Here is a 71,816-nt window from a genome sequence, read left to right as displayed (position 1 = left end):
TATGTATTGATAATTTCGTTTAGCAAAGTAGAATTTTTAAATGTAAAGTTCTGCATGGATTTGGATAAATTTTTGTTGTTATAGAAAGAGAAACTTCGCCTCCAACTTCGAACGGCTCAACTCAAGGGCTATCAAAATAAATAGAACTAGACCCTGATACGCTCGCCAGCACGAATTTGAATTTTCGGTTTTTGGTTATTTATTTAACTAAATAATGTATTTGCAATATTTGATGTATTATATTCACCAAGTAAATAATTTTTTTGGCATCTTAAACCATCTATTTACGATGAATATTCGATATCATATAAAAAATTGAATAAATAAACGTAATTAGAGAATTGTAGACGCTATATAAAAACAATGGTTATTAATGTAAAATATGAAGAAATATTATATTATGACTTAGTATGGCATAAAAGATTATAAATTAGTTATACATGTTTAAAGAAAATAAAATGATTTTTAAACTTCAATGAAAAATTTAAGATATAAAAAAGGGCGATGAATTAGTCATCAAATTGTAAATAATTTCATAATTTTATTAATAATAAATTATTTATAGTCATTGTTTTTCGTCAAGATAATTATTAAATGTCCATAACATTAATATGTTAAAATGCCATATTATGAAAGTCCATGTTGTAACCGTTTTTTTCCGGGAAGTGTAACAAAAAAAATTACATTTAACTATTCCTTTTGTTTAAGTTTGTGTCGGTAAAAGATTAAAAAAAAATCTCTCTATCTTTTCAATGTTCAATTTGAACCTTATTATGCGGAAATCATACGCAAATATAAGCAATTGGTTGGAATCTCTATATCTTTATATTCTTATCAATTTTAAATTTATTGTTTCCTCTTCTTCAAGCAAATCAATTACCGAAGTAATAGATCAATTGATTGGAATCAAATCTATTCTTATAATTAGTGTAATTATAGTTACAGTTTCTATATTTAATAGGTACATTAAAGATACGACATTGAAGATATTCTGATTTGATTAATAGAAGATATTGGATTTTGAGTTTGTGTTTATTGATTTGTTTTTTTATAAAGCTTAGAAAATCAATGGGATGATTGGTTGGTTGATACATCATATAAAGAAAACGAAAACTATAGGTGGATTGAATATTGTACATCGATCGATGCATGATGTAAGTTGACTATATAAAACTTGAACATAATCATTTCAAACTAAAGTATAGGTAGGTTATATGCATTTGTTATATTGTAGTTAATATATTTTAAATATTACATAAGTCAACGTTTTCGTAAAAATAAAATTCAAGTTCATTATTGGGTCGTACTCGTACGTAATAAGTTACGTTAAATATGATGTATTTTTAGGTTCATTTAATGACATTAAGTTTAAATTTGATTAAGGAAAACTCATTAATTTAACTGGAAAAGACAAACATTAAAATAAGTAGGTTTATTTAATGACATTAAGTTTAAATTCGATTAAGGAAAACTCATTAATTTAACTGACGAGCATTAAAATAGGTAGTTTAATTTAATTCTCAGTGACATGATAAGTTAGAAAACTTAGAGGTATTTTTTAATGGGTATTTTAATAACAGAGATTTAATACATCCGTAACTAATTTAAACAGTTATCCAAGTGGCTAACAAACCACAACCTCAGTTATTGGAATTTACTATGATAGCCATCCCTAATCATGCGTAGGCACGTTACACATTTACATAATATTTTTTTTTTTGTAACTAACACATTTACATAATTACTCACAGAGTTGTGAGTTGTCTTTTTCATTTAATTGTCTATTTTGGTTCTTTCAATCACTATCATCACTAGATATCCTAGATGGTTGCAGAGTAGACATTCTTCTTTGCAGGATCATTATCCACTTAATAATATCTCAACTTTCCTTCACATTTTCCGAATTGTTTTGGAATAATTTTGTTATGACAACTTTGTAAGTTTGAACTACTTTTCTTTACTAGAAACAAATATTGCCGATGTACCATTCTTTCCTAAAACTGTCATTTATTGAGGTTTTTTTCTTAATTATTCACTAAATTAGAAGAAAATTCCACTTTTGACCCCCAATAAAAAGAAGAAAACTCCACTAACATTTAATCTAGAAGATTAGAGTATAAATGATTTCTTTTTAAAAACTAACTCTAGTACTTCGACTTAAACAGACTGTCGTCTCCTAACATTAATGGAGGAACGAAGCATTTTTCTGGACATTCTAAACAGTATAAACAAATGATGAAACGGTAAAACGGATTGTTCATTTTGTGGACATATATTTATAGTAATTAAACTTCCTACCTTTACCCATATTCAGGAGAAGCAACCGGAACAATCAGCATATACCAAAATACAGTCGATCTAATTGCACTCCAGGCTCAAATTGTACTGGTTTCTCTCACTTGACGATTCATCAGGTAATAATCATTTATTAATGATTATAGGATAATATAAAAGTAGCAAAGCTCTTATAGACATATTTCAAAACAAATACATTACATACGACATATAAAAATAGTTTATGCAACAATTAAGATCTTGATGGGTTCTCATGGAATTGTGTACCAGGCATGATCATGCTTTCTGGGCCTTGGCTATATAAAATTCCCTTAAAGACGTGACCAGCTATGCCCACGGTCGTCTGGTAAGCAAAGTGGCTTTCTCCGTCTGTGCCGCTCATTCTAATGCACCGGAAAAGTGCATCTGAGCTCACTTCTTCTGGAAATGTTGTCTCATCCATCTCTAACCCAAGCAAAGTTGCACAGACTTAATGCAAAACAGTTCAAAACAATCATATATAACAAACCAATGATGTTGATTGTTTCTAACAAAAATTAGTGTTTTACACCTTTCTTACATTAAAATACAAAATATGTTAATTTTCATCATTTTGAAATGAAATTTTAGAAATTTCTTTTTTGTTTTTTTATTTACAATTTCGATATTGTATTTTTATCATAGAAAAAAAAATGATGCATTGTCTTTTGAGATAAAAGATAATAATAACAGAAAAGAAAAAAAAACAATTATGCAGCACGAATGGAAAACTTAAACCCAACCTGGTGAGATCCCAACTTAGGTATCCGGAAGATCCCAACTCCGTTTTGGGATATTGCCAACTCCGCAGCCACGGCCATTTCGATTTCCTGTTGGCGTCTCTATCTGCTGCTGCCGCTCACGGCGTTTGGCGGCAGGGATCCATGTGCTCCTCACGTGAGTGGGACAATCGAGCCCTTGGCTCTTACAACAAGTTCTGCACTGCATATGCGTGCAACCTTTCTTGGCTTGGTTTCCACAGTCTTGACAACTTATGGTTACGGATCTTGATGATGACGTAGTCACATCACAGACGTTGATCTTACCAGGATATAGATCGAGGCTTTGCTGCTGCCATATCTGCTGCTGATTATTGTGGCTCGTATTTGAGCTAACTGTGTTTCTGTACCAAAGCCAATTTGTCTTGTGCTGATTGTCTTCTTCGTTGTTTCTTGATGATCCTATCCCAGCCATTTTTAAACTCCAACTAGCTCCTCCTTGAAACCTGGGGTAGAAGTATGATATTAATAATCATTCAGAAACCCTAATTACCATGAAGATATGGGCACCCCTATCGGGGTCTTCTCTTTTCTTTCAATGCTCTTAAAACGTCTATCTTCCCCTACAGAATGTGTTCAAACTTGGTAGATGACTGGTTGGGGTGACGAAAGAGAGAGACTACTTGCTCTAGATTTCTTTTACGCCGAATGTGCAGAGAATTTATGTTCGTCTTTTTGGACAGATTTTGTGAAACCAAAGTGAAAAACTTGATCACTGCGCAAAAAGCAAAGCGAAACCAATCAAAGAAGTCTCTCCCTCTCTCTAAATACAACTCTTCTGTCCCTTATTTCTCTCATCCTATCAGTTCAACACGACTTACTCTGTCCTGCAAAGAGGTTGCCCTCTGGAAAGCATGGTTCAAGAACCTTGTTTGGGATCATGAAGAGTTTCGACAATCAACACTAACGTAAAATATGTATTTCGGCTGTAATTCTTGAATCTTTTTCACCTTAAGTTTTCAAGTTAAAATGCATATGCACAATAGTTTAAATATATAAACCGAAAATCGAGTACTGTGGAAAGGGTAAATAAAAGAAACATGTTACTCTAGTATATCTAGAGTGGCTATGCACGAGAACACTGCGCCACCTACGTGTTCTTTAAATGTTTCTATCATTAAATATGATTAGTATATATTTTCTTTAGGCACAGAAAAACAAAAATCAGTTAGCACTAGGCCTGAGATTTTTATCCGAGATCCGGATTCGATTCGAGATTCGATCCGGATCCGATTCGAAAATCTGGATATCCGAAGGGGTCGAATCCGGATCCGTATAGTAAAATGTTGGATCCGTCAAAGCCGGATCCGGATATCTTAATTTTTTAGTCCGGATATCCGGATTCGTAAGTTTTATTAATAGCTATTTCAAAAATAGTAATATATATATATATATATATATATATATATATATATAATTTAATTTAATTTAATATATTTTCATTTTTATAATAGTATATATAAATTTTATGTAAAGTTTGTAATATTATACATAAAATAATTAAAAATATTATATATATTTTTATTTTTAAATTATTGTTAATATTTTATATATATTAATATTATTTTTTATTTATTTTAATGATCTAAATCCGGATCTAGATATCCGCCGGATATTACAATTTTTAGAAGGATATTCGACATCCGGATATCCGAAAACCCCAGATCCGGATAAGGATAGTAAAATTATGGATCCGCCGGATAAGAATCCGGATCCGGATACCTCAAAATTGTCCGGATACCCGATCTATCCCAGACCTAGTTAACACAATAGTAACTTATTAGTTATTAATATCTGAAGTTTAGAACCTTTTAATTAATTTAGTTTTTGTGTTATTTAAGGGAAAGCATTACATTTTCTGATCTTTAGAGTATTGTTAGTGGAAGTCTTTTAATCAGTCTCTACAAATTAAAAGTAGAAAAAAGATAAAGAAAGAAAGAGACGAGTTCAAGAAACTCCTAATTTCTTTGAGAGATTAGGAGCAGCATTATCGTTGACTCTTGAGGAGTTTTAAGAGGTATAAGGCCCACAAAAATCATAAAACCCATCTCTTTTTTCTTTTCTGCAAGAGGCGAGTCCGGTAGAATTTTTGTACTATTCGCGGACCCCACTGACATGTGACGGCCCGCGATTGATCCATTTTTTTTAAATCGGACAAAACAAAAAAAAAAGTAATAAAAAAAAATAGAACCCGCGCTCCCCCCCCTTGCGTTAATGCTGCTCTAATTAAAGCACCTCCAATAAATATTTTTCACTGGAGTTCTTAGAAATAAAAATATTAAAATAATTAACAAAGAGTAGAGAATGTGAGATAAGGTTTTCGGAATAGAGTCTACAAAAAAATTTTAGATACTTTTATTCTATGTGTAATGTTTTGAATCACTAATCTTAAGAAAAAAAAATTAATCACAAAATTGTATTGAAATAAAATACTATCCCTTAGACTATATTTGCGAAGTGATTTTACCACATGTCTTTTCTACAATCAATTTCACAAAACAAATATGACATGGCTACTGAAATTGATGACATGGCTTTCGGAAAAATATGACATAGATAATTTCATTTAATGTTGATTTATATTTTAGGCAAACTTATTAGAATATGGTAATAATTCATATATTACATTTAATATTGATATTTCTTTTTGGTAAATTTTTTTAAAATATGGTAATAGCTCATACATCATCTATAAAATAAATATATTTATATATAATTTCATATTTCAAAATATTATTATTTTGTATACAATTTGTATTACTAAAGTTTTCAAAACTTTCTACAATTTTTTAAAAATTTAAATATCTAATCGTAAGATCATTAGTCTTATATATCTACAAATTTTATAATATTGTTTAGGTTAAATATTTGATAATTATACAATTTTATATTATTTTTATTAGTTTTATACAAATTGATTTAATATATATCAAATATATATTAAATATTAGTAAGAAAATAGTAAAATCTATAATATTTAATAAAATTTATTTTTAAATATAAGTTAGATTTAAAAAACATTTTACTGCAGGAAAACAGTTATCATTATGTTTAGATACTGGTTTTTGGCGACCAACCGATGGTGTTGCTCTTAAGGTCCACCGTAAAAAACCTATTTTTTGTTACCAGAGAAGTTCAGAACCTTAAGCTCATAATTTTCTTATAAATTCAATTTTAAAATAGTACTTCGTATCAAAGTTGATTTGAACATATAGCATAAGAAAACCAATTTTTGCATTATCACTATGTCACTAACACTTTAGTAACATACAAAACATTTTGTTAAAATCAGGAAACATTCAACCGCACTTGAAACTTGAATCTCTTACAACCGCTCGTGAATTAAATCTGAGAAGCTCTATTTGATTCAACTAGAAGATTTTTTACTGGACCACCTTCATAGAAGATGCCAATTTCTACTGAATCTCCCTTAAATCAACTGAGTAATTCCAACATCACCATCGTCCTTTTCATTTGAGATGCTTCATTTTCATGTTGACTTACTCTTAATACATAAGAGAGAAAGAGCCTCATAGAAAAGGAATATGTGCTCAACCAGCAAAGAAGAAAAGTTTCAAATGCAAGCCTCAACGGAATATGAATTAGCCCAGCGAAGGAGATAAAACAAAAAATCGCCTAAGCGAAAAGTTTATCCGCAACGAAGGGAAGTTCGATCTAGTGATCGATAATATGATACATTATAAACAAAAAAGAAAAGGAGAGGTGGTGACCGGTGGCGAGTTGCTCACCAGCCACGGGAAACGATTTCAAGTTCTGTGTAAGTCTAGAGAGAAGTTAGACTTTTTCTTGACCAGGTGATCGAAACTGAAAATTGTAATATAAAGAGTACAAAATCAAGGTGAAACAAGGATTGAAGGTGAGAAGATAAAGCTCTATCGTCGGCGGTGGTCGAAACTTTACCGACGGTGAAGAGAAAGATCAAGTTTGGCATGTCCCATTAATGCCACGTGGTTCGAAATTATTTTGTTACTCTATACGTGTATTTTACTTTGTAATAGGTGTAGGGATAAAAAATATTGTACTCTTTATATTAATAAAATCAGAAGTTGACAAAAAAAAATCAGGAAACATTTATTTTTATAGCTATCTTATTTTTATCACCGATCATCTTTTGTTTTAGTAGTTGTTGATTTTTCCAACTACTAACTAATGTTGTTTACATCTGTTATTTCTTTTCTACAATTAATATTTAATTTGCGGCTGTTGGTTACTCAAAACTAAAGGTATTATTTAATAATATATTTTAATAGATTTTAAATATAAATACATTCTACTGTTATTCAAATGATGATTTTAAATTATATTTGAAAATCTAATGTTATTCAATGCATGATTCAGATCTAGTTTTTTAAAATTTAGTGTCTTTCAGCTTTCAAGATTTTAAAATTCTGTGTTGGGGAAATCCAAAAAACTTGTTGGGGAATCCAAAAGCTCTTATTCCACTTGTTCATGATTTTTCTCTTTACCTAGAAGCTTACGGTAGTTCTTATCGCAAATCTAGTCAACTAATCAAGTACGCGAGATACGAATCAAGCAAGAAAAGAAGGAACACAAGACACTTTCATTAACTCGGCGTTCACTTCCCTTCCTCGATGTGAAGAAGGAGCTATACTCACAGGAGAGAGAAATCGGTCTCTCAACCTTCCATTATAAGAAACACGAGAGTACAATACCTTGAGGTTACAGTTCCTGTCAACCTCCCTTGATCTCTTTTACAAATCACCTAGAGATACAAGTATATAGGGTAGAGCCTAGCTAGCCTACAGAGAACCTACTTCTCTCTAGCTCCCTCTCTTATGTGCCTCTCTTCTTTGTTTTCCTTGTGTTAGGTCTTCTGTCGTGACCTCTCCATCCTAAATATCAACACTTGACCTAATGGTCTTTTTCAACTACGCACATAGTTCATACGGACGTAACTTGTACAAATTAGCCCAACTTGAACAAGTTCGATGGTCTTGACCGAACCTCAATACATAGATTAACTGATTACCTAGAGTTCACCGATGTGGCTACGTCTCTGGGACCTGGCCAAGAAAATCACTAACTCTCCTTAGTGTACAACACATGAGCCTTACCTTTATATTAAGCAAAGTTACAACTAATAACCGGTTTATTAACCGTAAACCATGAGTGATAATTAACCAGCCGTTAACCCAACGCCATATAACTCAATTGTGAATCTCGACTTGGTTTAAACTTCCAATATATCTGATTCTTCATTACCAACATAACACTTTGAATTTTCAATTGATTCCAAATCATCTCTTATGAAGTCTCATGGATAAATTAGTGAACTCAAAATCCAAGATATACTGCAGAGATTTTAGAATTATTCAACTTAAACTATCTTAAAATTTTAAATTTTGATGGATTGTGAAACATAATAATTGATTTTAAATCACTGATTGAATAACACCACCCTGATATTATGTAAATCAACTTCAATATATTGTATTATTGTATACTATCTTTGAAATAGTTATATAGTCAATGAAATTTAAAACATCAATTTGAATAAAACTATAGTTTTTATTGACTTTGATAAATCATTATAACAAATAAACTACCTTTGAAAATAGCATGTCAATATTAAAATATAATTCATGACTTCTTTCATTTGTAATTTCTTATTTAAATCATCCTTTATAAAGTTATTTAAATGAATTTTGGTATTTACCTAATAATATATGATCCTAACAATATATTTCATGTTATATCTTCCAATCTCATGTATAGATAAATTATATAAAATATGCTATTAATATTAATCAGTTTATACATTATATGAGTATCAATATTTTATATAGTTAACATGTTGATATACATGTATTGATAAATATATAATATTTTTCAATACAAGGCTATAGATTCAATCATACAATGGTTTTATAATATTTCGGTTGTGATATATCCATTTATATGAAAATTATATTATTTTAGTGCAAATGCATATGGGTAAAATAGGAATATATGTGGTCGATTATATTATTGTAAAAGTACTATATATTCATTTATCAGGTATTAATTAATTTTTATAAATTGAAATTAGATATTATCTAATTTAAAATAGAAACAAAGATATGAATAATTTAAATAAGGTTTGTTTAATATTTTATTTTATTAAAAATATGGATATGCTAATTTAAATATGTCAGTTGCACTCTCACTACCAACCATTTGAAAACTATTCTTAACAGTATATATTCTAATTTGGTGTAACAATAAAATTAGTTATGGTGAGATCTTTTATGAATTTTTCACTTAGCTATAAGTTTTTAAATCAATACTGGAGAATTTATATGCATATCCACTAAAAGTTAAATAATCTAGGATATTGAATAATTTAAAGAAATCATATATATATACCACTTAATAAATATATAAATTTAATTAATACATAAATTTAATAAAATATATAATCCAATAATAATAAACCTTAAAATAAATAGATTAGATAATTACATCTTATTTTATATGCTATTTAAATATCGATCATAACTTTGTTTTTAGTGGGAATATCCCAACAAAATCTTAACAATATATATATATATATATATATATATATATATATATATATATATATGTGGAAATTGTTTAAACTATGGGTAATCTATACTGGAGTAATTTTCTCAACTGTATGTTATAATATGCATAGAAATTTTATGTTGAGTTTTTGAGAATTTGTATTAAAGATCTGAGATAAGTACCCGAGATGTTGGAATTATTATCACCTTATTAGTTAAATAAAGGTAAGTAGAAAACACAACAATAAGTGATAAAACTTTGTCAAAGAAAAAAACAATTAAGTGATAAAATTAAACTAAACCTAACAAAAGAGCACAAAATACTAACTAATCTTATTATTAAAAAGAGATTTTAAAAGAAAAAAACTAAAAACATTCTTGAGTCGCCGGAAACCGTCTACTCCTCCTCCGGCAAGAAGTGTCTGTTCTTCACCCAAAGAGAGTCGGCGATGACCGGCTCATTGTCTTGGTTCCTATGCCAGGTATAAAGCGCGTGAGTCCTGTTCTTTATCTCTAGAAGTGCATGCCCGAAACTAGCCTCCCTATATGCTGAGTAACTCGGTTGAGGGTACGTGTAACTGCATGGAAAAGGAGACGATATTGATCAAACAAAACAAATAAAAAGATTATGGAATGAAATATATGGTTCTGTTTCTTACTCATTAGCGATTCCTTCTATGTTGCCTCCATCACCAATGGTGATGTAAATAGGCGCAGATGGATCTTTCACGGGAGAACTCAAACCATCAGTGATATTGTACTTAATGTTGGAGACACGTTCTGATCGCTCGTAGGCATGAACATGACCAGCAAAGACAATATCAACTTTGTTTTGGACGAACCATGGCTCGAACGTGACTCTCATGCTTTCACCTTCCATGTAGTGATAACCGTTGCTGTTGTACCACGGAGAGTGAACCAGAACAATCAGCCATGGAGTCTCTTCTCTGTTTACTTTCTTGAGTTCACTCTCAAGCCACGAGTTTTGAGGTGTGTACTTGTCTGTGGTAAGGTGTCACACAAGAAAAACATTAGATTGTATATGTAGATTGGAATATTGTAGAGTGTGAGTCTCAGATCATTACCAAAAGCTGAGTAAGAGGAGAGTATGATGATGTACGCTGAGGCTCGTTTAATTGAGTACCAAAGCGGAGAAGTGCTCTGTGAGGCTCTGTACGGAACGTGGTAACGGTTTTTGTATGGCTTGAATGCCTGAGTCTCGCCCTGCAAATGCATCAGATTATTTTAATGCTAAAAAGATTAAGAATCGAATCTTATGTTTCTAAATAATGATTCAATTATTTGTGTTTTACATATATTAAGAAAACATATTAAAAGTTAATTATAAATCTCATTTTCATTCTCAGTGTTTGGCTATTTTTCATGAGTTCAAATACAAATTTTTTTTGAAGTTTATAAACTAATAAAAATAATATAAACATAAAGCATAATATTTCTATTTTTTAAAAAACTTTAATCTTAAAACGTTTATCCTTTAGAAAAATAGGGAATATTGTTCTTAATGGAAAGAGTTATATAGATCGGATCTTACTATTGACGGGGCGTAATCTATCTCGTGGTTCCCAGCAGCCCATATCCATGGCTGATATGCAGCGCTTGGTTCAACAAATCGCCCATACGAATCCCATTTTCTTTGGTCGTGGTTGGGATGGTCATCAGCGTACGACAAGTCTCCAACAAAAAGAACTGCTTGGCCTTTAGGGTTCGACATATAATTGTACAATGTCTGGTTAGAGGCATAGGTTTGTCCCAGATCACCTAATTTTTTATAAATAAAAGATTTGTAAGATTAGATTCAGAAGTCTAAAATTCATTTTTCTGATTATTAATATGTGGATTACCAATGACACCAAATGTGTAGGGAACATCTGGACCAGCTTTTGGAGGTGTCGTGAAGGAGAATCGTCTAGTGGAACGACCAGTTCCAAGCTCGTAGAAATATTTAGTTGAGTACTACACAAGGAAGCGACAAATGTTCATTTATTTAAGAACACTATTAAATAGATTGATTGCTTGTGTGACAAGGTAAAGAAAATGTATGAACCTCAAGCTTTTTAATGGTAGCGTGATGAAGAAAACCAGAAGCATAGTCGTAGTATCTATAGGTCGAGGTTGATGCTTCAGCGCTCTTCTTTGTACTCTCGTCACCATCCGCGACCCAGTATTGCACGACGTTCGAACCATCATCGTTTATAGGCGTTACCCACGAGATTATCATGCCTCGACCGTTGTGATCTCCTTGCGTTATATGAACCTGAAAAAAAATATTTAACATTTTACCAAATAAAAAAATGTAAAAATATGATACCATATAAAGAGAATCAGGAAACAACTTGTTCAGGAGCGTTTAAGCCAGCAGGAGGAGGGAAGGTTTCGAGTGGCATTTCTTCGGAAGGTTCAGCTACTCTGGTGTAGTTGCTGGTGACTCCGGCATGGCTCAAGCCGGAGATGCTTAGCCACACAATGGCGGAGCAAACGAGTGTTACACGATTCAATCCCATTTTCTTTTTGGCTAAGCTCTTAAAATTTTGTACTCTGTAAGTCTTTTTATGAGGTGCTCGATTATTATATATACAGATGAATTATTGAGGTATATTCTAGTTAAATTCTAGTTGAAGATTCTGTTCCAAAGAAAATCTTCTGTTCCAAAGAAAATCAGTGAAAATAAGATATTTGTAGAATAATTGGAAGTATATTCTAGGTAAATTCTTGTTGAAAAATAACCTCCAATTGATCTCGTTAAGATATTTTCTGACAGAGTATAGGTTTTAGTGAAAAAGTGAAATCGGAAAATATTTGAAAATCAACTTACCGAAACATGTACACAACTACTTTTGATCTAATATTTAATCTTAGTACTACAAAAGTAGCAGATTTTCCTTCAAAATTAATTGTTTAACAAGTTTTTAAATTTTAACTAACAAAAAAACAAGTCTATAACTAATTAGTGATTTTGATCAAAAAAAAAAAACTAATTAGTGATATCAGATTTTTATATATTATATCAAATTAATAATTTGCACACAAATGTTTATATATAAATGGTAGATTTTTATGCGAATTTTACTATCATAGCTGATCTTTTCTAGTTTTTCAATGCAAAACCAGAGGTTAAATAAAACGAATTTTCGTTTTAGGTAAAAATGAAACTAAAAACTCTAAAAACAACTATGTTGGCGACAATCAAGAAGAAGTGTGAAGCAATAACTATTTCGAGCTTATATAAATAACACTACTTAATTATAAAGGTTTCATCATTCAACTTTCAAATAGTAACACACACAAAAGGACACCAAAAACACAAACACAAACCCAAATCCCCAAAACATGTTTCATTAATACTACCATTGGAAGTGCTCTAACGATCTCGAACTTATATAAATAACTACTAAATTATAAAGGTTTCTTCATTCAACTTTCAAATAGTAAAACATACAAAAAGACAAAAAAACACACAAACATAAACCCCCCGGAAAACATGTTTCATTTCTTTTTCTCACATTCCATAGCACACACAAAATCAAGAGTTAATCTTCCTGCAATTCTTCCTGATCTCACCACTCGAACCTGTCAAGGGAGAGAGATTCCCCATCTTGATCATTGATTCTGCGAACTGCTCGAAGAACTCTTCCTGATCCTCTGCATATGTCTTCACAAGCTCGCTAGATTCCTCGTTGCTAGAGAATAAGACCTGGTCAGAATTCAAAAGTCCCATGTTCTCGATCAAGTTCTTGAAGTAGCTGTTATCAAACTTTCCGGCACTGTTGATGTCAAGCTCCGACAGGTTTTGGTCTCCACCTGATGGCGGACACCTCTGGCGCAAGTTAGTAGCATAGGACTGCTCTAAGGTTATGTCGGGACTTCCATTTCCGGACTGGTTGTAAAGTCTTTGTCTGAAACTCGTGCATCTTGAGAAGCCGATGGTGTGACTCCCTGAAAATAAGTAATAAATGTTTTAGATTTTAATGTTAACTTGAGAAGCACGTAAATTAAACATGACCATGTCTTTTCCTTGTGTGTAAAGTAAGCTTACCAGACAGGGCAACAAGGTCGGTGAGATCGAGACCTTGATTATTAAACCTCGAGAGAATTGTGTTGAAAGTGTTGTTGGGTGCAGGAATGTTGTTGTTTGAGCCACTCAAGCTTGCACTTCTCGAATCTCTTCTTCCCAAAGGAACCATCCAGCTTGGTCCACCAGTCTGCGCTCAAATCAAAACCAAATTAGAGCCTGACAACACAAGAAAGAAGTAAAGAGAGAAAAAACAAACCGACTTACAAGAACAGAGGAGTCCCTAGCAGCTAGGGTTAACAAGTCAGCACAAGAAACAGTTCCAGGGCATTCATTCTCCAATGCAGCTTTGATCTGGTCAACAACATCAAACCCGCGAGCCGAGTTGCTATTAGGGTTAGAGCCTTTCTCAGTAACTATACTTCCACTGCTGTCTAGAAGCAACGAGCCATCACAGCCCTACAACAGATACAATGATAATTTTTTACATTAATCGTTAGCTTGTCGTGCAAGTAACTTTCTAAAAGAAACTATCGAGTACCTGAACAAAACAGTCGTGGAAATGAAGCCTCATGAGAGAAGCAGCCATACGAGCCTCTTTTGCAACAGCTTGAGCTACAACTGACCTCACGATCTCCTCGGCTTTAGGGCATGAGCTTCTATAGAAACCTGGGAAAAGATTCCCTTCACCGCCGCCATAGTTACTCTCGTCGTCGCAGATGCAGAGAGTAAGAGAACAAGCGAGAGAGAAAAGAACTAGAAAGGTTCTCGTTGTTGCCATCGTCTATTTCAACTTGAGCAAGAAGATTAAGTGAGTTGACTTTGTCGTGATAAGAGATATGGAGGAGAAGAAGAAGAATCCAATGTATTTATAGTAGGCAAGAGAGTTCGTGGAAATGTTAAGTGTCATGGAGATGGAGAGAAAGAAGCAAAAGGCAACAGAGTTGGTAGCTTAATTGGTGATAGTTAATTAATCGAGCGAGTTAAAAATGAAATATTTTGAAAAGTGATTTGAATGTGAGGAGGAGTCTAAATCTTGGGTTTGGTATCCAAATGTTCTAATCTTAGAGCAAGTCCATTGATAAGAGACTATCAAGGGTTCTAATGAATTATTTAATAATTAATTTTGTGATTTGAAAACTTAAGAATCCTTGTTAATCTAATTAAATTTTTTCTCCTCCAATGGGAGAACCTAGTTGAGAAATTCTTCAAATTTTTTTTTTTTTTTTTTCAGAAAGTTGAATGATTTTATTTATAAGATGAAAAAAGCATACATGACATGAAGTTTGATCAAAGGTGTGAATGAACAAAGAGTCATGATAAGAAGTTTGATCAAAGGTGTGAATGAACAAAGAGTCATGATAAGAAGTTTGATCAGATGGTATCAACGAATAGAACAGGAACACACATCTCCCTGAAATGATGAGACATCCTTCCTTGCGGATACATCTAGTTTGCAAAAAATTTCCATCATTTTCGAACACTAGAATCAAAATCCAGGTCAGGGTGAGAAGTGTTTTTGATCTCGAGAGACACGTCTCCGCGTCACGCCACTGCAAGAGGTTTATATATATAAGAGCAAGATCATGCCACGTCCCAAGCTCAAGACTCCTCAAACCCTCTACATCATATCCCTTTGGCATCTTCTTTGCAGAACTCAAGCTTTTGCTTTGAAATTGAAAGAGTGCAAGAAGCTGTGTGTAAGTCACAATAGCATCCTTGACTTCTCCTTTAGCCACACGAAACTTTGCCTTCAAACGCAACAGCTTCCCTTGTTCCCATTTCCTCTCCCCTGCGTTCTCCAACGCAAGACGGTGCAGGACTCTCGGGTCTGTTATATCAGCAGACTCCAGCGCCTGCATCCCCTCGGAGAGCCTAGCTACACGCTCGGTCTCAGTAGCTGATGCTCTCGAGCTTTCGGTGAGTGCAATGCCTAAAACAAGACGCGCTGCACCATCTAACTGAACGCACTCGTTGCCTAAGCTTCTCCTCGCATAGTCTATGCCTTCCTCAGCGAGACCAGACCTCTCACCACATATCTTAGAAGCCATCAGCAAACCAGACACATCCTCCCGTTCTGAAAACAGCTTCCTCTGGATCCAAACACCCTACAAAACCCAACAAAGTCACAAGCTTTACTCAAATCTTCAACTATATCAAATAAGTACCCACAAAGGCGCAATCTTTGTCTTGCTATACGCTAATTCAACCTTCTACACAAATCTTAGTCTAAACTTATTACAAAAGTACATTCAAATTCGAAACCCAGAGAAGAATCAATGAAAAGTTTTGAACTTTGGGATCAAACCTCTGCGTTTCTTGGAGGATGAAAGATAATAAGCAGCACCGGCACTGGCGGTGAGTCTTTCGACACGAGCAATCAGCGACTCGTCTATCCTATCGGAGACGACCCACGGAATCACAACTTGCGCCTCCTCTGATGATGACGATTCAGGCCTTTGTTTCTACATATTATTATATATGTGTAAACCGGTTTAATCTAGATTAGATTAGATTAGCTGGTATACTTGATTTCAGTCTGGTTTACAAGTTGAGTAATTGTATCTATATATCTTGTACCAGAACACATTCCGGAAAGTGGAAAATAAGAGATCAGTTTACCAAATCTCTCTTTGCTATCGATCTCTATTATGGTATCAGAGCATATCCTATTGATTTCTTCGAATTTTCTCGCGATTTCTTCAATTTCTGCTCAATCATCTTCCTAAACACCTTCGTTTGATCTTCTCTGACCTTTCGCAAGCTTGATCGAAGTTGATATGGGGAAGAGAGGAGGAAAAATGAAGACGCGAAGCTCAATTTCTGATGACGAAGGATCTGTGATCAAATCTCCACATGGATTCCAGATCCACGATGAACCTGCAACAACGATGACAAAGCAACAACAAGCTCGACGATCGATGACTCCGGGAGCGATGAACACACCGATGAAGTTCTCAGACGCACACGATAGCATTCACAGCCCATTCTTCCTTCATTCAGCTGATCATCCAGGTCTGACTATAGTAGTTCACACTCTTGATGGAACTAACTATAATAGTTGGTCGATTGCGATGAAGATAAGCCTAGATGCGAAGAATAAGCTGAGTTTTGTTGATGGATCTCTTCCTAGACCATCCGTTGATGATAATATGTTTAAAATCTGGAGTCGCTGCAACAGTATGGTGAAATCATGGATTCTAAATGTCGTTAGCAAGGAGATCTATGATAGTATTCTATATTATCAAGATGCTACTGAGATGTGGGATGATTTGTTTAGGCGTTTCAAAGTGAACAATCTGCCACGCAAATATCAGTTGGAGCAAGCTGTTATGACACTGAAGCAAGGAGATCTTGACCTCTCGACATACTTCACGAAGAAGAAGATTCTGTGGGAGCAATTGGCGAACACAAAATCAAGTGTAGTGAAGAAGTGTGATTGTGAACAAGTTCAGGAGTTGCTTGATGATGCTGAAACAAGCCGAATCATACAGTTTCTTATGGGGCTTAATGATAGCTTCAACAATGTTCGTGGACAGATTCTTAACATGAAGCCAAGACCAGGCCTGAATGATATCTACAATATGTTGGATCAAGATGAAAGTCAGCGTGTGCTAGGAGGAACTCAGAAGATACTCCCGACTCCAACAGCGTTTCAATCTCACTCACCTAATGTGGAACAAAATCCGGTCTTGCTAGCTCATGGGAATTTTCAGAAGCCAAAGTGTTCACATTGCTTTCGTATTGGACACACGGTTGATAAGTGCTACAAGGTGCATGGTTATCCACCAGGACATCCACGAGCTAAGAAGAACAACTCTGTTGGGAATACGAACTTGGCAGCGGTAGGATCAAATGTGCCTGTGAAAGATCAGGGATTTGATGATGCGAGTAATAACATGACCAAGGATCAACTCCAACAGATGATTGCGTTTTTCAGCTCCAAGCTTCAGTCCTCTGGGGTCACGCCATGTTCTGACAAATCTATTGCCTCTACATCATCATCCGTACCAGTAATCTCTCAAATTTCTGGTACATTTCTTTCTCTATACAATCTATCTTATTATAACATGTTGACTTCGACTATACCTAAAGGAACTGAGCTGTCTCTTAGTGATTGGATCATAGACTCAGGAGCTAGTCATCATGTTACTCATAATAGGAGCTTATATAGAGATTACCACCCTTTAGAGAATACGTTTGTTACTCTTCCTAATGGTTACACAGTAAGAATATCTGGAACCGGTTACATTCAACTCACTGATGCGATCTCTCTCTATAGTGTTTTGCATATTCCTGAATTTAAGTTTAACTTGCTGAGTGTTAGTGTGATTACAAAATCTTTGAACTCTCAAGTTAGCTTTACTTCTGATTCTTGTTTCATTCAGGCTCTTACTCAGGAGTTGATGATTGGTCAAGGTAGTCAAGTTGCCAACTTATATGTCTTAGATCACAATAAATCGTATGCTAATCTCGTTGGTCAGGGCCCAGGTAATGTCTCTGTCTGTTCTAGCATGGTTCTTGATCCTTTGACATGGCACAAAAGACTAGGACACCCTTCTATGAAGAAAATTAATTCTCTATCTGATATTTTACTTATACCTAAAGGAAAAGATGTAAAACACTCTAAAGTTTGTCATATTTGTCATTTGTCTAAGCAAAAACGTATTCCCTTTGTATCTAGAAATCATCTTTGTTCAAAACCTTTGGAATTAATACATATTGATACTTGGGGTCCCTTTGCTGTTCCAACTATTGATGGTTACAAGTATTTTTTCACCATTGTTGATGATTTTAGTAGAGCAACTTGGGTATATATGCTTAAACAAAAATCTGATGTTTTACATGTCTTTCCTGGTTATATTGCAATGATAGAGAACCAATTGAATACTAGAGTGTGTGCTGTTCGATCTGATAATGCTAATGAACTGAATTTTACTACATTATATCATAATAAAGGTATTAAAGCATTTCATTCTTGTCCTGAAACTCCTGAACAGAACTCGGTAGTAGAGAGAAAGCATCAGCATCTGTTGAATGTAGCTAGGGCTCTTATATTTCAATCTGGAGTTCCTTTAGAGTATTGGGGCGATTGTGTCTTAACGGCTACTTTTCTTATTAATCGTCTTCCTTCTCCAGTACTAGGAAATAAAACTCCATATGAGAAACTTATGTCTAAGATTCCAGAATATCATTTACTTAAAACATTTGGGTGTCTTTGTTATGTTTCCACCTCGAACAAGTCTAGAAATAAGTTTGAACCCCGTGCTAGAGCCTGTGTCTTTCTAGGATATCCTGCAGGTTATAAAGGTTACAAACTCTTAGATATAGAGACACGCTCAGTTTCTATTTCTAGACATGTCATATTCTATGAGGATATTTTTCCTTTTGCATCTTCTCACATCACTGAGGATGTTAAAAGTTTCTTTCCTCATCTTCATTTCCCTGCATCCATAGATGTTTCAGTGCCTCTTGCGCACACATCTTCTGATACTCATCTCTCTAAAGATGGGTCATCTTCTGTGGATTCAGTTTCCCCTGAATTGAAATCCACTAGGCAAAAGAAAAAGCCTTCCCACTTGCAGGACTTTCATTGCTATAATAGTAATTCTACTCATATATCTGACCTTTCTATACCCATCACTCAAACTCCTAAACACACTTCTCCTTATCCTCTTATCAATTACATTTCTTATTCTTATCTATCTGAGCCTTTTCGTGCCTTTACTAATATCATTACTCCGGCTAAGATTCCTACAAGAATCTCTGAGGCTTTAGAGGACAAGATATGGCGTGATTCTATAGGGAGGGAGATTGGAGCTTTTATTCGTACAGGAACTTGGAGTATCACAGAGTTACCACCTGGTAAAGTGGCAGTTGGTTGTAAGTGGTTACATACGATCAAATATCATGCGGATGGAACTGTAGAAAGACCAAAATCACGGTTGGTTGCGAAGGGGTACACACAACAAGAGGGAATAGATTACAATGACACATTCTCTCCCGTGGCTAAGTTGGTGACAGTGAAGTTGATATTTGCTTTAGCATCAAAGATGAACTGGTTTCTTCGCCAACTTGACATCTCCAATGCATTTCTGAATGGAGATTTGGATGAAGAGATATATATGAAGGTTCCACCGGGCTATGCAGATATTCAAGGGGAGAAAATTTCTTCAACCGCTGTTTGTAGACTTCACAAATCCATATACGGTTTGAAGCAAGCTTCTCGCCAATGGTTTCTGAAGTTTTCTACAACCCTGATAGCTTTTGGATTTGATCAATGTCCTGGTGAACATACTCTGTTCTTGCATGAACATGATGGTGTATTTCTGGTGGTGAGTGTCTATGTTGATGACATTATAATTGCGAGTACACGTATGGAAGATGCTCAGGATTTAGTAGAGAAGCTTGCATCCGCATTTCAATTGCGTGATCTTGGACCTCCTAAATTTTTTCTTGGCATTGAAGTGGCGAGATCAACTGAAGGAATCACTATTAACCAGAGGAAGTATGTGTTAGATATGTTGGAGGCTTCGGGTTTCTCAGATTGTAAACCATCGTCTATACCCATGGAGCCGAATCAGAAGTTATCTAAGGAGGAGGGGATAGTTCTGGAAGACAGAAAACAATATCGGAAATTGATAGGTAAACTCCAATACCTAACTATCACGAGACCAGATATCACTTTTGCCGTATCCAAGCTTTCTCAATTTGCATCTGAACCTCGAGATATTCATCTTAAGGCACTTCACAAAGTCTTACGATATTTGAAGGGTTCTATTGGTCAAGGTTTGTTTTACGGTACAGATCATAACTTTGATTTGAGAGCATTTTCAGATTCTGATTGGGGAGCGTGTACTGATGATAGAAGATCAGTCACAGGGTATGCCATGTTTCTTGGAGAATCACTAGTGTCTTGGAGATCGAAGAAACAGGACACTGTTTCATTGAGTTCTGCAGAAGCTGAGTTTCGTGCGATGTGTGTAGCTAGTAAGGAGATTCTTTGGCTCACACAGGTTTTGAAGTATTTGCGAGTTCCTTTCTCTCTTCCAGCTTATCTCTATGGTGATAACACAGCGGCACTTCACATCGCCAGCAACTCTGTATTCCACGAGAGAACCAAACATGTTGAGTTTGATTGTTATAAAGTTCGAGAGTGTCTTGTGAAGGGTATTGTGAAGACGATGTTTGTACGCACAGGAGATCAGTTGGCCGACATGCTTACGAAAGCATTGTATCCTGCACCCTTCCGGAATAACATGAGCAAGATGAGTGTGATCAACATTTATGCACCTTCATCTTGAGGGGGGCTATTATTATATATGTGTAAACCGGTTTAATCTAGATTAGATTAGATTAGCTGGTATACTTGATTTCAGTCTGGTTTACAAGTTGAGTAATTGTATCTATATATCTTGTACCAGAACACATTCCGGAAAGTGGAAAATAAGAGATCAGTTTACCAAATCTCTCTTTGCTATCGATCTCTATTACTACAAGCTCAGCATCTCATCCAACAAACAAACGGTTGATCTCGTGTGATGATTTGGAGATATTTCTCAAAACATCTACGAACATCGACGAACCAATTTTTTAGACCAAACACAAAAAAGACATTAACGAAGAGGAAGAAAGAGAAAGTCAGATTTTCCCCTTTTTTGTTTTAGCCAATAACAAAGAGGCATATATGGGGTTTTTACTGATTCTAAAAGTGGTATATTAAGAACCGGTTTTGCTCATTTATCTCATTTTTGATTTTTTTTTTTTAGTTTTTTTTTTAGAACCTGTGATTAGAGACACCTTTGGAGGTGGTCTTACATGACTAGTCTGACTATTTCACCACCCTTTTTGGTCATTACTAGTTTTTAATTGTTACTTTTTGAAGAAAAGTTCAATAATATTTTTTTCTTTTACAAAGTTAAAACCAATGATAGGTACAAAAAGTTGAGTTGAACAAAAAAAAAGGTACAAAAAGTTGGAAGTAGTAACTAAATAGAGCAAAGATTATGGGCATTATCACCAACGAAACATAACTTGGTCACTCTTTTTTTTTTTACTTAACAGAATAAAAAATCAAATTAGTATGAAGCTAAATAAAATAACTGAGTTTCAATTCTGAAAAAAATGATATCCACTAAGATCCAGTCCTGAACAAATACTTATGAAATTTAATACTTACGAAACATATGAATGGATCTCTGATTTTTCTAAATTTTTATGGCATATTCTCTATAATTGTTATCATGAGGAAACATATAAAGAAATTGCCCTAATATTTTCATTAGTTTTTAAATGTATTATAATTGTTTTTAGATAAAGTATAAACAATTTGATGTTTTCTAGGTATCTTTAGCCTTCTGATATTGTATTTTGTGTTGGATCCCAACTATCTCAGGTCTGGTTCAATACAATTATTTTTTGCACATTTAAAGAAAAACAAAGAAGATAATTACTTGGAGTAAAATGAAATGTAGGTTGTTTTTTGCTTTTTAGTTTCAAAAAAAAAAAATGAAATGTAGGCAAAAATTTCGAGCACCATCTTTGAAAGTAAATCTTAAACACGTTTCTAGTTTTTTTTTCACTTTGATGATTACGTGACAAAGCACGCGGCAAATCTTAAACGCGTTTTCAAAAAAAAAAAAAATTGACAATACAATTATTGTTTTACCAAGTCGTGATTTAAGGTCTCACAAGTCTTCTTTTCTATTATAACCAAGTCGTGATAGAATATGAACAGTCCGTAACTGCTCTATTGACAAAACAAAAACAAGTAATATCCCTCAAAATTTAGTATGTTTATTGACTTCTAGATAAAAGCAAAAGGGACTTTTTCCCTTTTCTACAATAAGACATGGATATGCAGGTAAAAAACAACGAGGGTATTGGTTGGATTTTATCTTCCTAATTTACTTTTATTTATTTTAAAATCACTAAATTTTATCTATTATGTTGTACCTTTACTTTTAAAAATTAAAGTCTACATCAAGTTTTTATTTAGTTTTACCAATCATGCTTTAACTTTATTTTTAAAGCTACATAAAAAAAAAATAAAGCAATGTTATGAAAATAAAGAGAAAGTCTATATCTTTATTAGAAGCCCTATATATAGAGAATTACATAAGTATGAAACTCTAATACAATATGGGCTAGGAAATACAAAGACATTCGAATATGAGCTTCCACCAGACCTTGGTTTATAACACTCCCCTTGAAAGACCATCTCCGAAGTGGTTTGTAATACGCTTTGGATGTTGCCTCATTAAAACCTTACCACGAAAACCCAATGGGATAAAACCATGGTGAAAAAAAAGGAGTACAACACGTATTACTCCCCCTGTTGAGTACATCTATGGATGTCAGTAACGCCTTAGTAATTAGATACACCAAATCCTCGCTTGAGTGAACTTGGACGGACAAACAACCTGTATCACCAAAATAATTTACCCTTCTTCGGGTAGGTTAATATCAAATGGACCCAAGTCTTTAGTTCCTTGTAGGTATCAAAAATATGTATAATCCCGTTCTAGTGCCTTTGGGTCGATCATGAGCTATATCTAGCTAATAGATTACGGCAATTTATTTATCTAGCCTTGTATGGCTCGCCAAATCCGTCAAAACTTTATGGCACTTAGACATGGCATTTCGAGACCAAAGATCTCCTCATTTTCTTCATTAGGGCCGAAATTATATTTTCTAAACTGAGGAACCTTATAATAATGGGACTTGTCAATTCGTAAGCTTAGTCCATATCAAACTTCTTGAGCATGTTATCTATGTATGTCATTTGATGCATAAAGATTTTCTTTTCAAGGTGCTCAATGTATAATCCAATATATAATCTTGTTTTCCCAAAACCTTTCATGTTGAATTCAAATTATTTCTTGATGTATTCTATCTTTGGAAAATCTCTAGAGGTTCCGAGGATATTCAAGTCGTTCACATAAATGTATTCAATATTGTTCTCGAGAACTTGATGTATTCGGTAGTTCGATACCCTCTGGAACTTTCACATAAATTTCGTTATCCAATGGACCGTACAGATATGTATTTTATTTGCCAGACTTATAAGGAATTAGAATGTCGTTGCATCCACCACATAGGAGTATGTCTCCTTTATAATTGATTCCAGGTCTTTGTGAGAACATTATGCAATTTCACCATTCTTATTATGTTTTCTCACCAAAGACTTACTTATGTCCAACTGGTTTGACTACATCTCTTCTCTTAAGAGATTTCATATACCATGTCTTATAGCATTATAAATTTGCTTAATGAATTTCTCTGAGTAATTTCTCTGAGTGCACTCTATGATAGACGTTGGTTTCATGATTCTCGCTTTTGTCAAGCGCTTTTGTATTCAAATATTATATCATCATCGACGTCGATATTATTTTACCGGTTCTATTTATAATCCAGACATGACATAATGCATTTAGATCTTATTATTTTCAGGTACCTGATCTTTATTCATGGTCATGTCTAAGGTTTCCTTTGGACAACCTTAATTTCGGATCTGCCATTTCAATTTTATGCTCTTCTCATTTTCGAGTAATATATGTATGGAACCGTCTTATCTTAACTAAGTTCAATATCAATTTTATTAGAGCATAACCCGCTGGTATATTTCAGTTTGGATCATCAAACATGTCTGGCAATTGACTTGTTTAAGTTCTGAGAATGATTCATTCTTTGGACTCTTATTTTATATTCATATTTGAGGATCATTATTCATTCTCGAAATCGTTTACCAGCTTATTATTTCTCTCCCTGATGTTGGATATACGGATTTATCTAATCCATGGCTTAGCCTTAATCATATCTCTCGTGGCCTTATGTATTTTTATGGAGATTTATATCCAACGTATACACTTAATTCAATTTCAGATCCCATCGTATAACTTTGTGGTGGAGCAACTTATTTAAGTTCTCTATATGGGAACATTAATTATTGACCCTTTATCAAATTCATGGGAGAGTCTCTATTTGTTCTTTGGCATTATGCGAACAAATTTTGCTGCAACTTATAAGGATTCATAAATCCACCGGTATCACCAATTATTCTTGCAAACTTATTGCAGATTTTGACAAGGATATGTACAACCATATATCGTCACATATGATGGATGATCAGTCCATTCGTGGGTGATCAAGCCCACGAAATTCCTTGCTTATTTTCGAAATATCATGGTGAATACTCATATTATCAATTCCCTTATTCAAAGGGGCAGCATATCTTAAACCATTCAATAGAATGTCGCATACTTAACCGGAATGACATGACCGGTTTGCCAATCATTAATCTCCATATAATCTTTCTGTTGTGCAATTTCGTTTTCAGATTTGACTTTGGCCGAGTTCTATATGGGTTATTGTTGTCGTGGATGCTTAACTTATTTAGGGATTTTGGGATTCTATGATTCTTCCCCTCGAGATAATAACACTTAATGTTCATTTATCTCGTATTGAATCCCAAATTAGGTAATTTAATATCAAATTTTGTTCCCTTAGACAATAATTTTGAAAACATCATGCATTAAATAAATCAAAGTGTGCAACAAGTAGCTAGAAATAAATTAAGTCTGATTAGATTAATAGGGATTTAAATTCAGCCAAGATAGATTATTCAAAAGACTTTGGCCAAGGAATTTTGGCCAAGGGGATTCGGCCAAGATGATTTTACCAGAATGCTTTGGCCAAGAGATTCTATTAGTTAGACTAGATTTCATATTTGGCCAATAGAAATTTCAATTTGGCCAAGGCTTTAAAGATCATGCGATTGTTCATTAGGCCAAACATAAGTTTCGGCCAGGCCAAATCCGAATGGTTCTAGGATTCTTATAGATTTCGGCCAAAGAGTAATTTTATGATCAGATTTTAAGTTTTAAACAAGTGATCATGTCTTAAAATTTGGCTAAGATTTCATTTGGCCAAGGCTTTGAGAAACGATCATACAAATGTTATAGTCTTGGCCAAGCCACATTCAAACAGTTTTAGGATTTGGTTAGGTGTTTCGGATTTGATTGATTTTTCAGCATATGATTCAAGGTTTAAAAACACATATAGGCCAGACAATGTAATCGAATCAAGTTTAGCATATGATGAAGTTTTGATCCTACGGCCAAGCTTTTAATCATGCGGATAGGATTTCATGCAATCTTTATGTTTTAAACAAGCAATGCATCATTTTCAATCAAGTAATCAGCTAGCAAATCAGATTTGGATCAAGTGAGCATGTGACTGAGCAAATTAAATCTAGGTTCCATGCTGCATGCAATCGGATTTTATCTTTAACAATCAATCCAGATTTTAATTTCTTAGCATGCGAGCTATGCGATCAAACAAATCAGATTTTGGGTTTGAAGCATGCGAATCAGATTTGGTTAAGACATACGATCCAGATTTTAAACATATCATGTGATCAAGAAACCAAATCAGATTTCAATCAATAGCATGTGATCAAGGCAATTTCTATTTCTAATAGGATTTAATCATGCGATTTCAATTTCCTACGTCTAATCGATTTTTAATCAATTATCATATGAATAATTTCAATCTAATCATGAAATTTTATCCCTAGGTTTCATATGATCAAATTCTGGAATTCTAATTTAAATTTATTAAGTTTTAAATTTTCAGGAAATTCTAATAAACATGCGATCAGATTTTAGGTTAAATTTCAAATCCTAATTCTAATAGGATTTAGACACAATAACATATAATTATTCTTAGTCTAATTATGCAACATCAAACGTGTATTTATACATGAAAAATATCAAGTTATACAAGCATAAAATCGGCCAAGACAAAAACCCTAATAACTTTGTAACAACCTTGTAACAACCTTCCTATTTTTTTTTGTTTTAAGGGTTCTAGGTTTTAGCATGCAATTTCAGTTTTATGTTTATGTTTCGATTTCTAACATTAAAACATGTAATTTCTATTAGAGATCAGATCAAACAATTAGGTTTTATCAATCCTATCATGTGATTTGCAAAATCAGATTTTAAACCTAAACATGCGATTTAATTTTCTATGTCTAGCATGCGATTTTGATTTTAATGTTTAGCATATGATTTGCAAACCTAAAACATGAAATTTCTATTAACAAACAGATCATATAATCAAGTTTTAATAATCCTAGCATGTGATTAGGTGGTCAAACAAATCAAATTTCAATTAAGCATGTGATTTGCAATTTTATGCCTAGCATGCGATTTCCAATTTTTTTAAAAAATGCAATCAGATTTTCTTATGCAAACAATCAGATTTTAAAGCTTTAAACAGCATGTGAAAACAAGTTTTAGAAAGTTTTCATCAAGGGGGTTTTAATTTTAAAGCTATGCGATTTTTAGGTTTAAGCAAATTAGGTTTTAGATGTTTAGGAATTGGTTTTTCAAGCATACCAAGTATGCGATCTGATTATTGACATAATCAGATCTGAAAATATAGTTTTAGGTATATGATTCAAGTTTTAGAATTATTAGAATCATATTAGATAGTATAGGTTTATACAATTTTCGGTTTTAAGCATGACATTTGATTTTCATGTCATGCGATATTAGGTTTAGATTAGTTCTTAGGTTTAAAACTTATGACCATGTTTTACTAAGTTTTAAACATATACTATATGATTTATAAGGATATAAATCGAATTATGTATTCATAGTTGGTTAGGTTTTGATTTCTATGATCACATATTAAGGTATATGCGATCGGTTTTCTCTTGTATGGTTCGAGTTTAATTACATTAAACTCGACCTCTAAGTAGTTTTAAAGTTTGAGATAGTTTACCTATAAACTCCTTTTGATCTGAATGGAAAAGAGAGTTTGATCGCACGGGCAGCAACTCCTCTCGGCTTAAACTCCTTGTTGATATTAGATTTTAATTCCCTCGGCTCATGAAACAACACGAGGAGCATTAGATAACATGAACGCCAACAAGATAACATGAATCAACTAAGGTATGATAAACTTATCTTGCACAGGAGTTGAGTTCGGCTAGAAAATCCTTGTTGGAATCGGATTTGGTTTCCAAATCAAATCGGTGCGCACTGTATCTGTGCGTGAGGGCGCATCGGTGGTCAGATCGACAAGCGGTTTGCACTGACGGATTCGTCTCGGCGAGGGCTTCGATTTGATACCTTGATCGTTTTCTGGGTCCTCACGGTTTGAGAGAACGGCCTCTTTGAAGTTCCGAGGCAGATTCCTTTGCGTTTAGGGTTTGATGATTTTCGGCTGAGTTGAAGAATATTTCGTGGGGGCTTAGGGCTAGAGGCTATCGTGCTGATAACGTGTTATAAAAATAAGGGGAAAGTCTATATCTTTATTAGACAATAAGGAGCCCTTTATATAGGGAATTACATAAGTATGAAACCCTAATACAATATGGGCTAGAAAATACAAAAACATAAGAATATGGGCCTTCGAATATGGGCTTCCACCAGACCTTGGTTTATAACAAGCAAAACTTTTTCTTATGTATTTTAGGCAAAAACCCTACATCTTCTTTTTATAGGCTGTAGAATCTGTAAATGAAAAAATAATATCTATAATATCAAATAAATTATATATGTTATAAAAGTAATAGATGATGGACTGACGGTCCTTCCTGCGAGAATCTCATGCCTTGTACTATCCCATTCCCCTCCGCCACCTCCATCATATGTGAAAGACCTTCCGTGCACAGTACGAAAAAAAACGGTGATAGAGGGTCTCTTTGTCTAATTCCTCTCAGTGGCTTAATCAAATCGAAGGGTTGGTCATTAAAGAGAACCGAGAAAGAGACAGAGGTTACACACATCATTATCCATGTGCTCCATCGTTCATGAAAGCCCATTGCTCTCAGCAGGGAGTAAAGGTAACTCCGTTCTACTCTGTCATACGCCTTCGACATATCCGTCTTCACTGCTATGAACTCTTCTGTTACCGACGGGTGCACCTTTAAAGCATGTACTGCCTCATGTGCAATCACTATGTTATCCGATATCAATCTATCGCTAACAAAAGCAGATTGATTGACTGATACAATGTCTTGAAGAAACGGTTAGAGCCTATGAACCAGTATCTTGGATACAGTCTTATATAGCACCGAGCAGAGACTTATAGGTCTCAGATCCGTCATAATCTCCGGGTCGCTAGTCTTCGGAAGAAGGCACAGATAGGTGAAATTCCAATCAGCTGGAAGCTGTCCCGTCATAAAGACTTCTTGTATCTCCTTTGTGACATCCTCCCCAATAGTATCCCAATACTTTTGGAAGAATAAACCTGTCATGCCATCGGGGCCCGGGGTGCTTTCGGGATTGATGGAGAAAATGGCTACCTTGACTTCTTCTTTCGAAATGTCCTTAGTGAGCACTTCATTCATTCTGCCTGTCACTTTAGGTATCATGCTTTGGAAAACCGAATCGTATGATCTTGGGCTTGAGGACGCAAAGAGCTTCCTAAAGTACTCTAGGGCTACTTCAGCTTTAGCCGCATCCGACCATTGTTCATTACCCTGTTCATCCTTCAGTTTGGTGATGTGTTTCCTGGATCTACTCGATTTGACAGAGGAGTGGAAGAACTTGGAGTTTATGTCTCCCAATAGGAGCCATTTATCTTTACTCTTTTGTCTCCAGAAAACCTCTTCTTCCTTGTAAGCTTGAATCAACTCCATCATAGTGTTTCTAACCGCAAAAGCACACGGGTATGACCTCGACTGTAGCTATTCTAGCTTGTCTTGTAGTATGTTGATTTTGTCCTTTGCGTTGAAACTCCTCCTCTTCTTCCAACGACTCAGAACCTTTCTACAGTTACGAATCTTTTCTGAAATTCTCCCCTGCCTGTTGCTTCTCTTCCAAGACATCTTTACTTCCTTTTTCACATCAGCATGAAAAAGGCTTCTCTTATCAAAACAGAACCGTCCTCTGAACACATCATTTGAAGCCCTCAACCTTACAAAGACAGGCCGATGATCAGACCCTCGTTTCACCAAAAAACTTTGATTAGCCCCAGGGAATAACTTACTCCATTCATTGTTTGCAAAACATCTATCCAGACAACACCGAATGTATTTCTTCCACCTAGTGCCTCCCCAAGTGAACCTGTCACCTCTGCTGCTTAGTTCTTCCATTCCACAGATTTTAAGCATCTCTGCAAAGGGTTTGAAAGATGACTCAGGTCTCCAAGGTCCACCACTTTTTTCCTGATTTCTTAAAATCTCGTTAAAATCTCCAATCAAACTCCACGGTTCTTTCCTGTTAACCCCTACACGATTAAGCCTTTCCCAAACAACACTTCTTCCATCATTTGCCGGCTCACCATAAACACAAGTTAAGAAAAAGGTGAACTCCCCGAAATGAACCAGGTAATCGATCATGTTTTTATCTGCGTTTTTCACTTCTAAAATGACATTCTTCTTCCATAGAAGAGCCAAGCCACCACTAAGACCAATTGGGTTTATAGTATATACACGATCGTAACCCAACCATTCTTGAAAATCTACTACAACATTCCTACAATTTTTTGTTTCCATTAAAAATAAAATGTCCGGAAAATGGTATTGACGCATTTCCCGTAGACGTTGAACTGTCAAGCCTTGAAGCCGCCCCAAGCCTTGGCAGGTCCAGCTCATAATGCTCATTGGGGATTGGGCGATCCCTCACTTGGGATCACCTGAAGGCTGCTCTCCTTTGATTTTGACCTTCCTTCCTCTCCCTGGTCTTCATTCTTTCTCTTCTTGTTTCCCATAGTTTGCTTTCCTTCTCTCTGAGCCGTGTAAGCTGCCATAACCTCGTTGGTGGCTCCTCCTTTTCTAGGTTTCCTTGCTGATTTTGAAGGTCTTTTGCGGGTGTTGTTTCTTTTCTTTACTATTCCGGATACACCAGGTCCTGAGGTTCCTGGCTTAAACACTGTTGAATAGTTTGTAAAGAAAGCAACTACATTGTTTCCACTGCTCTCCGCATCTGCCCCTCCTAACGAGCTTCGGACTGGAGTAGAGTTTGATTTGAAGGCATCAGCCATTAGCTTCTTTGGTTTGAAGATGCTTAGCTGTTTCTTTTGATCATCTACCTTCTGACTGTAATCAAAGACCAATCCTTTGCCTCTGTTAAGGTCCTTGGTTATTTCTGGTGCCTCTTCCAGTCGTAAGCATGTTCTCTGAACCTCTGGATCCTTCTCAGCCTCTTTGACTGATTAAATCACTTTATCGATCTTAATTGCCAAATCTTCTCCGGTATTAGCCACCAGATATCTCCTCATCTCTTGCAAAACATCTTATGCTATTTTTGGTCTTCCATTTAATGGGTTTATCCCTACTTGCGACTCAAGCAAAACCCCAAAGAGAGGATCATGTTCCTGCAAAACCTGTTTCTTCAAAGCAAGTTCTTCCTGGACTCTGCTTCTCCTCAGTTGCGCCTCTTCTTGTCTTTGACATACTAGGATGGGGCACACTGGTTTCTCATGGTTCAATCTCTGGTACTGATAACACCTTTTCTGAACCTTTTCATAACTGAACCGAATAACCATGGACTTCCCCCCCACCAAGGTCTATCACCTTAGACGTTCTCAAGGGGTTAGCTACATTGAACCTCACCAAAACTCTGATGTAGTCTTTAGTTATCGGCTTCGTTGGATCAAAAGCTACCACTTTAACTTTCCCAACAATGTCTCCCAGGGCTTCTAACGCCACCGTTGTGTAATAGTTTACGGGTATGTTCCTCATCTGAACCCATAGAGGGATGAATTGCAGGTAGTCCTCTGGCAGATTCTCGACCCACCTCTCCAACACAATCACCCACTCATTGAACGTCTGAACACCCTTCTCTAACACGTTCATCAGATCGTGTTCATTCTTAAAGATAAACTGAAAGCGTTCCTGTGACAGAGCAATACCCCTCACCCTTCCTTCCTTTTGCCATTTCCTTGGCATCTGAATAATCAAACGGGCCATGGGTTGACACTCAGGGTTGAGCACTCTCCCCATTAGACTAGTTCATTCTCCTCCGCTGAGCTGACTCCAGGCAAGTCAGGCATCTTGAAGGGCACTTCTTCTTCCTCCAAACTTAAAGCCATCATGGCTCTATCCATTGCAACCAACATCTCTTAAAAGCTTCTCTTAAATCTCAGAATCGAAATCCTCCAACTCTCAACCACTTTTGTCTTTAAAGTTTTTTTAGAACAGTAAGAACAAACAGATAAGGTTATCTCTAAAGTGAGCAACTTATGACCTTAAACCAAGGTAAACTCGTGCTTTAAAAAAGAAAACGTGTTTTAACCAACAAAGTACACTGCCCAATGAAAACCTCCTTAAAACCCCTTGGATAAAACACTAAAGCCCACTAGGGATTGCCGAGAGAAACCTCTCACTAAAACCTCTTACTAGACGCTAAACTTTTTCATTCTCTCTCCTAATTTTAATTTTTTTTCTTTTTCTTTAAATGCTAAAAACTCCTCTTAATACTACCATTGGAAGTGCTCTAACGATCTCGAACTTATATAAATAACTACTAAATTATAAAGGTTTCTTCATTCAACTTTCAAATAGTAAAACATACAAAAAGACAAAAAAACACACAAACATAAACCCCCCGGAAAACATGTTTCATTTCTTTTTCTCACATTCCATAGCACACACAAAATCAAGAGTTAATCTTCCTGCAATTCTTCCTGATCTCATCACTCGAACCTGTCAAGGGAGAGAGATTCCCCATCTTGATCATTGATTCTGCGAACTGCTCGAAGAACTCTTCCTGATCCTCTGCATATGTCTTCACAAGCTCGCTAGATTCCTCGTTGCTAGAGAATAAGACCTGGTCAGAATTCAAAAGTCCCATGTTCTCGATCAAGTTCTTGAAGTAGCTGTTATCAAACTTTCCGGCACTGTTGATGTCAAGCTCCGACAGGTTTTGGTCTCCACCTGATGGCGGACACCTCTGGCGCAAGTTAGTAGCATAGGACTGCTCTAAGGTTATGTCGGGACTTCCATTTCCGGACTGGTTGTAAAGTCTTTGTCTGAAACTCGTGCATCTTGAGAAGCCGATGGTGTGACTCCCTGAAAATAAGTAATAAATGTTTTAGATTTTAATGTTAACTTGAGAAGCACGTAAATTAAACATGACCATGTCTTTTCCTTGTGTGTAAAGTAAGCTTACCAGACAGGGCAACAAGGTCGGTGAGATCGAGACCTTGATTATTAAACCTCGAGAGAATTGTGTTGAAAGTGTTGTTGGGTGCAGGAATGTTGTTGTTTGAGCTACTCAAGCTTGCACTTCTCGAATCTCTTCTTCCCAAAGGAACCATCCAGGTTGGTCCACCAGTCTGCGCTCAAATCAAAACCAAATTAGAGCCTGACAACACAAGAAAGAAGTAAAGAGAGAAAAAACAAACCGACTTACAAGAACAGAGGAGTCCCTAGCAGCTAGGGTTAACAAGTCAGCACAAGAAACAGTTCCAGGGCATTCATTCTCCAATGCAGCTTTGATCTGGTCAACAACATCAAACCCGCGAGCCGAGTTGCTATTAGGGTTAGAGCCTTTCTCAGTAACTATACTTCCACTGCTGTCTAGAAGCAACGAGCCATCACAGCCCTACAACAGATACAATGATAATTTTTTACATTAATCGTTAGCTTGTCGTGCAAGTAACTTTCTAAAAGAAACTATCGAGTACCTGAACAAAACAGTCGTGGAAATGAAGCCTCATGAGAGAAGCAGCCATACGAGCCTCTTTTGCAACAGCTTGAGCTACAACTGACCTCACGATCTCCTCGGCTTTAGGGCATGAGCTTCTATAGAAACCTGGGAAAAGATTCCCTTCACCGCCGCCATAGTTACTCTCGTCGTCGCAGATGCAGAGAGTAAGAGAACAAGCGAGAGAGAAAAGAACTAGAAAGGTTCTCGTTGTTGCCATCGTCTATTTCAACTCGAGCAAGAAGATTAAGTGAGTTGACTTTGTCGTGATAAGAGATATGGAGGAGAAGAAGAAGAATCCAATGTATTTATAGTAGGCAAGAGAGTTCGTGGAAATGTTAAGTGTCATGGAGATTGTCACATCCCGGTTCTATCAAACCGGAATGGTTTTGTTTTTCTTGATTATTAACTTGATTTAGACCAAAGCCCATTAGCTTTTATCTTTCTTTTCTGGCCCGTGTAGTAAACCCTAGGGGTTCCTCTTCTTTTCCTATAAAAAGGAGCCTCCTCATTCTCTTCTCTCCCATTAGAAATCAGAGCGAAGCCTTGCAGAGTTCCAGAGAGATCTGAAAACCCTAGCCGTCAAGGTTTCTCTTTTCTTCTCTCTCCTTCTCTCTCGCCTGCGTCTCTCTCTCTCTCTCTCCTTGGTGTTCGCCGTTTGCTGAAGGCTGGAGCCAAGCCGTTGGAGATCCCCGATGAACCGATCCAATTCTATGTCCAGATCTCTCCTTGTCTTCTTTCTAAATCTGGTCACTGGTGAAGTAAGGAACCCTAGTTCTCGTTTGCTCCATCTCTTTGTTTTCTTTTATCTTGGATCTCTCATCTCGGATTCTTTGGTGGTAGCACCAATTCTTTTTGTTGTAGATCTGGTTCGTGGAAAGCAATAAGCTTCGGATCTGGTTCTACTCTCTTTTCCATTCTCAGATCTAAGGCCAAGGTGAGGGCTTGTTGCAATCTCTATCTCCTTCTATCATTATCTCATCATGGTAGAAGTGTCTAGGTTGATCATTCATCCATACTTGTTACTTTCTATGGATCTATTAAAATAAATAAATATTCATATGATATATATATATATCTTGATGCTTGATGTGTGAAAGACATAGATCTACTGCTAAGGTTGTTAAAATATGGTTGAATGATGTTTGAGGATTGAATGTGATGATTGTATTGATTGGGGTTATTATTATAAGAGGATGATATCTTTATAATTGGGAGATGTAAATGAGTAAGAGAAAGGCTTTAAGGCCTATGTGTGCCGGTGTAACGTGGTGGAATGACATATATGTATGTCTCGGGCGTTACATCGTTTCTTGTTGGGTCATGTGGCAATCGTTTGAGTTGGCATGATTCATCGCCGGAGCGGGCATGCGGCGTGCCTGTAAATGAAGTAACGTAGAAGCGTGATGTCGTGGAGACAACGTGGAACGTATGAACATGGTGGCGGATCAAGCGAGAACCAATGTCGGTAACTTGATTGCGTGAAGGCGTGAGACAGCGTGATGTCGTGGAGACAACGCAACATGAAAGTTCTCGCGCGACAACATGAGGAACGCAGGTACCGATTTAGGTGGCGTGGTCTCATTGTTGGCACCGCCGGGGTTTATCCTCGTTTCTTGTTGATTGCTTTTGCCTTACTGGATGTTTAAGTTAGATACTTATGCTATGTTGTGTGATGATTATTGGTGATTGATTTCGGGGCTCCAAGAGCTTTCCTCACTGAGCTTTTGTCGAAATGCTCACCCCTCCTTCTTCCCTTTTCATTTCAGGTTCGGCTCATATTGGTGGGTTTTTGTTAAAGACGTCCTGGGATCCTAAAGATACATTGTTTCAGCCTTGTGACTGGAGACAAGTGTCATGATATCGCCGACCATTTCAGCTATGCTGGGTCGGGGCGTCACAAGTGGTATCAGAGCCCAGGAAAGACTCTCTAGTCCTAACCTAGAGGGTCAGTCTCGACTCAAACCAATATGAATTGAACAAGTTCCTAATCTCTTACTTAATGGTTGAGTTTTCCCCTTGCTCCGTTCGGAACTCGGGGCGAATTCCCAGTTAAGTGGGGTAGAGTTGTCACATCCCGGTTCTCTCAAACCGGAATGGTTTTGTTTCTTGATTATTAACTTGATTTAGACCAAAGCCCATTAGCTTTTATCCTTCTTTTCTGGCCCGTGTAGTAAACCATATGGGTTCCTCTTCTTTTCCTATAAAAAGGAGCCTCCTCATTCTCTTCTTTCCCATTAGAAATCAGAGCGAAGCCTTGCAGAGTTCCAGAGAGATCTGAAAACCCTAGCCGTCAAGGTTTCTCTTTTCTTCTCTCTCCTTCTCTCTCGCCTGCGTCTCTCTCTCTCTCCTTGGTGTTCGCCGTTTGCTGAAGGCTGGAGCCAAGCCGTTGGAGATCCCCGATGAACCGATCCAATTCTATGTCCAGATCTCTCCTTGTCTTCTTTCTAAATCTGGTCACTGGTGAGGTAAGGAACCCTAGTTCTCGTTTGCTCCATCTCTTTGTTCTCTTTTATCTTGGATCTCTCATCCCGGATTCTTTGGTGCTAGCCCCAATTCTTTTTGTTGTAGATCTGGTTCGTGGAAAGCCATAAGCTTCGGATCTGGTTCTACTCTCTTTTCCATTCTCAGATCTAAGGCCAAGGTGAGGGCTTGTTGCAATCTCTATCTCCTTCTATCATTATCTCATCATGGTAGAAGTGTCTAGGCTGATCATTGATTCCTACTTGTTACTTTCTATAGATCTATTAAAATAAATAAATATTCATATGATATATATATATCTTGATGCTTGATGTGTGAAAGACATAGATCTACTGCTAAGGTTGTTAAAATATGGTTGAATGATGTTTGAGGATTGAATGTGATGATTGTATTGATTGGGGTTATTATTATAAGAGGATGATATCTTTATAATTGGGAGATGTAAATGAGTAAGAGAAAGGCTTTAAGGCCTATGTGTGCCGGTGTAACGTGGTGGAATGACATATATGTATGTCTCGGGCGTTACATCGTTTTTTGTTGGGTCATGTGGCAATCGTTTGAGTTGGCATGATTCATCGCCGGAGCGGACATGCGGCGTGCCTGTAAATGAAGTAACGTAGAAGCGTGATGTCGTGGAGACAACGTGGAACGTATGAACATGGTGGCGGATCAAGCGAGAACCAATGTCGGTAACTTGATTGCGTGAAGGCGTGAGACAGCGTGATGTCGTGGAGACAACGCAACATGAAAGTTCTCGCGCGACAACATGAGGAACGCGGGTACCGATTTAGGTGGCGTGGTCTCATTGTTGGCACCGCCGGGGTTTATCCTCGTTTCTTGTTGATTGCTTTTGCCTTACTGGATGTTTAAGTTAGATACTTATGCTATGTTGTGTGATGATTATTGGTGATTGATTTCGGGGCTCCTAGAGCTTTCTTCACTGAGCTTTTGTCGAAATGCTCACCCCTCCTTCTTCCCTTTTCATTTCAGGTTCGGCTCATATTGGTGGGTTTTTGTCAAAGACATCCTGGGATCCTAAAGACACATTGTTTCGGCCTTGTGGCTGGAGACAAGTGTCATAATATCGCCGACCATTTCAGCTATGCTGGGTCGGGGCGTCACAGAGATGGAGAGAAAGAAGCAAAAGGCAACAGAGTTGGTAGCTTAATTGGTGATAGTTAATTAATCGAGCGAGTTAAAAATGAAATATTTTGAAAAGTGATTTGAATGTGAGGAGGAGACTAAATCTTGGGTTTGGTATCCAAATGTTCTAATCTTACATGACTAGTCTGACTATTTCACCACCCTTTTTGGTCATTACTAGTTTTTAATTGTTACTTTTTTGAAGAAAAGTTCAATAATATTTTTTTCTTTTACAAAGTTAAAACCAATGATAGGTACAAAAAGTTGAATTGAACCAAAAAAAGGTACAAAAAGTTGGAAGTAGTAACTAAATAGAGCAAGATTATGGGCATTATCACCAACGAAACATAACTTATGATGGTCACTCTTTTTTTTTTTACTTAACAGAAAAAAAAATCAAATTAGTATGAAGCTAAATAAAATAACTAAGTTTCAATTCTGAAAAAAATGATATCCACTAAGATCCAGTCCTGAACAAATACTTATGAAATTTAATACTTACGAAACATATGAATGGATCTCTGATTTTTCTAAATTTTTATGGCATATTCTCTATAATTGTTATCATGAGGAAACATATAAAGAAATTGCCCTAATATTTTCACTAGTTTTTAAATGTATTATAATTGTTTTTAGATAAAGTATAAACAATTTGATGTTTTCTAGGTATCTTTAGCCTTCTGATATTGTATTTTGTGTTGGATCCCAACTATCTCAGGTTTTTACAGTCCGTTTCAATACAATTATTTTTTGCACATTTAAAGAAAAACAAAGACGATAATTACTTGGAGTAAAATGAAATGTAGGTTGTTTTTTGCTTTTTAGTTTCAAAAAAAAAAATGAAATGTAGGCAAAAATTTCGAGCACCATCTTTGAAAGTAAATCTTAAACACGTTTCTAGTTTTCTTTTTCACTTTGATGATTACGTGACAAAGCACGCGGCAAATCTTAAACGCGTTTTCAAAAAAAAAAAAAATTGACAATACAATTATTGTTTTACCAAATCGTGATTTAAGGTCTCACAAGTCTTCTTTTCTATTATAAACAAGTCGTGATAGAATATGAACAGTCCGTAACTGCTCTATTGACCAAAAAAAAAACAAGTTTTGGTGTCTCGTTCAATTTCCGGATTCACTAGTAGAGAGAGTTTTTCGGGGAAGATATTACCGTCTGAGTTCGCCGCTTCGAGTTGGTACAGCAGATACCCCATCGTATGTATGGACGAGTATTATTGCCGCGAGGAAGCTTTTACTTCTAGGCATCAGAAGCAAAGTGCATTTAGGGTATGAAATTAATGTGTGGGGGAATCCTTGAATCCCTTTGACCCCAGCTAGACCGGCTCATGCCAGGGCCCCAGTAGTAAACCCAAAGATGACCGTAAGCACTCTTATCAATCTTGTTTCAAAGGAGTGGGATGTTAGTTTGCTGGAACAATATGTAGCTCAAGAGGATATTCCGATGATTCTGAGTTTGGCCATAAGCCCTAACCATCGACGAGATACTGTTTGCTGGAGTCACACAAAGAACGGACAATATACTGTTAAGTCAGGATATTGGGTTGCTACAAACTTGATGAGAAAAGAGGAGGAAATAGAAGTTCTACAACCCAGCATTACAAAACTTCAAGCCTTTGCTTGGAAGGTGAATGCGCCACAAAAGATATGTCATCTTATATGGCAACTAATATCAGGACAGGTAGCAGTAACAAGGAATTTGGTACGTCGAAATATGCACTGTGATAACTATTGCCCAAGACGTGGAACGCTAGAAGAGACCGTTACTCATGCTATCTTTGAGTGTCCACCTGCCTTACAAGCATGGGAGCTATCAGTAACACCGTCGAGCTCTCAAATCTTCCCCGTATCAAGTATTTATGCTAACATGGACTATCTTTTCTGGAGAAAGAATAATATTCTGGAGCCAGAAGATGATAGAGATCCCTATCGTTGGATAATTTGGTACATCTGTAAAGCTAGGAATGATAAGTTGTTTAGAGGCATAGACATGGACCCTTTGGAACTAGTCAGGTATGCAGAGAGTGAGTGCCAAGCTTGGTACAATGCGCGAGACTCTGTGCCGATTCCGACACAGGTACAAACTACTGAAGAAACACAAGCCTTAAGCTTGTGTAATATTTGTATGGTGGATGGATCATGGACCTCTACAGCTCAGTTTAGTGGGATGGGATGGGTTTGGAAGGATACCATGGGTAAGATTCAACTCATGGGGTCAAGAAACCTGAGGAGGAGGCAAATTGCTTTACATTCGGAACTTGAAGCGCTACAGTGGGCAATGGAGAGTATGTTACAACACTCGATCTGTCAGAGGTTTGAGACAGACTGCAAGGATCTGATTGCAATGATAGAACAACCACAAGCTTGGCCCAACTTCTCAACTGAAACAATTCAAACTCTTCGGTTGTGTTTTTCACACTTCAAGATCAGCTACTTTCCAAGGACGCAAAATGAATTTGCAGATTCATTAGCTAGGAATGCACGCTCTTTTCATAGACCCTTATGTTTTATTAATTGTTCTATCCCGGTCTGGCTTCCCAGACCACCTCAAGCTTGAGTAATAGAATAGCCGTTTGCTGCAAAAAAAAAAAAATGACAAAACAAAAGCAAGTAATATCCCTCAAAATTTCGTATGTTTATTGACTTCTAGATAAAAGCAAGAGGGACTTTTTCCCTTTCCTATAATAAGACATGGATATCCAGGTAAAAAGCAATGAGGGTGATTGGTTAGGCTTTATCTCCCTAATTTAGTTTTACTTATTATTAAATCACTAAATTGTATCAATCATGTTGTACCTTTACTTTTGAAAATTAAAGTCTACATCAAGTTTTTATTTAGTTTTACCAATCATGCTTTAGCTTTATTTTTAAAGCTACATAAAAAAAAATAAAGCAATGTTATGAAAATAAGGGGAAATTCTATATCTTTATTAGACAATAAGGAGCCCTTTATATAGAGAATTACATAAGTATGAAACCTTAATACAATATGGGCTAGGAAATACAAAGACATAAGAATATGAGTCTTCGAATATGGGCTTCCATCAGACCTTGGCTTATAACACTCCCCTTGGAAGACCATCTCCGAAGTGGTTTGTAATACGCTTTGGATGTTACCTCATTAAAACCTTAACAGGAAAACTCAATGGGATAAAACCATGGTGAAGGAAAAAGAGTACAACACGTATTACTCCCCCTGTTGAGTACATCTCTGGATGTCAGTAACGCCTTAGTAATTAGATCCACCAAATCCTCGCTTGAGTGAACTTGGACGGACAAACAACCTGTATCACCAAAATAATTTACCCTTCTTCGGGTTGGTTAGTATCAAATGGACCCAAGTCTTTAGTTCCTTGTAGGTAACAAAAATATGTATAATCCCGTTCTAGTGCCTTTGGGTCGAACATGAGCTATATCTAGCTAATAGATTACGGCAAATTATTTATCTAGCCTTGTATGGCTCGCCATCAAAAATTTATGGCACTTAGACATGGCATTTCGGGACCAAAGATCTCCTCATTTTCTTAATTAGGGCCGAAATTATCTTTTCTAAACTGAGGAACCATATAATTATGGGACTTGTCAATTCGTAAGCTTAGTCCATATCAAACTTCTTGAGCATGTTATCTATGTATGTCATTTGATGCATAAGGATTTTCTTTTCAAGGTGCTCAATGTATAATCCAATATATAATCTTGTTTTTCCAAAACCTTTCATGTTGAATTCGAATTCTTTTTTGATGTATTCTATCTTTTGAAAATTTCTCCAGAGGTTCCTAGGATATTCAAGTCGTTCACATAAAGATATTCAATATTGTTCTCAAGAACTTGATGTGTTCGGTAGTTCGATACCCTCTGGAACTTTCACATAAATTTCGTTATCCAATGGACCGTATAGATATGTATTTTATTTGCCAGACTTATAAGGAATCAGAATGTCGTTGCATCCACTTCATAGGAGTATGTCTCCTTTATAATTGATTCCAGGTTTTTGTGAGAACATTATGCAATTTCGCCATTCTTATTATGTTTTCTCACCAAAGACTTACTTATGTCCAACTGGTTTGACTACATCTCTTCTCTTAAGAGATTTCATATACCACGTCTTATAGCATTATAAATTTGCTTAATGAATTTCTCTGAGTAATTTCTCTGAGTGCACTCTATGATAGACGTTGGTTTCATGATCCTCGCTTTTGTCAAGCGCTTTTGTATTCAAATATTATATCATCATCGACGTTGATATTATTTTACCGGTTCCATTTATAATCCAGACATGACGTAATGCATTTATATCTTATTATTTTCAGGTACCTGATCTTTATTCATGGTCATGTCTAAGGTTTCCTTTGGACAACCTTAATTTCGGATCTGACATTTCAATTTTATGCTCTTCTCATTTTCGAGTAATATATGTATGGAACCGTCTTATATTAACTAAGTTCAATATCAATTTTATTAGAGCATAGCCCGCTGGTATATTTCAGTTTGGGTCATCAAAAATGTCTGGCAATTGACTTGTTTAAGTTCTCAGAATGATTCATTCTTCGGACTCTTATGTTATATTCATATTTGAGGATCATTATTCATTCTCGAAATCGTTTACTAGCTTATTATTTCTCTCCCTGATGTTGGATATACGGATTTATCTATTCCATGGCTTAGCCTTAATCATATCTCTCGTGGCCTTATGTATTCTTATGGAGATTTATATCCAACGTATACACTTAATTCAATTTCAGATACCATCCTATAACTTTGTGGTGGAGCAACTTATTTAAGTTCTCTATATGGGAACATTAATTCTTGACCCTTTATCAAATTCATGAGAGAGTCTCTATTTGTTCTTTGGCATTATGCAAACAAATTTTGCTGCAACTTATAAGGATTCATAAATCCATCGGTATCACCAACTACTCTTGCAAACTTATTGCAGATTTTGACAAGGATATGTACAACCATATATCGTCACATATGATGGATCATCAGTCCATCCGTGGGTGATCAAGCCCACAAAATTCCTTGCTTATTTTCGAAATATCATGGTGAATACTCATATTATCAATTCCCTTATTCAAAGGAGCAGCATATCTTAAACCATTCAATAGAATGTCGCATACTTAACCGGAATGGCATGACCGGTTTGCCAATCATTAATCTCCATATAATCTTTCTGTTGTGCAATTTCGTTTTCAGATTTGACTTTGGCCGAGTTCTATTAGGGCTATTGTTGTCGTGGATGCTTAACTTATTTAGGGATTTTGGGATTCTCTGATTCTTCTCCTCGAGATAATAACACTTAATTAATGTTCATTTATCTCGTATTGAATCCCAAATTAGGTAATTTAATATCAAATTTTGTTCCCTTAGACAATAATTTTGAAAACATCATGCATTAAATAAATCAAAGTGTGCAACAAATACCCAGAAATAAATTAAGTATGATTAGATTAATAGGGATTTAAATTCGGCCAAGATAGATTATTCAAAAGACTTTGGCCAAGGAATTTTGGCCAAGGGGATTCGGCCAAGATGATTTTACCAAAATTCTTTGACCAAGAGATTCTATTAGTTAGACTAGATTTCATATTTGGCCAATAAAAATTTCAATTTGGCCAAGCTTTTGCCTTCGGTCAAGGTCTTTTAAAGGTTGGCCAAGAGAATTTAGACTTTGCATTTGATCAAGATTTAAGCTAGGCCAAGCTTCTACATTTGACCAAGGCTTTAAAGATCATGCGATTGTTCATTAGGCCAAACATAAGTTTCGGCCAGGCCAAATCCGAATGGTTCTAGGATTCTTATAGATTTCGGCCAAGGAGTAATTTTATGATTAGATTTTAAGTTTTAAACATGTGATCATGTCTTAAAATTTGGCTAAGATTTTATTTGGCCAAGGCTTTGAGAAACGGTCCTACAAATGTTCATATGAACATGTGTAGTCTTGGCCAAGCCAAATTCAAACATTTTTAGGATTTGGTTATGTGTTTCGGATTTGCTAGATTTTTCAGCATATGATTCAAGGTTTAAAAACACATATAGGCCATGCAATGTAATCGAATCAAGTTTAGCATATGATGAAGTTTTGATCCTACGGCCAAGCTTTTTAATCATGCGGTTAGGATTTCATGCAATCTCTATGTTTTAAACAAGCAAGGCATCGTTTTCAATCAAGTAATCAGCTAGCAAATCAGATTTGGATCATGTGAGCATGTGACTGAGCAAATTAAATCTAGGTTCCATGCTGCATGCAATCGGATTTTATCTTTAACACTCAATCCAGATTTTAATTTCTTAGCATGCGAGCTATGCAATCAAACAAATCAGATTTTGGGTTTGAAGCATGCGAATCAGATTTGGTTAAGACATACGATCCAGATTTTAAACATATCATGTGATCAAGAAACCAAATCAGATTTCAATCAATAGCATGTGATCATGGCAATTTCTATTTCTAATAGGATTTAATCATGCGATTTCAATTTCCTAGGTCTAATCGATTTTTAATCAATTAGCATATGAATAATTTCAATCTAATCATGAAATTTTATCCCTAGGTTTCATATGATCAAATTCTGGAATTCTAATTTAAATTTATTAAGTTTTAATTTTCAGGAAATTCCAATAAACATGCGATCATATTTTAGGTTAAATTTCAAATCCTAATTCTAATAGGATTTAGACCCAAGAACATGTAATTATTCTTAGTCTAATTATGCAACCTCAAACATGTATTTATGCATGAAAAATATCAAGTTATACAAGCATAAAATCGGCCAAGACAAAAACCCTAATAACTTTGTAACAACCTTGTAACAACCTTCCTATTTTTTTTTTTTAAGGGTTCTAGGTTTTAGCATGCAATTTCAGTTTTAATGTTTATGATTCGATTTCTAACATTAAAACATGTAATTTCTATTAGAGATCAGATCAAACAATTAGTTTTTATCAATCCTATCATGTGATTAGCAAAATCAGATTTTAAACCTAAACATGCGATTTAATTTTCTATGTCTATCATGCGATTTTGATTTTAATGTTTAGCATATGATTTACAAACCTAAAACATGAAATTTCTATTAACAAACAGATCATAAATAATCCTAGCATGTGATTAGGTGGTCAAACAAATCAAATTTCAATTAAGCATGCGATTTGCAATTTTATGCCTAGCATGCGTTTTCCAATTTAAAAAAAACATGCAATCAGATTTTCTTAAACAAACAATCAGATTTTAAAGCTTTAAACAGCATGTGAAAACAAGTTTTAGAAAATTTTCATCAAGGGGATTTTAATTTTAAAGCTATGCGATTTTTAGGTTTAAGCAAATTAGGTTTTAGATGTTTAGGAATCGGTTTTTCAAGCATACCAAGTATGCGATCTGATTATTAACATAATCAGATCTGAAACTATAGTTTTAGGTATATGATTCAAGTTTTAGAATTATTAGAATCATATTAGATAGTATAGGTTTATACAATTTTCGGTTTTAAGCATGACATTCGATTTTCATGTCATGCGATTTTAGGTTTAGATTAGTTCTTAGGTTTACAACTTATGACCATGTTTAACGAAGTTTTAAACATATACTATATGATTTATAAGGATATAAATCGAATTATGTATTCATAGTTGGTTAGGTTTTGATTTCTATGATCACATATTAAGGTATATGCGATCGGTTCTCTCTTGAATGGTTCGAGTTTACTTACATTAAACTCGACCTCTAAGTAGTTTTAAAGTTTGAGATAGTTTACCTATAAACTCCTTTTGACCTGAATGGAAAAGAGAGTTTGATCGCACGGGCAGCAACTCCTCTCGGCTTAAACTCCTTGTTGATATTAGATTTAAATTCCCTCGGCTCATGAAACAACACGAGGAGCATTAGATAACATGAATGACAACAAGATAACATGAATCAACTAAGGTATGATAAACTTATCTTGTACAGGAGTTGAGTTCGGCTAGAAAATCCTTGTTGGAATCGGATTTGGTTTCCAAATCAAATCGACGCGCACTGTATCTGTGCGTGAGGGCGCGTCGGTGGTCAGATCGACAAGCGGTTTACACTGACGGATTCGCTTCGGCGAGGGCTTCGATTTGATATCTTGATCATTTTCTGGGTCCGCACGTTTTGAGAGAACGGCCTCTTTGAAGTTCTGAGGCAGATTTTTTTTGCGTTTAGGGTTTGATGATTTTCGGCTGAGTTGAAGAATATTTCGTGGGGGCTTAGGGATAGAGGCTATCGTGATGATAACGTGTTATGAAAATAAGGGGAAAGTCTATATCTTTATTAGACAATAAGGAGCCCTTTATATAGGGAATTACATAAGTATGAAACCCTAATACAATATTGGCTAGAAAATACAAAGACATAAGAATATGGGCCTCCGAATATGGGCTTCCACTAGACCTTGGTTTATAACAAGCAAAACTTTTTCTTATGTATTTTAGGCAAAAACCCTACATTTTCTTTTTATAGGCTGTAGAATCTGTAAATGAAAAAAGAATATCTAGAATATCAAATAAATTATATATGTTATAAAAGTAATGGATAAGTATATCTTTATTCATAACATAGAGGTTCCTTATATAGGAGATTACACCGTCATAGATAAATGGAAAGATTACAAATCATAATCTTTTGGTTATGAGTCATCCACAATCTGGTTCATAACACTCCCCCTTGGATGCCATAACCATTTAGAGCTTGTAATGTGCTTTAATGTTGCCGCATTAAAACCTTAGCAGGAAAACTCAATTGGGACAAAACCATGGTGAAAGAAAAAGAGTGCAACACACATTACTCCCCCTGATTTGGACATTACTGAAGGTCCCTTGGACCTCTCCAATTTTCTGCAATCCGTGGGTGATGAAGATCTTGGGCAGAATATTCTTCGTCGTCGAACATGATAGTTGGTTCTTCTTTACCATCGGCCATGCCACAATCTGATCGAACATATTGAGTCATCGACCTCAAATACACATACACGAAATCTTAGATGATGTTGCTGTGATATGCGTGTACCACCATATGTAAAACATAACCTGTCTGAAAACAAATCAACAAAACCAAATAACCCCTCTTTGGGCTGGTTAGTATAAAATAATTCAAAATCAAAGGCTTTTTCATCGTCCTTCTTATGGACCAGACAGATCAGTATCTAAAACAAGACTTCTGCATCGTCAATCTCAGGACTAAATGGACTTCTTTATCGTCCACCTTTGGACTGAATGGATCAGTGTCCAAAACAAGTGATCTCACGCCCATGTACTAGATAATAGGTGAGACTGGTCCATATTAAATCTCTTTAGTACCCTTTTCTATATATACTATTTGATGCACAAGGATTTCATTGTTAATGTACTCAAGCTGTAATCCCAAACAAAACTTTGTTTTCCAAGTTCTTTCATCTCAAACTCTTTGTTGAGATATTCAACTATTTGGAAAATTGTATCCAGAGGTTCCTAGGATATTCAGATCATATACTTTGATGATTATCAATATTGTTCTCGAGAACTTGCTGTACTTTCAGCTCAATACCCTCTAGTACTTTCATTATCCAGTGGACCATCTAAATATGCAGTCACTACATCAACTTGGTGCAAGTCTAATTTTCTCTCTTATATAGCCAGACTTATGAGAAATCTAAAAGTAGTTGCATCCACCACATAGGAGTATGTCTCCTCATAATCTATTACTGGTCTTTGTGAGAATCCTTGTGCAACATCAGCTTTATATCTCACGATTTCTATTCCTCACAAGACTCATTTATATCCACTGGTTTTAACATCATATGGCGTCTTAATCATATGGCCAAATACGCATTTCTTCTTTAAACTATTTAACCCCATGTTTCCATTCAATCCAATCTGTTCTACGAGTGCGCACTCTTATATTGATGTGGGTTCATGATCCTCGCTTATATTCATAAATTCAAGTGCTACCTTGTATGCAAATAAATCATCTTATGTCGACATTTCTTATTGGTTCCATTATGTTCCAGACATGATATAATCGATTGAGATTCATTATTATCAGGACCTTTAATACTTTGCAGCTTGGCGTCCCAAGTTACATTGTTTGGTACCTGTACCTTGGAGCCGGCCGGCCTTATCTCCATGTTTGGGATGGTTTCCTTAGTAACCTCGGATTTGGATTTTGATTATCATTCTCTGCACCTTTCTTTTTTTTCCGAGGATTCTTATCTTTTGGAACCTATTGGTCTACCACGTTTCATACGTTGTCTAGACTCTGTAGCAACTTGACTAAGTCTCTTCTTGGACATCAAATTCGTTGGTGCTTTACAAGCTGGTTTATATATGACTTAGTCATTCTTTTTCGGGTCAGCAAATGTGTCTGGCATTTGATTAGCTAGCTTTGAAAATGTAAAATCTTTGGACGTCTATTTCACATTCTTTAGTCTGAGGATCTTGCCAAGACATTGATGGTTGATTCCATTCTATTTCTTTTACCATTCTTTTACCAGCTTTATTATTTTTTTTCTCCTGGTCTTAAAATAATCCGTGTACCTAGCCTCAAATATAATCACCCATAGTTGGTTCAAAGTACTTTATTATTTTGGGAGAATCATATCCAACATATATCCCCATCCTCCTTTTGAGGTCCCATCTTAGTTCTCGGTGGTGGAGCAATTAGTACATAGACAACACATCCAAATGTCTTATGATGGGGTATGTCTGGCTCTTGACCCGTTAATAATTGTGATAGGAGATATCTATGCTCACTAAATGGCATGATGCTCATTAAGTTAGGTGCATGTAAATTTCGTGTGGCTCAAGCTGTGAATGGGAGTTTTGACCTCATAAGTTATGGTCTATCAATCAACTATTTGCGTTTTAAAAGATTTCGGCCAAGCCGTTCTTGGTATGGACATGTATCACAGAATTGTCCACACTTACCCCCATGGACATACCATAATCATTTAAATGCGTGGGACATGTATTCACCAGTATTATCTAGACATATAGTCTTTATTTATGAAAAAGGGGCTCGTAGCCGTTTTATTGGTGATGACCTAATGAGTTTCCCTTGTGTACATGCTACACACGTGAGATTCTTTGGGATAACTCTTCTTATCTTTTAATGTGTGCCTTTTGAATATCAATTTTTGCATCATGTTTGGACCAGGATGGCCAATCCGGTCGTGCCTTAAAGTGTATATTTTCGCAGGATTTTAACCTCTATCATACTGATCTATGCATAGTCTAGGCCAATAGAGAATGCATGTATAGTCTTTAGGACTTATTATGGCCTTGAGCGATTTTATACATATATCTGAAGGAACTCTTTGTTTCCTTCGCCCATTGTTTCAATATGGAAACCATTCATTCTTATATCTTTAAAACTCAATAGGCTGCTCTTGCTCTTAGAGCTGGGTGAATATAAGGCATCACTGATTTCTAGATGCATACCCTTAGGCAATAATATATTAGTCTAGCCATAGTCTTCTTTCAGAATGGCGATACCTGCTTTAGTACTTATATTGGCGTTTTTCAGTGTACTATCATTCATTCATTTAATCTAAGCAGAGACAATGTAATAGAAATAAATTCAAGGAGATAAAAATCAGAGAAAACATACAAGCAAAACAATCACACAAGTTTGATGTCGAAATCAGATTATCAACTTGATTCTTTTAGGCAATCATAACTCTCATATTCCATAAGATCATCTTGATCATGTTTGAAATTATTTTCACCATCTTTATAGACCAAGTGAGTTTCAGGATTCTTCCCTTTCAGACTCTCTTTGATAGATGTCACAAAAATGTTTGGGAGTCCTTCATATTTTAGCTCAATGGTTCCCCATTCCACATCTATGGCACATTGATTTGGTAGAGCTTTGTGGTTTAAAGGATATACCACGGCCACTGCCTTGACCATGGCTCAAATTGGGTTGATACCTAGGGCCCCGCCATAGTGATTCGCACGGCCAAATGTGTTATAGAGGCCATGGCCACGTCCTTTCCACCCTCCACGGCCATGACCGTGTGGTTTATCATTCTGGACGTGGTTACCTCTTTTGTTTCTGCTGTGGCCTTATTGGTATCATGTAATGGGGTTAATCCAGGAGGTCTCAATTCACTGTTTCTGATCAGTAATCCACTATTTTTGCCCAGCTAGCAATAGACTCATCCACGGACTTATAGTCCTGGATTCTAGGATTCCTCCAATCAAATAGGGCATTTGGTAATAACACCTTTTTTGGTGATCATATCTTGATTTTTAACTCTGTCCAAAGGTCTAGAGGATTATCTATAGTCAGATACTGATCTTTGAGACTCTTAATAAGATGATGGCTAATATTTTATATTGTCTTGTATCAATCTTTCTCATTGGCATTATTGCCTTCTATGATACATTCACCAAATCTTTTTGACTTTAGGATAATCTTTGTATCCAATGCCCAACGTAAATAATTATCTCCAGAGAGATTTAGGGCAGCAAAATCCAGGTTGATTTTCGACATCTCAAATCATATATCACTCAATATTTACGTATAATTTTCATGCGGCCTTACTCTTAAAAACAATCGATTCGAATTTCAATCTTGTGAGGACAATGAGACTATCAATCTTAAAGGCATTTAATCACAGTCAATTTCTAGCAAGTCTCAGCAATACTATTTCTATGTGCTCATAATATTATGGTTTATCAAGACTAGCAAAAACGGATTCAATTAATCATGCAATTAGGGTTTAACAATCAATAGATTTTAGCAAGACTAGTAAAAAGATTTATTAATCACTCAATCAGTTTCAAGGCTGATTTTAGCAATACTATAATGTAGATTTCAAGCATGAATTTCAATGAATTAGTTTCAAGGCTGATTTTAGCAATACTAGAATATAGATTTCAAGCATGAATTTCAATGAATCAGTTTCAAGGCTGATTGGTATTTAGCATAAACCATGTGTAAATAATTTATCTAGTATCCGAATTTATCAAACCTCAAAAACATATAATCAGATCAATCAATTTAATCGAACTTAGCATACAATCTTAAACCTCAAGACATTAGATTTTATCATGAATCTATCAACCTAGCATACGGATTTTCAATTCTCAAAGACATCCAAATCAGATCAATATAACCTATCATACGGATTATTTAGGGTTTCTATTTAAAACAGATCAGATTACAAAGCTATCAATCCTAGCAGATGATATTAAACCTCAAGAATCATGCAATCAGATCATTCAGATTTTAAACAAGTAAACCTCAATCAATCTATCAACCTATCGGATTATATAAGCAAAGCAAGCTAGCAACCTATCGGATTCAATCAATGTTTTAACAGGCTGGTCGGTTTAAACAATTTTAAATCAGATGAACAATTAACCAAGCCAGATGTGAAAATAAATCTATCAATTTAACGGTCAAACAATTCTAGCAACATAGCATCAGATTCAATCAGATTTAAAACCTCAATGATCAAAACCGAAAACAGTTTTGATTTCAAAATATTCGATTAGAGTTTTAATATGTGATTTGATAATTATAGTATAATTAATTCTGATACCTATATTATTTAGGGTTTATAGATATAGGGTTAGGGTTTATCGGATTTTAACTTGTAAAAACCGATTTGGGGTTTTAATCATGTAGGAACATGATTTAGGGTTTGGGGTATCGAACTTTTAGAGCTTCGATTTACTCAATTAGGATTTTTGATCTATTACCCTATGGTTTTGATTCATAAAGATTAGGGTTTTAGGGTTTCATTCTTTATCAATCAATCCATGTTCGATTATGGGTTTTTAGGTTTTGAATTACCTTTTAACCTTAGATGATTGTTGAATCGGACCACCAAAGGAGTTGAGCCGCGAGCTGGACACGAACGGGACACGAGCTGTCTGATGCTGTCGCGAACGAGGAAGAGGTCGCGTGCTAGAGCTGCTCTCGGGTCACGAACGTCTGGGCTAGGATCAGGAACGCCTTTGGCTGAAGCTGATCGGGGACGCGAGCTGGAACAGATGCGGGAACAAGAGACGCGATCGGAGTTTAGGGTTCGTCGGATCGTCGGCTAGGGTTAGGGTTTTAGGGTTTTTCGATTTGGGTATTAGCTTAGGGATTTAGAGTTTCGTGCTGATAACGTGTTATAAAAGTAATGGAAAAGTCTATCTTTATTCATAACATAGAGGTTCTTTATTTAGGAGATTACACCGTCATAGATAAATGGAAAGATTACAAATCATAATCTCTTGGTTATGAGCCATCCACAATCTGGTTCATAACAATATAATCATAATAAAAACTTTTATAAATATTTTTATTTTGAATTTGAGTGTTTTTAAATGATTAAGATATTTAAATAATATAAATATTATTTACATATCACATTTTAAATTACGATAAATTTTGATAATTTATTAAAAAATATTAATATAAATTATTTTAATTGATATAAAATAATAATTTTATATATACAACACATATTTCATATTTTTTTTTTAAATATCTACAGCCTACAGCTTACAGCTACAACAAATTTTATTACAGCAAAAGTCTCTGGAGAAAAAATCTACAGTAACAACTTTACAGCTACAAACGATTTATCTACAGCTAAACATCTACAATTAAATTTTTAAAGCCACAGTCGAACCAATCTATCACCAGGGTGAAAGAAAACTATGAACATTTCAACGTAATTTGCGACACTTGCATTTAGTTTTGACTCTTGAGTCTTAACGTCGTCCCCTTCTAGAATCTAAATGATCAAGAAACCAAATCAAAGCAGCATGTTATTCACGTAATGGGTATTTGAACCGCGCTATGTTTTCTGTAAAGAATGTACTGTCTGAGACAGAAATGAATCAAACAGATTTTAAACTAACGGACCCTTTTTTTTTTTTTTGGCAACAAACAGCTATTATATTACTCAAAATTGAAGTGGTCTGGGTAAACAGACCGGAATAGAATAACCAATAAAGCACAAAGATCTATGAAAAGAACGAGCATTCCTAACTAGCGAGTCAGCAATTCCATTTTGCACCCTTGGGAAGTATTCAATTTTGAAGTCCGGAAAACACATCTTGAGAAGTTGAATGATCTCCAGCTCGGTTGAGAAATTTGGCCATACTTGTGGATCCGATACCATTGCAATTAGGTCCTTGCAATCCGTCCCGTTATGCTCAGGTTCGATCTTAATGAAGACCTCAATAGCGTTATGCTCAACAGACCTTACGACTTTAATAACTGGATGGTTGTGTTGGAACGTTGGGAACCTATCATCTCTCAAACCTTTCCTTCAAAAATCTCCTTCTGGATTACACTCAGAGGACTTCCACTCCACTTCTGGCATGAGAAAATGGTAAGTAAAGTTGGAAGGGACATGGGCGAACTCGAAGATTATGAATTCACAAAAACCTCTCCACGTGTGCGAGTCCTAATGGACGCTCACGCCCCCTGTTGAAGGAATCCATAGTTAATTTTCCCACTGGTGAGGAAATACCCATAACCTTTGAATATGAAAAGCTGGCTAACCATTGCTCCTACTGCAACAAGCTCACTCATGCATCTCGCTTCTGCGACAAGAATCCTCGCCCCACACTAATGGTCTCTCAATCACATGGCGTAGAAGATGGTATGACATCTCTAGATCCTGTGAGTCGACGGTACTCCTCACAGGAAGAGATGAACCGTTACCCACACCTGAGACCCCCACCTTCACGAGGAGAACACACACGCAAGGTAGAACCATTTACTCAAAGGTTGGACAGGCACGACAGACCCTGCGGAGACAGAATCACGTCTACTGTGTCGCTAGTGCGACCTCTCAGAAATAAAATCTCGCCCGCTGTGAATCTACACACCTCCCCTTGTCGTACGGAGGTTGACAACAGTAAGAAATCTAACCCCTCCCAGTATGAATGGAGGGTTCGGGAACGCCCTCGCTCACCACTGAACCCCACAGAGGGACAAGATCATGTTGCGAGATCTCCTTCCACGCCTGCACCCCCCCCCCCCCCCCCCCTTAGGATGCAACCTTCATGATTGTGACTTCCCTGGACCAATAGCGATCCCAACAACTTAAGAAGTCCTGAGCGAATTACGTGAGGTTACGGTCTAATACATCAATTGCGCGGACCCAACTGAGAATGGAGCTCGAAGACTCAGAGTTCTCCAAAGAGAAACACGTGTTATTGCAGCAGTTACTGCAGCGACTGATTAGGCTAGCAACGCTATGCAGATCCCACCTGTTGGGGAAAAATATTTCATGAAAAGATTACTCTAGCTTCCGTCTTCCAGGTCCCTGCCCCCAGGTCTGGGTCTTGCCTCCAGTCACGGGTCCCTGTCCCCGAGTCTGGGACCTTCCTCCTTCTTCCAGACCAAGTGATTTCTCCTGCCTTAAGATAAATGAAAATCTTCCATGTATCAGGTAACCAGCTTGGAGAAGAAGGAATCTTCCTAAATCCAAGAGAAAGAAGAAGTATTCCAATATGATAAGCCGCCCTTGAGAAGAATGAAAATATTCTATTATCTAAGGATATATGGAATATTTCCAAACCCTAAGAGAAAGGCACGACTTCCACTATAAAGATAGGTTTCTAAACCTAAAGAAGGGGAAACAACGTCCATCAATGAGAGAGACCACATTCCATCTATGAGAGAAAACATCCAGCTCCAGAGCCCACGAATTCGACAGCCGCCAAGGCTATATTTCACCCCGAGAAGACCTTCTCCTATGAGAGGTCTATGACAGGCTGATCCCGGCGATTACTACCATGAAGATGACGTCCTATGCTCTCTGCAGCATGCCTACAACTCCACATACTGGCCCAGGCCACGATCTCCAGATCACCGACAGGGACACTTCATGCTCATCAAAGCATATCGAAGCTCCATGCTCCCTGCAGCATATCGACTACTCCACCATCTGTTCCGGCCATGCGCTCCCTAGAACATATGGTTCCTATCACCACAGAGCCCCGTGCTCCCAAGGCTATGTGCCCATTAGGCCATATGCCCACTAGAGCCCCGTGCTCTCTAGGCCACGTGCCTCCATTAGGCCACGCCCCTCCATCAGGCTACGTGCCTCCATCAGGCTACGCGCCCATCTAGGCTCCGTGTCTCCATATACATGAACTACGAACGGCTTGATCCTTCCCTGAAGGGTACGTAGGCAATCCCCCCTAAAGGATGCAGCTATAAATCCCAAACACCTTCCATGGTTCCTCAAGGACCGCCCTCTGATAGGCGGGACCATCAACTGCAGATCCAGAAGACCCTGTGGCCTTCACCATGGATAGGCAGTCCCTGCCTAACGATCAATCTCCCCGGCGGCTACTAAGACACCGACGACATATACTGGTCCATACCCATATGGCAGTATCCTAAGAGCAAGACCTCCGGGTTCATCAACCACCTAAGCGGGAGAAAGCACTACGACAACCAGTCTCTTCCCTCCAATCAGTCCATAGAATGAGCACGGATCGCTTGTACACAAAAATCCCCTAACAGTTTGGCGCTAGAAGGAGGGGCAGTCATATACTACGTGACGATGTGATAGGTAGGAGGAACATTACATGTATCCTCTCGAAAGTCTCTTAACCCCATCCACCTGGGGGCAAGGAACGACTTACTCTCTTCAGATCTAAAGTTCGCACAGCTGGGATCCCAGAACACTCCTTTAAGGGAGTATAACACCATGCTAACGGTTGTAGCATAATTCGACGCAAGAACTAGCACTGGGTACCTGCAGGTTCAAGGTTCCAACTTGGAATCCCTCCTCAACCGCATTTGGTTTCACCGGTTCCAGGTCTCAACCACGAGTCAGACCTCTACAGTCTTTGGTTCCTGCTGGCTCCAGCTCTAATCTACTAGTATGACCTTTACAGTCTCTGGTCCCGGCATACTCCCGGTCCCAGCCTGGAATCGCCCTTCAATAACATTTGGTTCCCCCCGGTTCCAAGTCTCAACCTCAAAGCCAGCCTCCACATTCCTTGGATCCAGCTGGTCCTGGGTCTTAACTATATGTCACACCTCTACAAAAGTCGGATTCAATATTCCCAACCAGGGGCAGTCATCACAAACATCAAGATCAGTGGATAGTCCGCTAGAATCAATCTAGCAAGCCCCAGACGCCACCAATGCGTCCAGGCTCATAACTCCATAGGAGAAAGATGAAGGGCTCTGAAGCAGCACACAACATCTTTCGGCCGGGTTCACAGCTTTGATAAGTTACATAACCAGGGGAGTCAAAAGAAGAGATCCTAGGAACACAGTATGCACACTAGGCAACCACTAAGAGGTAACTGGAGAACCACCTTTCTCTTCAGGTTCTAGAATCTAAGTGGTAGTGGAATTCTATATAAGCCTGATAGCTAGGTGGATAGAACACCTTTGAGTACTCGTCAAGTTCCGTTGGAGTTGTTCCACAAAAGGAACCCTGCCCAAGCGCCGGGAACACTGCTGCTCCACCTCCTGCAAAGGAGCCAGAGAAAATGCTAAACTCTACATCAAGGGATGCTGGTCTTTATATCCTCAACTCATTTGAAGCAAATGGGAGTAAAAGGAGCCGGAGAACACTTGTTCCCGCTACTGTTCATCCAAAAGAAAAAAACCAAACCTCTGGGTTCCAGATCCCAGCTTCCAGGTTCCAGATCCCAGCTTCCAGGTTTCGGGTTCCAGCTTCCAGATTCCAGATCCCAGCTTCCAGATTCCGGATCTTAGGCTGTTCACATTATAAGGTGGTCAAACCCAATGACCCCACGAAATAGCAAGCACTGACCACCTTACTACGCTTTCCTGGCAATGTACCCTGATATACCTCTAAAGGAAGCTAAGGCGACGTGCTTCTCAAGATTTCCAAGGCTACGGGCCTCTACACATTTCCAAGGGAAGACACGACCGCGGGGAAACCAGGGGAAAATGAGCTAAGCGCTAACCGAACATGCATTAACAAATCCCATCAACATGCACGTGGCGAAGGAGATTCAAGACAAGGCAACGAGTCATCAAATAACGTCCAGAAAATGCTGGGAATGGCTCACCCAAGTGGGGGCAGAGAACGGCTTGGACGCATCATTAAATGACATCATAAAACGCTGAGAGTGGCTCACCTAAGCCGGAGCAGAGAGCAGCCAGAACGAGTCATTGAAAAACGCTTACAAAAGGAGAATACACCAACCCCTGACAACGGATTTCGACTTCAGAACCAGATCAATTCCTACCTCTGGGTCAATTTGGGCTCGGGGTCTTGTGGGAACCGAAATTCGCACTGTCGATTTCTGTTTAAATTAGGAAAGTAGGAGAACCCTAGTTTCCCAGAGGTCCCGGATATCTGCTAATACCACACGCTAAGCAATCAGAACACGAGACAACAATGATAAATTATATGAAATCGTAAAAAGAGAGTAAAGAGAAGTCTTATTCCGAATTTGCGTAAGAGCGTTTACAACAAGGTATAAGCCTGGGCTCGAGAGCTGTCTAGTTCTAACAACCCTAAGACGGCTAAACCTAATTGAGTCGCAACTCGAATAACAAAAACAGAAAGTTGCCTAATTGCCCTAAGTCCTAAGTTTGCTCTGAAAAATGTCCTCCCATGCCTCTCGCCTAGGACTCCTTATATACTGGCTCCTAGGTCGGTTTACGCTTTTCCTCTTCTGCCCTTAAGCCGCCATAGCATAAAAATGGAGATATTCCATTTTTTTCCGATCTTCGTAATTATCTTCAAAATTTCGTATTTATCCGCGGAAACTTGACATTTATCTTTCCTTACGAACCAAGCGTAAACCGTCATGCGGCTTACGGGCTGTTGGTTAAGAAATCGTAAGTTGGGCCTCGAGTCATGTCTTAGGTCCCTTTGGGCCGTCTTCTGACTAGAAGCGTTTATTACGGCTTATTTCGATAAAAGTGAACTTTCCGCGGTTCTTACCGTAAAGTTTGATTGATGACTTAGAATGGCGGGAAACATGATATGGGTTCGCTACGCTCTTCGGGAGATAGCATTGAAGGGTAGACGAGAATGCATGGACTAATGTCGTATCGATGTTTCAGAAGAGCTCGGTCGCTACGTAGCGACCGAGCGGAACACGTGTTTGGTCGGTGCGTAGCGACCCTTTCCGAGCTCTTGTCCGATGTCTCGTGTTTCGTCTGCAAAGCTTTTCGTAAGGAGGAATCTGGTCCGAAAAAGTATTTGTCGAAGAAGGTTTTTTCGTTTTCTTCTTCGGACGTTCGTGAATGTTAACTTTGTCGTAACCGTTTTTGACCCCAACAGTTAGCCCCCCAGCTCGTTAGAGTCAAGAATCTAGCGCGCGGTTTGACGATTTTAGAAAAGTTAGGCGTAATGAACGAAGTTTACTTCAAGCTCCGCGGAAGAGAATTCTCGAGAAAGTGTTTATTAAAAAAATATAAAATTCCGAGCCCATACTTCTATAAGTAGTGAGCTCTTGTCATTCATTTTCTTCACACCTTCCCTTCTTCAAACCTCCAAAACCTCTCTCCAAATCTTTTGCCTTTAACATGTCTTCTTCCCATGGTGACAAGAGAAATTCCGATGTCGAGATGGGCGAGGCCACCTCTCCGGCTCCAATTCCGACTTCTTCGGTCGAAGCGCCGGCTTGCATTGCCGACCATCTCTCCTTTCGAGAGAGACTAGTTCGTCGCCAAGCTGAGAAAGAACAGGTTCGAGCCGGCACCGAGTTCCTGTCATCTTCTGCACTGGCCATTGCTCTGGGTCATGGGACCGAGGTCGTAACTCCGCGAGATACGGGAACTCTTGCAGGCTCGGTCGTTCGGGATGCTTAGGCTTTACCTGCTGGATCGTCCACGACTCCGATTCTCGTCGAAGATAAGGAGATGGCTGCTGACTCTATGCCTCCTCCTCCGGCCAGGAAAGAAATCGTTCTTGCGCTGCGCGCTCCTAGTGTTGTTCCGGTTGCTCAGCCTAAGGGCCAGAAGAGGAAGTTTACCAAGGGCGGTGACGGGGAATCTTCGCAGCAAGGAGACTCGAGCATAGCGTCGGAGCTTCGCGGAAAGGTTTGTCGCTCGCTTACTCTCTTGATTGTTACATATTTCTCTGAAAGACAACGGATCCTCTAATTTTCTTCTCGTTTCGTAGTTCATGTCGTTGATCGACGGGATGATCAGCGAGTGCGGTTCTGAGACCAGTCGTCTCGCCGGAGAGTTGTTGGAGCTGCAGGGTAGATGGTCTGAAACTGAGGCCATGCTGACGGCTGTCAAGGATTCTCACTCAGTGAAAGTGTCGAAACTCGAGGTCGCGATAAGGGAGCTCGAGAGGGACCTCAGGAAGACGGCGAGTTCATTGCTTAAGGAGAAGAAAGCCAGGAAGGCCAAATCTTCGGAGGTGCGTCGTCTTCAGTGTCAGATCGAGGGCGATGCAGGGTTAGCATGCGGCGGGATTCGAGAGACCAAGGACGCTCTTCGTTCTGAGTTTCAGGCTCGCTTGGCGAAGATCTCATCCTTTCTGGGCTTCCTCGAGTGCATCCGGAATAGGGATTTAGCCTTGGCGACAATTGAGGGCGGGATGGCCGTGGTTCAGTCGTTCCAGAGTGAGACTCCTCCGACCTTAGAGGCCGAAGAGGCCCGACTGTCCGGCTGCAAGGGAGATTTGTCAGTCGTGGATGGAGATTTTGATCTCATCCTAGATGACCTGAAATCTGTGGGAACCAAAATTCGCACTGTCGTTTTCCGTTTAAATTAGGAAAGTTAGGAAAACCCTAATTTCCCAGAGATCCCGGATATCTGTTAAACCACACGCCAAGCAATCAGATTACGCGATTAAAGACCAAAAGAAATAAGAAATCGTAAAAGAGAGCAAAAGGAGTTTTATTCCGAATCCGCGTATGAGCGTTACAACAAGGTAGAAGCCTTGGCTACGAGAGCTGTGGCGAGATTCCTAGTTCTAACAACCTAAGACTGCAAAACCTAGTTGAGTCGCAGCTCGAAATAACAAAAACGGAAAGTTGCCTAATTGCTCTAAGTGCTAAGTTTGCTCTGAAAAAAGTCTTTTTTCTCATGCCTCTCGCCTAGGACTCCTTATATACTGGCTCCAAGGTCGGTTTACGCTTTTCCCCTTCTGCCCTTAAGCCGCCAAAGCATTGAAATGGAGATATTCCATTTTTTCTGATCTTCGTAATTATCTTCAAAATTTCGTGTTTATCCGCGGAAACTTGACATTTATCTTTCTTTGCGAACCAAGCGTAAACCGTCATGCGGCTTACGGGGTGTTGGTTAAGAAATCGTAAGTTGGGCTTCAAGTCAAGTCTTAGGTCCCTTTGGGCCGTCTTCCGACTCGAAGCGTTTGTTACGACTTCTTTCGATAAAGAACGAACTTTCCGCGTTTTTACGGTTAAGTTTGATCGATAACTTAGAATGGCGGAGAATCGTGAAATGGGGTCGCTACGGTCTTAGGGAGATAGCATCGAAGGGTAGACGAGAACGCATTGACTAATGTCGTATCGATGTTTCGGAAGAGCTCGGTCGCTACGTAGCGACCGAACTTTGGTTCGAGCTCGGTCGCTACGTAGCAACCGAGCGATTGCTCGGTCACTACGTAGCGACCGAGCTTTGGCTCGAGCAAGGTCGCTACGTAGCGACCGAGCTTTGGCTCGAGCCCGGTCGCTACGTAGCGACCGAGTGATTACTCAGTCGCTACGTAGCGACCGAGCGAGCGCTTGGTCGCTACTTAGCGACCAAGCGGAATGGACGTTCGGTCGCTATGTAGCGACTGAGCCTTGGCTCGAACTCGGACGCTACGTAGCGACCGAGTGGAGCACGTGTTCGGTCGCTGCGTAACGATCCTTTTCGGGCTTTTGTCCGCTGACTCGCGTTTCCTTCATAAAGCTTTTCGTAGAGAAGAATCTATTTCGAAAAAGTATTTGTCGAAAAAGTTTCCTACGTTTTTCTTCTTCGGGAATATGGACGTTAACTTCGTCGTAACCGTTTTTGACCCCAACAGACTTTCAGACATTTATTCCGTCGTGACCGATTTTGACCCCAACAGTTAGCCCCATAGCTCGTTAGAACCATGAGCTTCTAGCGTGAGGTTTTAGCGAGTGGCTTGGCAAGTTAGGTGAGTTAGGCGGAATTAATGGTCGAAAAGGTTCGTGGTAAGTGGTCTTCTCGCACTTCTAAGAGTAGAACGCGATAAGATTGGGGCTGCGCCTTATGACGGCTGCCTACGTACCCTTGTTGAAGGGATCAAGCCTTTCATAGTTCGTCTTGGAGTTAAGGTTCTTATGACTTGTTTTCCCGCGAGACCTTTACGGTCTAGTTTTTATGTAGCGGTTATCAGGCGTGTTACTGTCGATGGCGTTTTATATGGGTGTAGAAGGAAGACTACGAGTTGTCATCTCGTAATCTAACTCTGTGTGAACTGCTATATCCGTGATCTGTTTCGAGAGTTTTCCGCAGTGTGTAAATCTTGCGGGATTTCTGAAGACGCTTGAATATTGGCAAAGAGACAAATTTTGGGATCTCGTATCAAGGTTTTTGATACTATGCCTAGCGATGTTAGAGACCAGTGCGCTGGGTTTAGGGCAAGACCTAGGTTTACTCCTGGGTTTAGAGGGTGCGATGACTAATTCGACTTACGTATCCCGTTTCAGTTTCATCCTGATTCCATACCGATTTAAAGTCCGCGATAGGTTCTCGGCTTATACGACTTGTATGGTTGGAACCGAGCATCTCTCCAAGGACAATTTTTAAGCCTCCTGGAAGTGCTGACCAAAAATTTTGGGTTTCTTTTATAGCGCTATTATCCTTGTGTCAGATGTACGAGTGTCATCTCCACGAGATGGCTAAGTCTGTTTAGGACGTTAAGAGTTCGTTGTGATCAGCAACAAACTTAATGGTAAAAAGTACCGTTTCAAGTCTTCGCGAAGGATATGTTTTGAGAAGATGTTAGGGCGTACGACTGTCTGGTCTTCCAAGAAAGTGTTTTTATCGAGGAAGGAAATTTCGTCGAAGAACGAATCTTCAGGCGTCTGCGACGTCTCGCGAGGCTGAAGATTTGTTATTCTTTCGTATGCCGCGTTTCTTGCTTGAAATGTTCGCGGGCTTGAAGATTTTTTGCGATGTTGCAAGGGTTTAGTCTAAGCCCTGCGTTTGAGAAACGTTCTTGTTTGACTACGGATGTTCGCAGCCAAAATTGTTGTTCCTGTTTGGATGCTAATAATTTGATTAGCGATCGAGGAATTAGGACTGAGGTGTCGCGTAAATTTTTTTATGGGAAGAAGCGTTTTCCTTCATAGTGCTTTGTGAAGTGTTGGCTTTCCGAGATCTATTTAGTGCATTTTTTAGGATGTTTCGTATAGCTCTAGAAGCTTTGTTACGGATTTTTCCTTACATGCCGCGTATTATGGGTAAAACATTGCGGGCTTAAAGTGAATTGTGGAGCGTATTGAACTCGGTCAATTTTCAAAAAGTTTAGATCCTCCTTTAACCATTTGGTTGTTAGGACTGAGTTTCGTTACGAAGAATTTATCATATGACTTCCGACTGTAGGCTATACGATAATTATTCTCTTAATAGTCACACGACGTTTTTAGACAAATCGTAGATTGTCGTTTAGCCGTTAAGTGATGGAGCTATGGTTTCTCAAATAGTTTGGCTTGGCGTGAGGGATGTGTTCACTCAGATAGCCAAGGATGTTGTAGGTCAAAGATTAGACCATGGTACTTTAACATTTAAGGTCATGTTAGTTTACGATTGTCCTTAAAGGGGATGGCAAATATTGGTTTGGACCTTTAGTGGAAGGCGTAATTGACCGAGGGCCAAAGAGCGCTTGTTGAGATTGATAGGCCAAGTTTGCCGGGGTTATCCATGCTAATATGGCCGATAGTCGTAGAAAACGATTTTCCGCTCTAGGTTTCAGTTATACGACGAATATTTCGTATAATACATAACCAGTGTGGAGTCAGTGGCGGGACGACTGCCTTCTCGGATGTGACCGAGGGAAAAGAAAAGCATAAGCCAGCGAGCCGCATGGTTGTTCATAAACCCTGTTATGTTAACTTTAGAAAGTTTCTTCGTAAGACTTGGTCTGATTGTACGAAGAATTTTTCGCGTAAGTAATGAGTACCTGTTTTACGAAGGTTGTAGATCGGTCATATGTAAACATATGTTAAATTAGCGTTATTTCTGTGAGTTTCACGAGAAACATTTCTGCTGTGATTCCGATCCTAGGTGAAAGTTGCTTGGAGTTACTCATGGAGTGTTACCGAAGTTTATTTCATTACGATCTAGTCGCAGAACGTTTTTCATAGGTTTTATGAAAGGATTCTCATGACACATTCATTTCTGGAACGAATTGGTCGACCAGAGGTGGATCTAGCCACCATCGGGAGGAAAGCGTCTCTTTGTGCACGATGCTACATCTATTCTCGAGTTTCTTCGTCACAAATGTTTTCGATGCTTTTCCGTGACTCACTTGGTACAACGGAAACTGAAAGAAATGCTTTGGTGATTGAAGATTTCTCGTAGAAATTTTTAAACGAAACTGGCTTTCTAAAACTGGAAAGGGCTTCAATACTTTGGCTAATCGTCGAGTTTCAGTCTGATATTGGTATATGTTTTCTGTACGCATGATTGCGACAAGAAATGATGTATAGTCTTTGAGATTATGTTCATGATCGTCTGGATATGTTGCTAGCGTTTAGACGAATTTTAGATTGTCGTTTGCCTATTTGAGACGATTTGCAAAAGTTTTTGAAGTTTGGGAGTATACGAGTATAGTATACGTACCTACTCCCCTTTTTTTTTTTTTACGAAAGAAAACAGTTGAACCGATACTTTGAAGGGTTGTGTACGTTTCTTCTTCTAAGGTTTGAAATGATCAATAATCCTGGACGATTTAAGGACGACGGTTGGACTGTGATTTGGTTTGTTTCCACTTTGACGACTTGGAATATGTCGGTTCTGAGAAAATTGCTAGAAACGAATCGGTTTTAAAACGCCGTTCATGTCTCTAGTTTTTTCTCTCTTTAGATAGCGAGCTTGATATGCGTGGCGATCGTTTCTCGATTTTCGGAGAGTTTAGATCGGTTTGGAAGATCTGGCTGAACAGTCATGGAACGATATATCGAGACAAGAAAAATCGCCTAAGACTTAGTTCGCTAGACTATCCACCTAGGTTTTACGTTCCCTAAAGTTCTATGGCAGTCTCAAAGGCGTTTTTATTTCTTAGTAATTTCCGACGAAAATTCCAAGTCTGATTTCAAAAATTTCAAGTCGGAAATACCTTAGTCTCTCGACGACGCAGTTTTGTCTCTTCTCAGTTTTGCTTGCTTATTTCCCCTTCCTCTTCTCGTGTATGTTCGTCATTTTCGATATTGGTCTTTATCCTTTAAACTTGACATTTATCTTCCGAACTTGGCTGTTATCTTCTCCTTAGATACGACGTCAATTTTAATAAAAAGGTTCAACGTAATCGTATAGTTGAGGCGGCTAAGGTGTTAAGTTAACCGTTGCCGTTTTATACGATTAATCTGAATCCAAGCGAGAAAACAAGTCTTTGCGGGCTTTTTTTTTTTCGTAAAGTTTCAATGGTAACTCCAATCAAGACAGAAAAAGAGATGTTTCGATCGAGATTTTAAGGAGAACACAAAGATGGAGGTAAGGGCGAGTAGGAGCAAGCGAAGGAGTTTAGACGAGTCTTACTTGTTTTTGTCGTAAAATCTCAACGGAAACTCCGATTGAGACGAAACGAAAAGCGTTTCGATGAGGATTCAAAAGAGAACCTAAAGGAGGACCTTTCTGAGGTCTGACAGGTCGCTATGTAGCGAGTGAAGGTCTGACAGGTCGCTACGTAGCGAGTGGAAGCAAGCCAAGAAGATTCCTACTTGTTTTCGTCGTAAAATCTCAACGGAAACTCCGATTGAGACGAAACGAAAAGCGTTTCGATGAGGATTCAAAAGAGAACCTAAAGGAGGACCTTTCTGAGGCCTGACAGGTCGCTACGTAGCGAGTGAAGGTCTGACAGGTCGCTACGTAGCGAGTGGAAGCAAGCCAAGAAGAGTCCTGCTTGTTTTCGTCGTAAAATCTCAACGGAAACTCCGATTGAAACGAAACCAAAAGCGTTTCGATGAGGATTCAAAAGAGAACCTAAAGGAGGACCTCTATGAGGCCTGACAGGTCGCTATGTAGCGAGTGAAGGTCTGACAGGTCGCTACGTAGCGAGTGGAAGCAACCCAAGAAGAGTCCTACTTGTTTCCGTCGTAAAATCTCAACGGAAACTCCGATTGAGACGAAACGAAAAGAATTTCGATGAGGATTCAAAAGAGACCTTTCTCAGGCCTGACAGGTCGCTATGTAGCGAGTGAAGGTCTGACAGGTCGCTACGTAGCGAGTGGAAGCAAGGCAAGAAGAGTCCTACTTGTTTTCGTCGTAAAATCTCAACGGAAACTTTGATTGAGACGAAACGAAAAGCGTTTCGATGAGGATTCAAACGAGAACCTAAAGGAGGACCTTTCTGAGGCCTGACAGGTCGCTATGTAGCGAGTGAAGATCTGACAGGTCGCTACATAGCGAGTGGAAGCAAGCCAAGAAGAGTCCTACTTGTTTTCGGCGTAAAATCTCAACGGAAACTCCGATTGAGACGAAACGAAAAGCGTTTTGATGAGGATTCAAACGAGAACCTAAAGGAGGACCTTTCTGAGGCCTGACAGGTCTCTATGTAGCGAGTGAAGGTCTGACAGGTCGCTACGTAGCGAGTGGAAGCAAGCCAAGAAGAGTCCTACTTGTTTTCGTCGTAAAATCTCAACGGAAACTCCGATTGAGACGAAACGAAAAGCGTTTGGATGAGGATTCAAGCGAGAACCTAAAGGAGGACCTTTCTGAGGCCTGACAGGTCGCTATGTAGCGAGTGAAGAGTTGGCTTGAGCTCGGTCGCTACGTAGCGACCGAGCCGTGTGCGTGCTCGGTCGCTACTTAGCGACCGAGCTGTGTGCGTGCTCGGTCGCTACGGAGCGACCGAGCTGTGTGCGTGATCAGTCGCTACGTAGCGAACAAACTGTGTGCGTGCTCGGTCGCTACGTAGCGACCGAGCTGTGTACGTTCTCGGTCGCTACGTAGCGACCGAGCTGTGTGCGTGCTCGGTCGCTACGTAGCGACCGAGCCTTGTGCGTGCTCGGTCGCTACGTAGCGATCGAGCCTTGTGCGTGCTCGGTCGCTACGTAGCGACCGAGCTTGGCTAGAGCTCGATCGCTACGTAGCGACCGAGCTGTGTAATCGATTTGCTGCGCTTCCTTTTTGCGCGATTAACCTAGGGGTTTTCTGCGTTTTTTGAGAGAACAAGTTTTACCTTCCGAAAAGATTTCGGAAAACGTGTTCTGGTAAAACCCTTATGCATTGAAACTTCTTTAGCTCGGAAATGAGCCAAACTTACGGGATTTTGATAAAATTTATCATTTTCCTTTATGTTTAGACAGGGAAATCGCAAGCTCGTCTCGTAGCACTTCCTGTTGGCGAAAAGTCGCGGCTAGGTTTTTTTCTTTGATTTTTTTTGTAGGCATTATGGCGTTTGCATAATCGTTGGCCATATGCGCAGTAGGGGCTGGGGTTGTCTTACCAGCGTTGTTGCGAACTGCGATTTTGTCTTTCGTGTTTCCATACATTGTTTTGATCAAGCGTTTTGTGGCTGAGAGTTAGATTTATCCGTACCTCCCCTCCTTCTAGCGCCAAACTGTGGAAACCGAAATTCGCACTGTCGATTTCCGTTTAAATTAGGAAAGTTAGGAAAACCCTAATTTCCCAGAGGTCCCGAATATCTATTAAACCACACGCCAAGCAATCAGAACACACGATTAAAGACCAAAAGAAATAAGAAATCATAAAAGAGGGCAAAATGAGTTTTATTCCGAATCCGCGTATGAGCGTTACAACAAGGTAGAAGCCTTGACTACGAGAGCTGTCGGCGAGATTACTAGTTCTAACAACCTAAGACTGCAAAACCTAGTTGAGTCGCAGCTCGAAATAACAAAAACAGAAAGTTGCCTAATTGCTCTAAGTGCTAAGTTTGCTCTGAAAAAAGTCTTTTTCTCATGCCTCTCGCCTAGGACTCCTGATATACTGGCTCCAAGGTCCGTTTACGCTTTTCCCCTTCTGCCCTTAAGCCGCCATAGCATAAAAATGGAGATATTCCATTTTTTCCGATATTCGCAATTATCTTCAAAATTTCGTATTTATCCGCGGAAACTTGACATTTATCTTTCCTTGCGAACCAAGCGTAAACCGTCATGCGGCTTACGGGCTGTTGGCTAAGAAATCATATGTTGGGCCTCGAGTCATGTCTTAGGTCCCTTTGGGCTGTCTTCCGACTCGAAGCGTTTATTACAGCTTCTTTCGATAAAGAACGAACTTTCCGCGGTTTTTACGGTAAAGTTTGATCGATAACTTAGAATGGCGGGGAATCGTGAAATGGGTTTGCTACGGTCTTCGGGAGATAGCATCGAAGGGTAGACGAGAACGCATGGACTAATGTCGTATCGACGTTTCAGAAGAGCTCGGTCGCTACGTAGCGACCGAGCGGAATGGACGTTTGGTCGCTACGTAGTGACCGAGCCTTGGCTCGAACTCGGTCGCTACGTGGCAACCGAGCGGAGCACGTGTTCGGTCACTGCGTAACGATCCTTTTCGGGCTCTTGTCCGATGACTCGCGTTTCCTCCGCAAAGCTTTTCGTAAAGAAGAATCTATTTAGAAAAAGTATTTGTCGAAGAAGGTTTCTACGTTTTTCTTCTTCGACCCCAACATTTCTTCCGACGTGTTCAGAAGGCCCAGAGGGGAAAGATCCGGTGCTCGGAGAAGGCGGAGGTGATGCGGCTCCAGGCTTGGACGAAGCGATGGGTGAAGAGGGAGCGTGAGTTCTGAGGATGACTTTGGTTAGATCTCTTGCGGGAGATTTTTTTTTATGTTTGATGTTTCGGCCTTAAATGGCTTCATTTCGTGTTTCGTTACTGGCCGTATGTGGCTTTGAATCCCTGCCGCTCTGCGGCTTTCTTTTTATGACAAGATGATCGAGTTGCATTTTTCATAAGCTTACGTATGGCGTGGAAGAAGGGTGATGAGTTGTCGTCTCATATCCTTCTTCGGTGTGAAATGTTTTGATCGAGATCTGTTTCGGGAGTTTTTCCGCGAGATATCGACTTCACGGGATATCTGAAGATGTCGAATATAAACATAGAGGCATGGTTTTTGGATATCGTATCTTTTGGATATCATGTCTTGAGATGTTAGAGACCAGTGCGCTGGGTTTAGGGCAAGACCTAGGTTTACTTTCGGTTTTAAGATTTTATGCGGTGACTAGCCGGCTATCGATTTATCTGTCGCGATTTTAACCTGATTTGTACCGATTTAAAGTCTGCGATAGGTTCTCGGCTTATACGACTTGTTAGATATGAATCGAGCATCTCTTCGGAGACAATTTTTAAGCCAACCGGAAGTGCTGGACCAAAATTTCAGGTTTCTTTTATAGCGCTATTATCCTTGTGTCGGATGTACAAGAGTCATCTTCGTGACATGGCTATGTATGTTTAGGACGTTCAAGAGCTCGATGTGATCAGCACCGAACTTGGCGTCAGATGCCGTCGTTTAGAGTTTTTTGCGCAAGATATGTGTTAAAATGTTGGTCATTGTTTGACGGAGTGTCCGTTTTCGTCGTTCGGAAGAAGTAACCCTCGAGGCATCTCTCGCGACGTCTCGCGATGCCAAAGGCTGCTTCTCCTAACGGCTGATTTATTTTCGAATATCGAAAATGTTTTGCGGATAAAAGACAATTTGCTTGGTTAAGATATATCGGAAACATCGAAGGCGTGGTCGGATGTTTCTGAGTTTGAGAGTATACGAGTATATGTTTCCACTCCCCCCCCTTTTAATGAGGGGGGACAGCTGAATTTGCCTTTCGACAAACTGCCTACATACTCCTTATGGAGATCAAGCCGTCTCGTAGTTTGGTCATTGTGAGTTGGTTTGTTTAGTGATAGTATTTTTTGAGATGCATCGCGTTCCAGGTCCTTGGAATTTTTATGCCTTGCATGTTGGCTATTTCGTAGGAGCCCGGTCGGACGACTTTTTCGATTTTATAGGGTCCTTCCCAGTTTGCTCCGAGTTTTACCGCGTTTCGTTCAGCGGTGTTTTGGAAGACTTTGCGAAGGACCAGATCTCCCTGATTAAATCTGCGATTCCGTACGTTGGAATTGTAGTACTTTGCGGCTGCGTGTTGGTAATTTTGGATTCAGATGAGCGCTCGATCTCGGCGCTCGTTAATGAGATCGAGATTGTCGAGGAGCATTGAGTTGTTGAGCTCCTCTCGTTCGGGAAGCAATCTTCTTCGAACACAGGGGAACTCTACTTCAGCGGGAATCATGCATTCCGTTCCGTACACCAGAGCGAAAGGGGTTTCTCCTGTTGCTCGCCTTGGGGTGGTACGATGGGACCAGAGGACTCCCTCGAGTTCGTCGGCCCACCTGCCTTTTTTGGCCTCTAAGCATTTCTTCAGTCCGTCGAGAATGGTTTTATTAATCGTCTCATCTTGTCAGTTACACTGCGGATACCTGGGCGTCGACTTGTTAAGTAGTATCTTCCATTTTTCGCAGAATGCCTCAAACCGGGTGGAGATAAACTGAGATCCGTTATCGGTTACGATTTCGTAAGGAACTCCATGCGTACAGATGATGTTTCTCCATACGAAACTTTCGATTTGGACATCTTTTATACTCGCGTACGAATCTGCCTCTACCCATTTTGAAAAGAAATCGGTGAGGACTAAAAGGAAACGCTTTTGCTTTGAATTATGAAGGGGACCGACGATGTCCATGGCCCAGCGCATAAAAGGATAGGGCGATGTGATGGAGGAGAGAACTTCGACTGGTTGTCAGATGGTTGGAGCATGCCTCTGGCATTTTTCGCATTTTCTTGCGAACTTCTCGCAATCTCCGATCATCGTTAGCCAGTAGTATCCATGGCGCTTGATTTTCACTGCTAGTGATCTTCCACCGGAATGATTGCCGCAGGACCCAGAATGTACTTCTTCCATCATTTTTCTTGTTTTTCCCCCTTCCAGGCACGTCATGAGTGGTCCGGAGAATCTCCATTTGTAAATTTCGCCGTCCACTGTTACGTAGCGCGCGGCCTGTGTTCGGACTTTGCGGGCTTCCCATTTCTCGGAGGGCAGGTGTCCGTTGATTATGTAGTCTCGAATTGTCTGCAACCATGGGGTATCGCAGCCGTAATCAGATTGCTCCGACTATGGTCGTACCGTAACTTCTTCTTCTTCGTCATCTTGACCTTCTATGAGGTTGGCGGTGATTGGTCGATGCTCGGATGTTCGATGAACTCGACCGGAATTACCCTTTCTAGTCCTGGGTCAGAACTTGATGCTAAGGCCGCGAGAGCTTCTGCCTGGACGTTTTCGGAACGGGGAATTCGCGTAATGGCAAAACAGTCAAACTTTTGAGCTAGTTTTTGGACCAGTTTGAGGTACATGTCCATCCGTTCGTCCCTGGCTTCATACTCTCCGCTGAACTGACTTGCCACTAACTGGGAGTGGCAGTAAGCGTGGATGTTTCGTATCTTCAAGCCGTGAGCCAAACGCAGCCCTGCGACGAGTGCTTCGTATTCGGCTTCGTTGTTTGAGGCGTGGAATTCCAGCCTGAATGATTGCTCTAAGATCTCGTTCGTCGAAGATGTGAGGCGAATTCCGATGCCTGATCCCTGCTTGGACGAGGATCCGTCAACGTGAAGGAGCCAAGTGGAATTTGGTTCCTCGTTGGTTATGGTCTCTGTCGGTAGTTCGACCAAGAAGTCCGCAAGCACTTGTGACTTTGCGCTTGTTCTCGGTCGGTACTCGATATCGTACTCGCTCAATTCGACCGCCCATTTGGCCAACCTGCCCGATTGACTCGGGCTATGCAGAATCATCCGTAGGGGAAAAGTCGTGAGGACGACGATCATGTGGGATTGGAAATATGGTCTTAGCTTTTGGGCCGATGTTACGACCGCGCATGCTAATATTTCCATTAGCAGGTATCTAGATTCAGCATCCAGCAAGGTTTTGCTTATATAGAAAATAGGTTTCTGTTCGCCGCGTTCTTCCCTGATCAGCACGCCGCTCACAGCTGTTGCCGATACAGTGATGTACAAGAACAAAGGTTCCCCCTCCACGGGTTTTGCAAGGACTGGAGGGGAAGCTAAATACCGCTTCAGCTGTTGGAAAGCGTTTTCGAATTCTTCCGTCCATTCGAATTTTTTATTTTCCCGTAAGACATCGTAGAAGGGCAGGCACTTGTCTGTTGATCGTGAAATAAACCGGTTAAGTGCCGCGACTCTACCGGTCAGCCTTTGGACTTCCCGCTTATTCTTCGGTGAAGCCATCTCGATCAGTGCGTTGATCTGTTTTGGATTAGCTTCAATGCCGGGGAATGTGACTAGGTAGCCGAGGAATTCCCCTGATGCCACGACAAACCTACATTTTATCGGGTTGAGCTTCATGTTATGGGAATTTAACTGCACGAAACATTCCTCGAGATGTGATACGTGATCCTTTGCTTGGAGGGATTTGACGAGCATGTCATCGATATAAACCTCCATCGTTTTACCGATTTGTTTAGAGAACATACGGTTCACGAGTCGTTGGTAAGTTGCGCCAGCGTTTTTGAGGCCGAAGGGCATTACCCTGTAGCAATAGGTTCCGCGATCGGTAATGAACGCAGTCTTCTCGCGATCGTCAGGGTTCATCATAATTTGGTTGTAACCTGAGAAGGCGTCCATGAAAGACAGAAGTTCGTTTCCCGCCGTTGCTTCTACTAACCGATCGATATGTGGCAGAGGGAAACTATCTTTTGGACAGGCCTTGTTTAGGTCGGTAAAATCTACGCAAACTCGCCATTTTCCGTTTTTCTTTTGGACTACTACAGGGTTAGCGAGCCAGTCTGGATACCTCACTTCCGTTATTGACCCGACTTTAAGCAATTTTTTCGACCTCGTCGTTTACCGCGGAAGCCCGTTCAGGTCCTAGCTTCCGCCTTTTTTGTTTGATGGGTTTGAAGGTCGGATCGATATTTAATTCGTGAAACGTTATGTTAATGTCAATCCCTGGCATATCTTCCGCGGCCCATGCGAAAATATTGAGGTTCTTTTTTAGACAGGTTATGAGCTCTGTCCTCAAAGGCTCGCGGAGATTGGCTCCGATCTCGACGCATCGTTCCGGAGATGCTTCGTCGAGATAGACTGTGACCACAGGTTCGCAAGTTGGTTCGCGTTTTTCCTCTAGGGCCGTGATGTTACGAGACTGCCACAAGAGTTCAGCTGAATCTTGAATTCACGAATCCTGGTTGGAGACCTTTTTCTCCGTTTTTCTAGGAGTGGTCTCGAGGTCTGGTCTTTTTCATTTTTGTTCTGCGGCGTAACACACCTGCGATACTCTTGGGTTTCCCCATATTACCTCGACTCCGTTAGGGGTTGGAAACTTGAGGCAAAGATGGTACGTTGATGGGATGGCACGCATGGTGTTCAACCATGGCGTTCCCATGATAACGTTGTAAGATGCGGGACGGTCAACGACTAGAAACTCAGTGACTCTTGTCACGGTTCCGGCTTTGACTGCGAGATTAATCGACCCGTGGGCCATGTCGTTTCTCCCGAAAGACCCAGTAGTGGGCTAGGGTATTTCACGATTTCGGATTGATCGATCCCCATTTTCTCGAGAGTATCTTTGAAAATGATATCGGCCGAACTTCCGGTGTCGATTAGCACCCTAGCGACGTCGATATCTCGGATCGTCAGTTCGATAACCAAGAGATCGTTTCGAGGTTTGGCTCGATCGACCGTTGCTCCCCCCTTGAACGAGATGACGTTCGC

The 71,816-nt window shown here is 38.7% G+C and overlaps 5 protein-coding genes and 1 pseudogene across 5 annotated transcripts; 1 reads left to right on the top strand and 5 right to left on the bottom strand.

The window, feature by feature from the left end:
- Window positions 1-1,269: 1,269 nt before the first annotated feature.
- LOC106381622 lies at window positions 1,270-4,279 on the bottom strand (annotated as a pseudogene).
- Window positions 4,280-9,807: 5,528 nt separating this feature from the next.
- Window positions 9,808-12,300, bottom strand: LOC106381629 (purple acid phosphatase 5-like). The gene is made up of 7 exons (XM_048762579.1): window positions 11,992-12,300; window positions 11,703-11,912; window positions 11,500-11,611; window positions 11,190-11,416; window positions 10,723-10,861; window positions 10,297-10,639; window positions 9,808-10,215 (listed from the first exon to the last, which is right to left on the bottom strand). Exons 1-7 carry the CDS (start codon window positions 12,157-12,159, stop codon window positions 10,035-10,037), a joined length of 1,380 nt encoding a protein of 459 aa, XP_048618536.1. The 5' UTR covers window positions 12,160-12,300; the 3' UTR covers window positions 9,808-10,034.
- Window positions 12,301-12,537: 237 nt separating this feature from the next.
- On the bottom strand, window positions 12,538-14,448 carry LOC106369147 (peroxidase 15). Its single transcript, XM_048762581.1, has 4 exons — window positions 14,209-14,448; window positions 13,935-14,126; window positions 13,692-13,857; window positions 12,538-13,591 (listed from the first exon to the last, which is right to left on the bottom strand). The coding sequence occupies exons 1-4, from the start codon at window positions 14,446-14,448 to the stop codon at window positions 13,179-13,181; spliced, it is 1,011 nt and encodes a 336-aa protein (XP_048618538.1). The 3' UTR covers window positions 12,538-13,178.
- Window positions 14,449-16,152: 1,704 nt separating this feature from the next.
- On the top strand, window positions 16,153-18,762 carry LOC125589905. Its single transcript, XM_048762580.1, has 2 exons — window positions 16,153-17,699; window positions 18,056-18,762. The coding sequence occupies exons 1-2, from the start codon at window positions 16,448-16,450 to the stop codon at window positions 18,088-18,090; spliced, it is 1,287 nt and encodes a 428-aa protein (XP_048618537.1). The 5' UTR covers window positions 16,153-16,447; the 3' UTR covers window positions 18,091-18,762.
- Window positions 18,763-30,284: 11,522 nt separating this feature from the next.
- LOC106369168 lies at window positions 30,285-31,629 on the bottom strand. The gene is made up of 2 exons (XM_013809272.1): window positions 31,170-31,629; window positions 30,285-30,835 (listed from the first exon to the last, which is right to left on the bottom strand). Exons 1-2 carry the CDS (start codon window positions 31,627-31,629, stop codon window positions 30,285-30,287), a joined length of 1,011 nt encoding a protein of 336 aa, XP_013664726.1.
- Window positions 31,630-32,151: 522 nt separating this feature from the next.
- Window positions 32,152-34,069, bottom strand: LOC106381647 (peroxidase 15). Its single transcript, XM_013821582.3, has 4 exons — window positions 33,315-34,069; window positions 33,041-33,232; window positions 32,798-32,963; window positions 32,152-32,697 (listed from the first exon to the last, which is right to left on the bottom strand). Exons 1-4 carry the CDS (start codon window positions 33,552-33,554, stop codon window positions 32,285-32,287), a joined length of 1,011 nt encoding a protein of 336 aa, XP_013677036.2. The 5' UTR covers window positions 33,555-34,069; the 3' UTR covers window positions 32,152-32,284.
- Window positions 34,070-71,816: the final 37,747 nt, after the last annotated feature.

This window comes from Brassica napus, chromosome C7 (genome assembly GCF_020379485.1).
Source record: "Brassica napus cultivar Da-Ae chromosome C7, Da-Ae, whole genome shotgun sequence".
NCBI lineage: Eukaryota > Viridiplantae > Streptophyta > Magnoliopsida > Brassicales > Brassicaceae > Brassica > Brassica napus.
The sequence above is the reverse complement of the archived record's forward strand: the minus strand, read 5'-3'. Positions and strand labels throughout refer to the sequence as shown.

Coding starts and splice junctions, on each gene's coding strand:
- LOC106369147 (XM_048762581.1), bottom strand. CDS start 14,448: ATGGCAACAACGAGAACCTTTCTAGTTCTTTTCTCTCTCGCTTGTTCT. Junction 14,127..14,208: donor TCCACGACTGTTTTGTTCAG/GTACTCGATAGT, acceptor TATCTGTTGTAG/GGCTGTGATGGCTCGTTGCT. Junction 13,858..13,934: donor CTAGGGACTCCTCTGTTCTT/GTAAGTCGGTTT, acceptor ATTTGAGCGCAG/ACTGGTGGACCAAGCTGGAT.
- LOC106381629 (XM_048762579.1), bottom strand. CDS start 12,159: ATGGGATTGAATCGTGTAACACTCGTTTGCTCCGCCATTGTGTGGCTA. Junction 11,913..11,991: donor GCTTAAACGCTCCTGAACAA/GTTGTTTCCTGA, acceptor ATTTTTTTTCAG/GTTCATATAACGCAAGGAGA. Junction 11,417..11,499: donor CTACACATTTGGTGTCATTG/GTAATCCACATA, acceptor ATAAAAAATTAG/GTGATCTGGGACAAACCTAT.
- LOC106381647 (XM_013821582.3), bottom strand. CDS start 33,554: ATGGCAACAACGAGAACCTTTCTAGTTCTTTTCTCTCTCGCTTGTTCT. Junction 32,964..33,040: donor CTAGGGACTCCTCTGTTCTT/GTAAGTCGGTTT, acceptor ATTTGAGCGCAG/ACTGGTGGACCAACCTGGAT. Junction 32,698..32,797: donor CGACCTTGTTGCCCTGTCTG/GTAAGCTTACTT, acceptor ACTTATTTTCAG/GGAGTCACACCATCGGCTTC.
- LOC125589905 (XM_048762580.1), top strand. CDS start 16,448: ATGGGGAAGAGAGGAGGAAAAATGAAGACGCGAAGCTCAATTTCTGAT. Junction 17,700..18,055: donor AGTAATCTCTCAAATTTCTG/GTACATTTCTTT, acceptor TGTTTCATTCAG/GCTCTTACTCAGGAGTTGAT.
- LOC106369168 (XM_013809272.1), bottom strand. CDS start 31,629: ATGGGGAGAGTGCTCAACCCTGAGTGTCAACCCATGGCCCGTTTGATT. Junction 30,836..31,169: donor TGGTGGGGGGGAAGTCCATG/GTTATTCGGTTC, acceptor TGATTTAATCAG/TCAAAGAGGCTGAGAAGGAT.